General features: G+C 33.0%; 4 protein-coding genes and 1 long non-coding RNA gene across 10 annotated transcripts in view; 1 reads left to right on the top strand and 4 right to left on the bottom strand.

The window, feature by feature from the left end:
* Positions 1–7,381: 7,381 nt before the first annotated feature.
* LOC25488701 (protein LEO1 homolog) lies at positions 7,382–15,370 on the bottom strand. Its single transcript, XM_013603638.3, has 12 exons — positions 15,148–15,370; positions 14,701–14,978; positions 11,978–12,116; positions 11,697–11,882; positions 11,134–11,310; positions 10,264–10,395; positions 10,008–10,187; positions 9,800–9,928; positions 9,561–9,665; positions 9,233–9,478; positions 8,070–8,213; positions 7,382–7,685 (listed from the first exon to the last, which is right to left on the bottom strand). The coding sequence occupies exons 1-11, from the start codon at positions 15,259–15,261 to the stop codon at positions 8,076–8,078; spliced, it is 1,824 nt and encodes a 607-aa protein (XP_013459092.2). The 5' UTR covers positions 15,262–15,370; the 3' UTR covers positions 7,382–7,685; positions 8,070–8,075.
* Positions 15,371–23,158: 7,788 nt separating this feature from the next.
* On the top strand, positions 23,159–30,849 carry LOC25488702 (protein LEO1 homolog). The gene is made up of 12 exons (XM_013603639.3): positions 23,159–23,383; positions 23,553–23,830; positions 26,842–26,980; positions 27,076–27,261; positions 27,647–27,823; positions 28,465–28,596; positions 28,673–28,852; positions 28,932–29,060; positions 29,195–29,299; positions 29,382–29,627; positions 30,174–30,317; positions 30,533–30,849. The coding sequence occupies exons 1-11, from the start codon at positions 23,270–23,272 to the stop codon at positions 30,309–30,311; spliced, it is 1,824 nt and encodes a 607-aa protein (XP_013459093.2). The 5' UTR covers positions 23,159–23,269; the 3' UTR covers positions 30,312–30,317; positions 30,533–30,849.
* An 11,035-nt stretch (positions 30,850–41,884) lies between these two features.
* On the bottom strand, positions 41,885–43,952 carry LOC120579660 (uncharacterized). Its single transcript, XR_005645406.1, has 2 exons — positions 43,579–43,952; positions 41,885–42,264 (listed from the first exon to the last, which is right to left on the bottom strand). It is a non-coding gene; the product is annotated as an uncharacterized lncRNA (long non-coding RNA).
* A 728-nt stretch (positions 43,953–44,680) lies between these two features.
* Positions 44,681–50,646, bottom strand: LOC25488703 (pentatricopeptide repeat-containing protein At4g18975, chloroplastic). 3 transcript variants are annotated; one of them, XM_013603640.3, is made up of 7 exons: positions 50,141–50,643; positions 50,007–50,054; positions 49,847–49,923; positions 49,664–49,763; positions 46,599–46,742; positions 45,654–45,866; positions 44,681–45,301 (listed from the first exon to the last, which is right to left on the bottom strand). In XM_013603640.3, the coding sequence occupies exons 1-7, from the start codon at positions 50,198–50,200 to the stop codon at positions 45,110–45,112; spliced, it is 834 nt and encodes a 277-aa protein (XP_013459094.1). In that variant the 5' UTR covers positions 50,201–50,643; the 3' UTR covers positions 44,681–45,109. The 3 variants fall into 3 exon arrangements, with proteins under 3 accessions (XP_013459094.1, XP_013459095.1, XP_024635999.1); XM_024780231.2 differs by having other exon boundaries at positions 45,126–45,306; positions 50,141–50,645; XM_013603641.3 differs by lacking the exon at positions 46,599–46,742 and having other exon boundaries at positions 45,018–45,301; positions 50,141–50,646.
* A 17,015-nt stretch (positions 50,647–67,661) lies between these two features.
* Positions 67,662–72,089, bottom strand: part of LOC25488704 (putative disease resistance RPP13-like protein 1) — an 11,672-nt gene continuing 7,244 nt past the window's right edge. For all 4 annotated transcript variants that reach the window (XM_039832228.1, XM_039832225.1, XM_039832227.1 and 1 more), the window contains 2 exons: positions 68,039–71,950; positions 67,662–67,961 (listed from right to left, as the gene is read on the bottom strand). In XM_039832228.1, the coding sequence (XP_039688162.1) occupies positions 68,508–71,921 (3,414 nt within the window). In that variant the 5' untranslated portion in view covers positions 71,922–71,950 and the 3' untranslated portion in view covers positions 67,662–67,961; positions 68,039–68,507. The remainder of the gene's footprint in view (positions 67,962–68,038; positions 71,951–72,089) is intronic.

A 72,089-nucleotide genomic window follows, 5' to 3' on the forward strand; every position in this document is an offset into this window, starting at 1 on the left:
TTGGAGCAATCAGTGTTTGTCTCAGGCGGGTAAGGAGGTTCTAATAAAATCAAAGTGGCTATCACTGTTACTTGATATTGATTTGGGGGAGGCACTCTGACTGTTGTATGCTCTTTAGTGGGTATTTGGTGTGTGACATTCAGCTGGATAACGAGGATTTTGAAATGGACTCTAAGATGGTGGTAGATAAATCTATGGTCATTTTGTTGGCGTCTCGGATTTTGCATCAATTATTAATGATAGTTGGTACATAGTTTCTTCTCATTTAGTAACCTCTTATATGAGGTTTATTAGGAGACAAGTCACTGAAGTTGCTCATAGTTTAGCTAGGCTAGCTCCACGTCATGCTGGTTTGTGTATATTTATTTGAATTTCTTATATATCTACTCTTATTTTAAATGAAATGCATTAAGGTTTCATAAACTAATTTATTGATGGTGTACTTACAGTGAATAGATGATAAGCTAGCTTAACAAATAGTTTATGAGGTAATTGATTAAATTTATAGTGTTTAATAAAATTAACGGTTGAACTAGTTAATAAACGGGTTTTAGTTAAATGAACTTATAAGACATAAGTTATAAACTATAAGCTCAATAACAGTTTTTGTCATTGTTTATATATGAACGATGATAATACTCTAAGTTTAAGGAAGAATTTATGGATTCAAGAGTATTATTTAGGCCAAATACCTCCCTAGGTCCTTTAAGTTTCACGTTTGTTTCAGATAGGTCCTTTAAGTTTCTAAAGTTTCAGATAAGTCCTTTAAGTTTTGAGTTTGTTTCGGATAGGTCCTTTAAGTTTCTAAGGTTTCGGATAGGTCCTTTAAGTTTCGAGTTTGTTTCAGATAGGTAATTTCTATCAAATCAACTTTGGCTTAACGAAGGTTGATATAAAGGACCTATCTGAAACAAACTCGAAACTTAAAGGACCTACCCGAAACAAACTCGAAACTTAAAGGACATATCTGAAACCTTAGAAACTTAAAGAATCTATTTAAAACAAACGTGAAATTTAAAAGACCCGGAGAGATATTTAGCCTATTATTTACATTTATCTTCCTCTAATAATACTCGTGTTGCTAATACTCTAAGTTCAAGGTCTTTCTTTTTATCATCAGACGAAACCCATAGAGTTTTCGCCCAATTTATTTATGTCTCTTCTGCATGATTCACATAAATTAAGAAAAAAATGGGAGTCTTATTAATATATTAATCTATAACTTATGTATGTTTAAAAAAATGAGGGGAGTTAAAGTGTTTGTTGTTTACACATATATATGTATTAAATATTGACATTTATTTGACAAAGAAAAAAATATTGACATTTCAGTAAAGTGATAGTATTAATTGAATAATAATAATAATAATAATTGTATTTAATATTTGCAGATATGTTTATATTTACGGACGAAAAAAAAATCAAAACTATATTTTTTTTTTAAGAAATCAAAATGATATATTAACTCCAAACAACGGACTATCTAGACGGCACAAGATGTCCCATCTAAGATAATCGAAAATCATAACAAGTGTTCAGCAAAAAGTATAATAAACTAGCCAATAACCGCATATAAGAATGAATTTTGGCATCAATTATGAAAGCTATAATAAAAGTTTACAGATGTAGCTTTAAACCACCCGAATGAGAGAAGTTTAACATTCTTTAGTATTTGAGTCGGAGAATTTTCTTTATTTTGAAACAACCTGTCATTTCTTTCCTTCCATAACACCCACGAACAAGCAAACCAAATCAGATGCATAAGCGAACATCGAGATTTTCCATAGCCTGAAGAAGTACCAAACTGATAGAAATGATCCACAATATTAGATGGATCTGCCGAGTAAACATCAAGCCAATTCATAACCAATTGCCATAACTGGCCAAAAAAATGACAAGACAAAAATAAGTGAGTCTCTGATTCCTGTTGCCCACAACCAGAAACACACAGTTGAGCCTCATAAGTAATAATGTCTCTACGGAACAGATTTGTGTTAGAGGGCAACATATTCCAGAAAAGACGTCAAGCAAACACGAAAACCTTCAATGGAACGTCCTTCCTCCAAAGTAAAGTTGTTGGGAAATGCATAGTGGTGGGCGGCCCCGACATGATCACTCAATAAGCACCACTGGCAGTATATCCCACGACTGGATCAGGTGTCCATCTCCAATACTATTAGATCATTAATAAGATGTGGAGGGAGTTTGAAATATGAAACGAAATTTGTTTGTTTATGTTATAAGTTATTCACCAATCATTTAAAAATCGTACTAACTAGTCAATTGATTGGTTGAGTTGATAATAGATCATTTTTTCGGTTGATTAAATCCTATTTGAATCATTGTCTAATTAAATTGGAATAAAATAAACTGAATTACGATTAGAAAATCATATAAACTAAATTGAGACTCGTTAACAAAATTCAATGAGTGGCGATACAAACCTTGTGCTAAGGTTTACCTTTGAAAGTCACGACCATTCAAAAGATAAAATTGATTGGTTGGACCGTAGTTTAAAAAGGGTTAAAGGTGGGGATCATCTATTCACATAAAAGAAAAGAAAAACAAGAGTGTTTGTTCGACTTAATGATCTAATAGATGGAGGTTCATTCGACATGGAAAAGTAGGGTTTGTGATCTTATTGTGACTCAATTCTGGGGAGTGATGGAGAGGAAATAAGAGTGTAGATGTTGATATGGGGGATGATTCTCATGACGAGGAAGTCAATGGAGATGAGGAGCATGAGAATGAGGAAGAGAATAGTATTTGTGTCGGAAGGTTTAAGGGTATGATTATCCAGATTTTCTTCTCTTTGAGAAAGAAGAAAAGTAGATTTAATGGGCATGGAAGAAGTGTGTTAGAGTGAAGTTATTATACGAAAGAAGGTTGGTTTCAAGGTTTTGGAAAAGAGATGGCAACATGTGTAGGTGAGGAAGGGAGTGATAAGCATTATAAATCTAAGTAATGACTACTTTTTGATATCTTTACAAATAAGGAGGGTCAACATAATGCAATGATAGATGATCATTCGTTGATATATGATCATTCTTTAATGTAAGGGATTGAAGTCCTAATTTCAGTCCAACTAGTGATCAAGTCAAGGTCACGTTATGAGTCTAGTTTTCGTGGATGCCTATCGAGAGTACTAGTATGCAAAGGTGCTTACTTTTATTGGTAACAGAGTCAGAAGAACGGTAAAGGTGAACAATATGCAGATAGTAATCCCCATTAGCTTAGCTCATTTGGTAAGGGATATTGCACAATTTGTGCAGGAGCCGCGGTTCGAACCCCGAACACCCCACTTATCCATCTTAAAAGTGAATTCCTCTAGCCATTAGGCTACTTGACAAAAAAACAATATGCAGATAGTAATTTGAAGGCTAAAATATGGTGTTAGTCCCTGCAAATATGCCTCGTTTTTGTTTTAGTCCTTGTAAAAAAAAGTTTTGTTTTTGGTCCCTGCAAAATTTTTTGTTTTTGAAAATAGTCCCTCCAGGGACTATTTAAAAAAAAAAATTGCAGGGACCTTTTTTAAAAATAAAATATTTTGCAGGGACCAAAAACTACAAAATTGTTTCAGTTATAATGTGTCACGTATGCAAATCATCACAAAAGTGGGGCCAGAGACTATTTTCAAAAACAAAAAATTTTGCAGGGATCAAAAACATTTTTTTTTTTACAAGAACTAAAACCAAAACGAGACATATTTGCAGGGAGTAAAACCATATTTTAGTCTAATTGAAATGTAGAGGAGAATGTTGTGCAACTACAATTAAAGAATTTGATGTTGGCCGCAAACTAGGTGGACATTAGCCTGACAAAAATAGGAAAGAGAGGTAATGAAGTGATTAAACATAGTATTTCCAGAACAACAAAAGAAATAATAAAAGTCAGACGAGTCATTCATCTTCTTTTACCTCCTTACCCTTTGCTACTCCCTTCATCTTTATTATAAGACCTCCAATAAAGTTCATAATATTGATATCATATAAGAGAGAAAGACAAATAGATAGAGAGTTTACATTTTCCTATAATAAATTAAATATGGTATTTTTATAAAGAATTCAACAAAGCATGTGAAACTTTGAAAAGTGTCTTATATATTAAAATACAAAGAAAAAGTGAGAAAAAAATCTTAAAATTAAGAAGATACTTTTTGCTAGTTAGGGTGAAAGGTTAAAACCTCGTTGTAAATATTGTCTCAAAGAGTTTGAAGCATAACATGAAATGCAAACACACAATATTGAAAGACTAAGAGTGTGTTTAACTCCTTCCAACTTCCGTTTTTGAAGGTTTGGAATTGAAGTGCCCATATTGTGAATTTATTATGTAAAAGAAAGGGAAAAAAGATTATGTTACTAGGAGGGGTAAAGTTGGAATTCAAGGAGCTTCAGGTGGGATGAGTTAAAACTCAATATTATCTTATCTAAATCTCGATCAGTCAATCATATTCTAATTACGGATTACACTTACGTCAACATTATCTTATCCAAATCTCAGTCAGTCAATCATAACGTGTTTATAAATCACGCAAACATCAACATTATCTTATCCAAATTCAGTATAAATAGATATTATCCTCCTCTCATTCACTACATAGCAAAACTATTCACTCATTCTCTACACTTAAAACCATCTTACGAAATCCTACCCACAATCATGCATCCAGGAGAGTTTTTTCGTACAAGTATATTTGATGGACATGTTGATAGGACAAACATATGTGTTGTATTGAGGATGACCATGTTGTTACGGATAATGTTATCTTCAAACGTCGTTTTTAAAGTTTCAAACCATGCTCAAATCAACCGTCTCTTCCGTTGTAATATACCTAGACAAAAAACTCAACTTAAGACGTGATTGTGGGTATGATTTTGTATGATGGTTTTAAGTGTAGAGGATGAGTGAGGGGCTTTGTTGTGTTGTAAATGAGCGAACTATGATATTTGTTTATATTGAATTGAATTTGAATGAAATAACGTAATTTGTAATCGCAATCAGATTGATTGATAGAGATTTGAATAAGAAATTATCGCAATCCATAATTAGAATATAATTATTATTATTATTTTTTAAATAATAATCAATTGATTGATATCTTTATAAGATAGTAATTAATCAAAATTTTGTACCCAAAAAATTAATTAAAATATAAATTCATTTTTGTTTTTTTAATATAAAAATGAAGAAAAGTGAAGGAAGGGGAGAAATCGGTTCCCACTTCTCACTTGATTATAGAAAAAAAAAAAAAAAAAAAAGAAGAAGAAGAGGGAATGGGTATGTTGTCCCATCAAATAAAAGGATGGTGGTGTGTAAGACTAGCAACGTACCAAACCAACTCAAAAATAACTCGATAATTGATTTGAAAATTGATTCGTTGAACTTGGTTCACGAACCAAATGAGTCGAACTTGAGTTGAAAATTAAACTCGTTAATTAAATGGGTTGAACTTGAATTAGGTATGGTTCATGAACTAGGTGTGTCTTTTAACAAAGTTATAACTAAAAAGTAAAAATCACACCTTGAGGTGTGGGTTGCTAAAAGACACTTTCATGGATGGCTTCTAGCAAAACCTATATATATATATATATATATATATATATATATATATATATATATATATATATACACGCGCGCGCAATACATGATCTATTCAATATAAAGCCTATAAGACCATGTCCAATGGTGGTGTTGAAAGCCACATTCAACATGTTGAAGCCTTCCAATGGTGAGTTGAAGTTGGATGGAAAATGATGTGAAGGAAAGAGGTGATGAAAGCATTCAACTGTTGAATTCTGAAAAGTGCCTGACCGGGACGCCATGCGTCAGTTTTTTATTGGCCAAAACAGGCGTGTGTGGCACACGCGCCGACAAGGGAGAGTGAGGCAAGCAGGACGCGGAGAGAGTAGAGGGGACATGATAGTGCTGGACACGTGTTATTCTCTGATTGGGTGTTTGGATTTTTATCAACTTAATAATTTAAACTCAATTATTTATTGCAAATTATTTTTATTTTTATTTTTTTTCTCTATAAATAGAGACTTGGTTTATTTGATTTGGACACTAAAAAAAATCAAGTTTGTCACTATCTTAATCTTATTATTATCCTTCTATTTATTTTTCTTTTGAAGTTTTAAATTTCTTTTTAGTGAAATGGATCCCGATAAATTATTTGAATAAATTTTATTTTTACAAAAAACTTAAAAATAATTTATTAAGTGTTTTTTTATTTTAATTTAATTATAATCGATAATTGTAATTTTATGTTTTTTTTTTAGGGGGTGTAATTTTATGTAATTATAAAAACAAAAATATAAAATTAAATAAGAATATGAAATAAAACGTGGTGGGGTTGATTGTTGAATGATAAACCATTAAAGAATGTATTTGTTGAATGAGTGTTGAATAAGAGAGAGAAAATGATCTGAAGTGTTGGAAATTGAAAAAGCGGGTGTTGAAAGAAAAAACCATTGTAGATGGTCTAATGATGATATACGGACTGCTACGCTACAGTGGTAAATATACAAAGATCAATATATATATATATGTATATATATGGGGTTTGCTAGAATACACCCACTAGTTTTTATGTGGGGGTGTTTTAGCAAAGCTACACCTTAAGGTGTATTTAACCACTTTTTAGTTATTCACTTGCTAAAATATTCTTTCTAAAAAATAAGTGGGTGTATTCTAACAAATGCCTATAGGATTTGCTAGAATACACCCACTTGCTTTTTCTAGAAGGTGTGTTATAGCAACATACACCTTAAGGTGTATTTATTAACTTTTTAGTTATAACTTGTTAAAATACTCCCACATAAAAATTAGTGGGTGTGTTCTAGCAAATCCCTATATATATATATATATATATATATATATATATATATATTTTTATTTTTTTATTTTTTTTTGACACAGTTTTTTTTTTTTTTTAAGAATGCCATTCGAGCAAATAAGTTGAACCTAACGAGTCAAACCGAGCTGTTCGTGAATTTTAAACAAGTCAAACTTGAGTTAAAAAAAAGATTCGTTTCGAACTCGAGTCGAGTTTCGAGCCGAACGAATTTTTATCGAGTCTAGCTCAGATAAGTTCGGTTCGACTCGACTCATTTTCAACCCTAGTGGTGTGATACTTCATTCAAAAAGGATATTATTTTGGTATTTATGAATTTTTATGATGGAACAGTAAAAAAATTACCGCAAAAATACAAATTGTTTTCCGAACATTATTTTTTTTAACAAATAACTGTAATAGAGGGGCTCTTTTTTTTTACGAAAAATGGCATGCACTTTCATATAAATTTGCAACTTCTTCTGAGAGGATTCAGCCTTTTCCTTTGAAAAATAAACAAGAAAAATAAATAAATAATAGGCTAACATGTAATAGCCATGAAGTTTTCAACATTTTGTATTCCGCAATGAAGAATGTTCAACACTTTATACTCCAGCATGTATGATAACTACTTTGATGAATGAAATAAGTTAAGTTTGTTTATGTAAAAAAAAATCAACACTATATAGCGATGTCTAATCTCTATCAGATAACCAAGAAATACAGTGATCAGCAGAGACCCAAGACAAAATACCGATAAGCACGGAATACAGAGGAGGGGAAAACAAATGAATAATCTCAGCTTTTGCTGCACCAAAGATCATTTTTCCTTCCGAATTCCAATGGTAAGATCCTGAATTATAGAGGAAAAAGCATGAATCAAAGAGTGAATGACTGCTACCCTGGAAAAGCTCAGTAAATTTCAAACCTGAAAATCCTCCGGTTCAAGAGGTCAAATAAACCATACAACAGACACATACGACGGCAAGGACCATTTGATGGTATTTTAAAATAACAACATTTATCTTGAAAACTTATAACGGAAATGCAAAAAACAAAAAATAAAATAACAAAAAAAAAGGAGGAAGGAAGGGGAAATAGCAAAAGGATGAACAATTTTTTTTTTCCCACTTTTGCTAGCAAAAACATATGGTTTATCATCTCATGACAAGGACACAAAATCATAAATCATGTATTTATTCAAGGTTAAGGTACACAAAATGAAAATCTGACTTACGGAATTTCACTCATCGTCACTGTCAGACATAATTGTCATTCGGCGATGGGTTGTTGGTTTCTTCGGAGGAGGAGAGCCTTCATCAGAATCAAACCCCTTCTTTTTGGCCTTCCTTTTTAAATTCTTACTCTTTTGCTTCAGACCCTGCAAGTAAACATGAAATAGTATTTAAACCATAACAATGTTAATACATTAGTGCATTCCGTAGGTGGCAACCTAACAAATATGTAAAGAAGAAAGAAAAAGATTAACAGAACAAAAAAACAAGGATGGTGTTAGGAGTAGGATACCAATAGACAAAAGTATCACTGAAACAAAGTTCAATAAGGAACTCGGTAGCAAAACCCAAATGAACAAAATGGAAATGTTAAGAGCAATATTCAGGCATCAAATAGAGTCAAACTCTGCCTAGAGCCCATGGCTGAAAGATGGTCAATCGTCACTGTCGTCAGTCTACCAATTCACTTTAAAGGACAAAGTAATCTCACAATAGATAAATATATCAACACAGCAGTTAATAATAGGTATTGGGTGATGCTAACAAATCATGGATGTGATAATATATCAACCGTTGTTTTTCTCATCAACGGTTGAGAGATGTCTTTCCTCTTAGAAAATAAGAAAAAAAAATATCTTGATACCATCACTAGCTATATCTCATAGGACCGGTTTCTCATCATACTCTCTTAAAATTATTAAACATTATTGACCCAACTCAAACCAACCCAATAATAATTAGGTTGGTTCTGGTTAATTGCCCATTTTTTTAAATCCAAAGCAGTAATCAAATGTTAATGGTTTGGATCTAAATTTTCCCTAACTGAAACCAACGCAACCCATGGTCCCCCTACTTCCGAAGTTCCCGACATGAATCAAGGCACATAAGGATCCAAATATCTGTGCAAAATATTTGGCTTCCACCTTAACTGACAAGAAGACAGCAAGTCCTATGCAAAATATTGCACGCACTTGAGCACTCACGATAATCACCAGTGTTTCACCGCCGGAGATTAAAAAATAGCCAATTAAACAAAGATAAAATTGGTTGTTGTGAACCACAATAAATGGTAAAGGTGCACTGAAAGAAAGTAAACTGGAAATAATTAAAAAAATTCTATGAACTCCATAGTTGAAAATAAATATTTTTTTTAAAAATTCAATACCTCATCTTCGTCCTCATCCGAAGCATCATTTTCTTGTTCTATTTGCTCGTCTTCTTCCTCATCCTCATATTCTGCCTCAGAATCATCATCCCTCATACGAGATCGAGGCCTTTCTTCCTCCTCGTCGTCTTCAGTTTCATATTCTGACTCATCTCTCTCATCATCTGGGTAACCCACTTGGTGCCGGGAGGATTTTGCTGGTGGGAGGAACGATGACTTACGAGGGATGCTCTTTGGTCCCTGTGACTAGAATTCCATAAAATAACCTTCATTAATGTTAACGCATAATCAACAAAATGTACAATTCCTAGAGACAAAATAATAATACCTTCTTAGCATTCATAATCCGTTTCTCTGCTCGGACTTCTGCTTCAAAATCCTCCTCATAGTGACGCTGTGTTCGACGAGAGTCATAATAATCTGCTTCCTCGTCCTGAAGAAAGGGAGCATTGATAAAAATGGAACTGACACAATTTAAGTAGGCAGACACGCCTAGAAAATATTGCAGCAAATATATAACATCTAAAAGACAATAGTGTCTCTAGGAAACAATCCCTAAATTTATACCTCATCCAAAGCATCCTCTAAAAACCCAGGAGAAAGTTGACGCCTCCTCTCAGTTGGAGTATATTTCCGATTCACCTTTTCGCGCTTACGGGTAAGAAGTACGTTGGCCCTGATAGTCTGACTTTCAGCCTGAAAATGATAGGGAAATTGGATTATTGTATTTGAGACATAATATAAGTATGTGACTGATTTGTATGATTGATTATACCTTTTCCTTTTCTTCTTTTTCCCTCTCAGGATCAATGTCTGTAACACAGTTTTTAATCTTAACAGCCTTCCTTTGCCTTGAGTCAACAATTGCAGTTAACAACCGATGAGAATTCGACGACAAGGAAGAGGGCATAAATTTCATTTTCCTCGATAGCTGTCCTTGTGATTGCAGAATTCCCTGTAAACAAGTGCACATAGTCCATTGAGGAAAACTAGTAAATCATCAAGCATGCCATGAGAATAATGAAATTCACCTTTCCATGTCTAAGGAAAAGATGTGCTTGATCATGCTGGGCATCCTGCTCAGATACGTCAAGAACTTCATTCCCAATCAATAACTGAATGCTTCCATCAGACCACCTTACAAAGCGAGCATTGCTTTCAACCTGATCATGAACAAGATTTTTTACTAAAAAATAAGTGATGTCGCGCAACTGAAATTATCCTGCCCTTAAAAGGTTGAAAAACATTCAACAATAAACAAGAACCCATAACTCATTTTGCCAATACTCTTACTCATAAACAGTAATGCAAAAGAATACATATTGCACATTCAATGTGTAAATTCTCTGCACCATATCAACAGTAATACATAATTACATATTAAATGCCATTTCATAATTAGGCTATTTCACACTATAAGTCAAACCATTAACAAAGATCTAAATTTTTATTTTTTTGAAAGAAAACAAAGATGTAAAATTAAATGCACTATCTTTAAATATGATTCATGAGAGGACATTATAACATTGCCTGATTCATTCATTGACCAAGCCTAACAGGAAAAGGTTTAAGTTGTTGTCTATAACTACAAGTCCAACACCGGTAGAAAAGACCCAATGGTAGACAAAACCATTAGTAAAAGGGAGAAGAATACTAAAAAAACTATAGACCAAACCATTAAGAAAGATTTGGAATTAAATAGTTTAAATGTAGACATGGTCCATGATCGAGCATAGTGGCATCCAACCCCACCTAGTGGTCAAAAGCTTAATGGGATTTTGTGGATTCTTGTTACAACTAAGAGTGCAAAGGTTGCCACTTACCATGGATGTAAAAGAAGGAAAGTAAAAACGTGAGATCATAGTAGCATGCAAAACAAACTAAAGTATACAATTACTTACAGATGTTGTGCCATCAGGATTTGTGACTTTCCTCCAACGTACAATATTGTTCTCCAAGCGTATGCGCTTCTTGTTTCCAAATTCATCAGTTACAAAAGTATCTTCTTCTTCATATGTTTTAGGATCAAATGGTTTTGGATCAACTCCCATGATATTGGAAACTTTAAACACGTTCATCTGCCACACAAATGAGAGGCGATTATAGGAATGCATATCATATTATAAATGTGTTCTATTTGTAGTTAGGTTCCAATAGAGTGATACCATATGTCAAAATCTATTCAACATAACGTATTTATCGTAATTCAAACTTGTTAAATTCTCATCATTTAGGTCACTTTGACCAACCATAACATCAGAAATTTCTCAAAAAAACTTCCCTTAAAGATAAGTTGGTGTTCCTTTAAACATTTCAAAATTCAGACATTTACTAATGCAAATGCCAACTTTTAACTAACAAAAAATGTTCAAGTATGCAAAAGAAGACTAGAAACTAAATGTATTAACAATCCCCATTTTAACAATAACATATATAGAACATAGGTCTCCAACACAAGGCAGACCTTTCCTGGAAGAGCTGGTGGTGGACGTAGTGGTATCTCTAACTCCAACGGTGGCCCAAGTGGCTTATCTTTAGTTTTCATCTCAATGTTTTCCTCCTCTGATTCATACTGATGCTCTTCATCAGCAAGTATATCCTCGGGTCTCAAGCTCTTTTCATAACTCCCTTCCTCCTCCACAGGATATCTCTACAACAGGAAATCAATTAAATGATTAGTTCTTAAAATTTGAACAATTAACAGATAAATGAAATATATGTCACTATACACTAACTAACACTCACATTTGAATCTTGTTCAATGTCCTGCTGAGCTGCATACCCCATATCCTCCTCTTCATCATCAAAATCACCAAATACATCACGAATTTCCGGGGCAGAATCCAAATCATGAGTGTGATCTTTGTCATCTCTGGGTGACCCACTATTTTTTTTTCCAAAAAAAAAAAAACAGTTTCTGAGTCTCAATGTTGTGCAACATATAAAAAATTGTGCAAGCTGAATCTTGGGTCATCAGTCATTTTCTATGGTCTATTCTGTCCTCTAATTTAAGATAACTTTTTAAAACACGCATATCAATCAACACAGAAAGTATAAAACAGAACAGCACAGCCAACACATCCTATAAATCATGATTGGACGTAGATATATTCGTTGCAAATCGTATAATGCCGAAATCAATTGCAGTGATAAAATCTTGTCTATTCATGAGAGTATTAACTTAACTCAGCGGAAAATAGGTAGATAATAATATAAATCCCCAAGGGGGCAAAAAAATGAGGAAGCAAAATGACATTAACGTAATAAATACACATGTTATATTTTCTGCATCTCCACATTATATTAATGTCATCAGATTTATGTAGATTGAAATCATTTTAAAAACTTATAGGGACAAAAGCTATGCAATTAATATTTGCGCCATTGCCGGGTGGATTGGCACTTAGACATAACGCGAGTCCTTGTTGAGGGGGGTTTATGAGAACCGACTCTGACAGCCGAGGAACGCGACCAATCAGCAGAATTGTGGGCGCTGGGGCGAAATTTGCATGTTTTTCTCATGGAATAATAGAATCGCCTACTTCTGGTGATGTTGAGCTGCTGGGCCTGTACACAGCTACTCTCTGCATCTGCAGGTCTTCGCAGCCTTGAAGCTCCTCTCTGCTTTCGTCTGTGTTTTGCGCGAGTTTCTGCCTCTTTCTCTCATTCTCTAAGTGTTCAATCTCTATTGTTGTTGTGTGCAAGTAATTTTTTTCCTGATGGTGAGAAGATGCAACATATGGAGATGAAAACAGCAATTAGGGTTAGAGAGCTCACTGAAAATGAATATTGGGCACTTGGGCCCAAACCAGTTCAGTGTTGTTTTTTAATAATAAGAGAGAAATGATTGTATTTGATAAAGCAACAACAATAATAATTAAAAGGTCTAAGAAAGGAATTGGGCCATCTGGGCTTATGAAAGTATTATTTCTTGACCTGAACCCGTTGGCCCAGTTTCATTTCCAACTACACTGATCCACAAGATTGACGACAAAGGACAGAGGACGAAAGTAGGTCTCAAAAGGCATGCATATTTGCATCAACAGCTAAAACAATTGAGTTGAACCATCAGTTAGAGAACAATATCTTCGTGCAAGAGCATAAAAATCAATAAGGACTACACCTGAGGACTCTTTAGTTCTACAAGGAAATCGTGAAAATTTAGTTAGATGTCTAAAAGATCACATTAACCACAAAACCAATATTCCAAGTGTGGGTTTGACTACGAGTTGCAACTCGCAAAAAGGTTCAACAGGCATTGAAGTAGATAACACAAATTTTCAGTCTCACGCTTTATGTCTACGTGTCAATTCAATTATTTTTGTGTTTTATTTCTATCATTGAATTTCAAATCCGACAAGCTTCAGGTTAAGAGAATTAGAGTAATATCTATATCCATGTCTTTTGAGACATACTTTCGTCCTCTGTCCTTTGTCGTCAATCTCGTGTATTGGTGTGGTTAAAAAATGAAACTGAGCCAGCGTGTTCAGGTCAAGAAATAATACTTTGTAATAATTTGCCAATGATCTAGCCCAGACGGCCCAATTCCTTTCTTAGACCTTTTAATTATTATTATTACTTTTTCAAAAACAGACATATTACTCAAGAAAATCATGCAAATTACACCCTGGCGCCTACAATTCTGTTGATTGACCGCGATCCTCGGCTATCAGAGTCGGTTATGATAAACACCCCGCAACAAGGACTCTCTTTATGTCTAAGTGTCAATCCACCCGGCAACGGCGCAAGTATTAACTGCATAGCTTTTGTCCCTAGAAGTTTTTAATATGATTTCAATCTAGATAGATCTGATGACATTAATATAATGTGCAGATGCAGAAAATATAACATGTGTATTTATTATGTTAATGTCACTTTGCTACCTCCTTTTTTTGCCCCTTGGGGATTCATATTATCTACCTATTTTCTCCTGAGCTAAGTTAATGCTCTCATGATGAATAAGATTTTATCACTGCAATTTTACAATGAAATTATATGAATTTGGTCTTAAATCAAAAGCAAAACATTTTCAAATACCACTTTACACTGCACATACACTAAGAACAACAAATCTACACAAGTAATAAAACCCAGTTCAATTAACAGCCACATAGTGTGCCGCTTCTCCTGCAATTTCATTGTAAAAATTTGGCGTCAACAATGATTAGTGCGGGTTATCTCAAATCAATACCATAACAACATAGGTGTACTAAACGGGTAGTTTCCATATGTTTATTTCCATACAGAAAGAAAGAAAGAAAACATCAAAAAGTTTACATCAAAATATTTTTTTATTTTTTTTAAAGACATCAAAATACATGTTAGGAAGTAAACTTAATCCAAACAGCACCAACCCAACAAAATATTTCATCCAATAGCAATAAAAAATTTCACCATAAAATAAACAAAGAGTGCCAAAAAACACAACAATGTGGTTAATTAATTAATTAATCGAAAACAAAAACTACCTTATGCTTCTTCTAGCTGCTGCATCAACTTCCTGTTCATCATCATCAGATCCACTTTCAACGACATCCCTACGCTTACTGGTAACGACACGCTGATTGTAATCGTCTTTGGCATCACTATCAGTATCCTCCCCCCTACCTTCACTCTCTTCTTCCACTCTCTGATCACCAACCTCCCTCTCACCTTCACTCTCTGCTTCTTCTTCAACCTCTCCTTGCCCTTCCACTTCTCCTTCACCCTCTTCACCATCTTGCCCTACCCCTCCCTCTCCTTCATCCTGCAATACCAAAAATTCACCATTTAAAATTTTCAATACGATCTTCCAAATGCATAAACAAACGAATATGTATGATATACAGATCAATTGGAAATTTCACGCAGAAGCTAGCTAGGGTATAGAAAAAAAGATTGAAATTATGCAGAATTGAATTGAATGATAAACTTACAGAATTGAGTTGAGGATTGGATTCATGTTCGGATTCGAGTTCATCTTCTTCCTCCTCAGATTGATCTCCGAAGAGATTCTGCATCATCTGATGCCGTTTCTCCTCTCCCCCCATTTTTCTACGTTGTCTCTGTTTGGGTGGGAAAAGTGAAGAAAAGGGTTTTTCGTAGCACCGTTTTGAGCGTTTGTTGTGTTTGTGTTTGTTCCTCTTCTCAAAGACAAAAAAAACTACTTGTATTTATATAATCACACACTTCTCATTAAAAATTAAATTATAAATATTTTTTTAGTTTCTATGTGCAAGAGATATCTCTTTTTATCACATTGTCACATCGCATTAATCAATGTTTATATCAATGGTGATTTCGCATAAATTTGTTTTTTATGATTGGTTATTTTGCATGGATTTCGTGCTCAGTACGGAAGTGTGTTGGTTTATGTGGGTTTTCACAAATACTCCGTGATACACACGGAAGTGGGTTACTTTCTCTGTTTTATTTTCACAAGGATAAAATTTAGAAACACGTCGTGCAAGTAACATGAAATGAAGTAGTTGATGATATAAATTACTTGCCGGTTATCGGGAGGATTCAAACTCACGATACTCAAAGTTCATAATGGGATTGGCAAACGAAGACTTGTACCATTTTACTATGTCAAAAGATTGGTTAAAGAGTTATACTTGAGCATTTGAGTTTTTCTTGTTTTTCCCTGAAACTTCCCCAATGTGTATACTCGTTTTCACCATGGGTGACGTTACTTTCAACAATCAGCTGAAAAACCATCAAAATTGATGACCAGATGTCTAATTGATAAGAAGTTATTACAAATTGATTCCACATAGTGATCCATTATTGTTGTCAACGCAATTATTTGTCTCGAGCGCCATTATTGTTGGGTGAATATTAAAAGTGAAAGTAAATGTATGGCCTCGAGTTTTTTTAGAGTTTGTAACGTAAACCATCTCACTATTCGAGCGCCATTATTGTTGGGTGAATATTTAAAGTGAAAGTAAATGTATGGCCTCGAGTTTTTTTAGAGTTTGTAACGTAAACCATGTCACTATTCGATCTAATTAATTGGGTTCTTCTCCCCCCCCCCCCCCCCCCTATGGATTGGCCAACGAAGAGGTTTTACATCATTTGGTGGCAAATATCTTCTCTCTTTTTTTGTATGTGGATAGGGTTTCCAAATACAAAATTAAGGGGATGTGTGAGACAATTTAAATTTATGAATATCTTCTCTTTTGATGTATTCCCTTAATAAGATTTCCGCCGTCCTGGTGTGTTTTTGTAGAAAGGAAATGAAGGAGATGTGTGAGATAATTTAAATTTGAGTTATTTTGTTCAATTATTTGGAAGGGGTGGAAATGGATGAGATAAAATATATTTTTAGCTCCCTCCAAAAAGTGGATAAATTTGGAGGGTAGAAACGAAAATTCATAAAAAATTTAAGTTGAAATCGATTTTGAACCATCCCAAAGTTCACACAGACTATTTAAATGCAACATAATCTGGTCTTAAGTCTTGCTCTGATAAAGACACATTCAAACACCAAAACCCTAGCCTCTTGATGGCTTCCTCCGTCAATCAACCAAATTTCATCATTCTACACCGTTCTTCGTCGTTTCTCATACAATTTCAGTGATTTAAAACATCTTTTTGCAAGAGCAATCATTTTCTACCGTACGAATTCTTTGTTGTGTAAATTTCACCGATTGGTGAATTTATTCCTTTCCAATTTGTTGTTCTCATCATATGATATTGGTATTCTCGTTATATTGATGTTTAATCTCAAATTCCAAGAATTTTACACATCAAATCTTAGGAAATCATAACAATCAACCGAGCATTTTCTTGTTTTGTTGAGTTCAACATTAAGCTAAGGTAATAATGAGAATAAGTTTAATTTTATAAGTATTGTATATTGTGGGGTGAATGAGAATTGTCTAAGGTCCCAAAAATACACTTGGGCTTACCACATACAACTTAGCCCTATTGAATAACCAGATAACCTAAAAGCGTGTGAATTATAATGGAAATAATTAAAATTTGATGTTAGAAACCTATAGATTTGATGTGAAATTAATAATGTTGAGGTTGCCGCATACATGAAGCATATATGGATTATGTGGTATTTAATATTTATTATGTTGTTTCCCTCAACAACAGCAAAAAAAATTATTATGTTGTTAAAAATGTATGTTCATGTGAAAGTATTAGACAACGTGAATTACTTGATTTTATGTCATTGGGTTGAAGTAAATTTGATGTATGAGTAATGGGAGCAAGTAATTCAACCTTGAGTCCCTCATAATTCCAGAATACACATGAATGTGTTAAAAAAATTCCATTATAACAAATGTAACATTGATTTCTATCTTGTTGGCATCAATTCCCAACATTTTTAATAGTTATTTAAGTATTGCAGACATTGATGTTTGTATGCTTGGCCTTGATTGCCAACCATTTACAAAACTTTCGAAGTGCAATGGGCATCAATGCACATGTGGTTGGCACCAATTTACAACAACCATTAGACCATTTTTTAACTTTCAACATGTCCTTTGGAATTTCAATTCTTTTATATTATAAAGGAGTTGTGATGTGTTAGAATGACTTGGGACCTCTTGAATGAAACTATGTTTCCTTCTTGATTTTATTACATGGTGGTATGATTAATAGAACTTGACTTGTTATCATGATTATATATTCATGATTTTTAAGAATTGAATGAGATCATTTCCCTAAAAAAAATTAAAAATGAGATCATGAATCTCTTTGAATATAATATGTGTTGAATATCTCATTGTATGATTGATACAACCTAACTTTATCATGATTGTGTATGCTTGAACTAATGACTATCGATTAAGATTTAACTGAGATGTATATATGTGAATCTTAATGAACATGATGTGTGGATTGCATTTGATCCATGTAATGAGTCTGACCTCTGAAAGGATAAGTCTAATGAAGGAGTTGTATCCTAGGTCAGCGATAGAAAAACTTGATGTTAGAATCCAAAACTCGGTGGAGTGTTTTGTTATCCGTAAGTAGGGATGACAAACCCATTCAATGTTGAGAAAGTACTATTAAACGAACCAAGTATGTGTCTCGGGTTATAGGGACAAAGTCAACTTGGCTTACCAAGGAGGACAAGACCGACTTAATTTACCAACTCAAATTGTCAAGGAGGATACGAAATAATCAAATTAACAACTCATATTAATAACTCAAATTATCAAATTAGTTTGTCAATAAGAATAAAACCAACTCAATAAGTTAAACTGAGATACTATTTAAAACTAGTGGGAAGACGCTTTTTCTACCACACGTGCTTAATTTCGTATAATAGAAAGAGGTATCAATTTTTAAATATATTATGATAAAAGATTTTTGGAAAATAAGATTAAAATAAACTCTTTTTATAGTGTATAATGTTGTTCCTATTGTAGTGAGATAACCCTATTTTAATGAGATTAGATTTTTTTTAATTAATATTTTAGTAACATTATTAAACGATAAAATAATAAGTAAAATAGTTTAAATGAAGGGTAAAATAGATAAGAAAAAATAGCTCAAACTCATGTATTCTCTTTGTATATAATATATATCTATAATAGTTTATTCAAAGTAAATATCTATACTAATATTAATGTATATAAAGGGAATACATGATTTTTAGCTGACCTTTTCACTTCCAATTATACCCTTGAACAAATTTGTCTATAAGAAAGCTACATTGTTTGTGTTTTTCAAAAATATAAGAATGTATATTATATTTATTATATTGTTGCAATATTGTTGTTGTCATTGTAAAATATAAGTATAATTTGTTACAATATGAAAGAGTGTCGATGAGAGAGAACTCTAGCCATTCTTTCCCCTAAAAAATTATACATTTTTTGTTCTCAACAGACAACAATCATTTAAGTTCTCAACTGACATCACTACCTAATCATTTGGAGGCTATTCATATAATTTTTTATAATTATTATAAGAAATTGTTTTTTCTTTATTCGTAACTAAAACTTATATGACAAAGAACTTAAAGAGCTTTGTACAAAAAAAAAAAAACTATTTCGGAAAAATTTGACATGCTAAAGTGCAAGATTGAACTCGTAATTCTCCACTAAGTAAAGTAAGTTTGACCACAAGACTATTTAAAGCCAAAAATTAGTTGTCACATAAAAGAAAAGTCAACATTAGATATTTTAATTATGGAAATTTAATTTAATTTCAAATTTTTGATATAAATGAAAATAAATCAATGTTATTATTATTTCTCTTGAATAGTGAGTAAACTTTAATGTATAGATAGAAAATATTTTAATTATTATGATATTTAGTCGTAATAAAAACACATATTTTTAAATAGTATTTAAATCGTAGATAATTTTCAAATTGTTTAAATTTTATTTTATTGTGATATGTTCAAAATTCAATAATTTAACTTTTGTCACTTTATATTTGTAAGGAAATTTTTTTTTACCACAAAATAGAAAGAAAAAAAACATAGAAAAGTCATTGGGACATAAACCAAATCTAAACAAAGAAAAATAATTTACGGATTATCAATGTGATTGATATGCAACACAAAAAAATGTGACTAATATATTATCATTTTCTCTTTAAAATAACTTAAAATTATGTTAAAATATTCAATTGCAAGTAAGAATCAACGTTGTGTATTCCATAAAGGTTATTGAGGTTGTAACTTGAAAGATTAAACTCTTACCACTGAGGTAGCACCTCTAATGTGACATTTGTTACTGTTTTTTTTAACTTGACACAAAAACCAAAATAAAAAAATAGTTAGACCATAATATAAAGACATTTCAATTAGACTTAAAATATATGTGTTTGCGCTAACTTGTTCATTACTTATTTTACCCTTCATTTAAAATATTTTATTTATTATTTTATCCTTTAATAATATTACTTTAAATTTTGATTAAAAAATTGAATCCCGTTAAAATAGGATATATCCCACTGCAATAGGAACATTATTATCAATATCATTTTAAATTTTGATTAGAATGTTTTTACTAAAATTACTTTGTTAAATAAGGTGAATAGAAAAGACAACGCATATCAATAAATAAACTGTTAAGAAAAATTGAACAGGTTTTAATGATCGATATGTGTGTTATTTTAATGGGTAATTCAGTAATAAGGTCCTTAAACATTTCAACCGCGTATTTTTGTTAATAAGGTTTAACATGGTTTACTCATATGCTATAATTGTCAATTTTCTAAATTGAATATCCATCCCATAGTTTTATATGAAAAAAATTATACTTAAATTTCAAAAGTTATGTATTCTGTGTTACTTTTTTTTTAAAGATTTTGTTAAAAAATGACTAGAAAGAAAGTACATAAAAAGATTCGGTTAATGATTCTTTTTTATCATGTTAGTCTGTAATTTCGACTGGCTCAATTAATGCAGTTAACATGTGTTGACTTTTGTTCTTTCAGGAATTAAAGTCATTATCCTCAGCATGGAGATTTTGACAGGGTATGAACTTAACAGTTGGAAGAGTTTAAAAGTTTTGACGTTCGACAATATTTTATTCGGAGAAGAGTCTACTCGAAGCCAAGCAGCTGCTATCAAAGAAGGAAGAATTCAAATTCAAAAGCAACGGTTTCCTTAGTGAAGACGTAGGGGACAAGCAGTTTTCGATGGAGGAAGTGTTGATCGTGAAAGTTAGCTTTTTCCAGTTATTTTTACTATGTATAAATAATAGTTTTGCATAGGTCGCAAATCACTTATAGAAATTCTAGTACTCGAAGTACGTACCGGCGTCTAAAGAAAATAGTCATACAAAATGTATGTAATTTGATTTGTCGAATCACCTTTACATTAATGCAATACAATTTACCCTTCCTTTAAGTTTATGCATTTTAAACTTTTAAATCTTTTACTTTTACTTGCATTTACTGCGTTTTTCCTGTCGAGAGACAATTATTTTCTTGCAAAACTTCATCTTGTTCATAAAGCAACCTATAAACTTGGTGAGTATTCATACATTTTCTAGAAAAAGATTGCAGAACATGTCATAGATTTCTAGTTTGATCCTACTCGTAATAATCAAAGCTAGACTTGTAGTTTACCAAAATCACCGGTAAATAGAGAACAACCTTTTGTTTCGGTTCCACAATTATACTCAGTGTGAAACTTTTTCTTCCACCACTTTTAAAGTAAGACTTCATCTTAATTTAGAATATATGCGTGGACCAATTTATCTTTTGAAGCTGCTGAGGTATTGTTGGATTGACTCTGATTTTTCTATTTGGGAAAAATGTTTTTAAAAAACACAAGATGTATAAGTTTTAAAATTATCACTCTTGGTTGAAAAAATATGTATTACAATAACGTTTTTAGAGTAAAAGCAGATTTAACACTTACATTTTTTAAAATTGAGGTTTGATTAGCTAATTTCAATTGAGAAACTTGTTCAACAACTTCCTCAAACATTATCGATATAGTAGAATTTGTAGAGTCTTTGATACCAACTTCTAAATAACACACACACACACACACACAGATATATATATATATATATATATATATATATATATATATATATATATATATATATATATATATATATATATATATATATATATATATCAAAGATCACACATTTAAGATTATAATCAATTTAAAATGAAAAAAAGTAATTTAGCACAATTATTTTTGCCCAGTGCGTTGAGATAGTTAGATTGTTGTGTAAGAAAATGATAAGATAACCTTGTCATTGAATATTCCACATATGCATTACAATATTGACATTTGAATTGTCTCGGTGGAAGAAGCAGTCTTTCTACACTTAGGACATGAGACATAATACCAACCATTTTTATCCAAAATCTCGATCCCAGCTGCAACACAATTAAACACAACATCTTACAGATGTATTCAAAAGAAGCAAACATTTATAGTCAATCAAAATGATAAGTAACATTTATTATTCAAGTTCTTTACCATATTATCATCTGATACTACCGAACTCAAAATTTCAGATATAAGTCATTGTCTTGTCAAATTTATAAAGTACAACATAACATGCAAGACCCGTATTTATAGCTTCTTGCAAATAAGTGGTACTCCTACCATACTACAATGGTTCATTGATATATTATATTGTGTGACGAAAAAATGCATTGATATATTATATTGCGTGAAGAAAATAATGTAAAACCTCTTCGTTGGCCAATCCATAGGGGGAGAAGAACCCATTTAATTAGATCGAGTAGTGACATGGTTTACGTTACAAACTCTAAAAAAACTCGAGGCCATACATTTACTTTCACTTTAAATATTCACCCAACAATAATGGCGCTCGAGACAAATAATTTCATTGACAACAATAATGGATCACTATGTGGAATCAATTTGTAATAACTTCTTATCAATTTGACATCTGGTCATCAATTTTGATGGTTTTTCAGTTGATTGTTGAAAGTAACGTCACCCATGGTGAAAACGAGTATACACATTGGGGAAGTTTTAGAGAAAAACAAGAAAAACTCAAATGCTCAAGTATAACTCTTTAACCAATCTTTTGACATAGTAAAATGGTACAAGTCTTCGTTTGCCAATCCCATTATGAACTTTGAGTATCGTGAGTTTGAAGCCTCCCGATAACCGGCAAGTAATTTATATCATCAACTACTTCATTTCATGATACTTGCACGACGTGTTTCTAAGTTTTATCATTGTGAAAATAAAACAGAGAAAGTAACCCACTTCCGTGTGTATCACGGAGTATTTGTGAAAACCCACATAAACCAACACACTTCCGTACGGAGCACGAAATTCATGCAAAATAACCAATCATAAAAAACAAATCTATGCGAAATCACCATTGATATAAATATTGATTAATGCGATGTGACAATGTGATAAAAAGAGATAAAGAGATATCTCTTGCACATAGAAACTAAAAAAATATTTATAATTTAATTTTTAATGAGAAGTGTGTGATTATATAAATACAAGTAGTTTTTTTTGTCTTTGAGAAGAGGAACAAACACAAACACAACAAACGCTCAAAACGGTGCTACGAAAAACCCTTTTCTTCACTTTTCCCACCCAAACAGAGACAACGTAGAAAAATGGGGGGAGAGGAGAAACGGCATCAGATGATGCAGAATCTCTTCGGAGATCAATCTGAGGAGGAAGAAGATGAACTCGAATCCGAACATGAATCCAATCCTCAACTCAATTCTGTAAGTTTATCATTCAATTCAATTCTGCATAATTTCAATCTTTTTTTCTATACCCTAGCTAGCTTCTGCGTGAAATTTCCAATTGATCTGTATATCATACATATTCGTTTGTTTATGCATTTGGAAGATCGTATTGAAAATTTTAAATGGTGAATTTTTGGTATTGCAGGATGAAGGAGAGGGAGGGGTAGGGCAAGATGGTGAAGAGGGTGAAGGAGAAGTGGAAGGGCAAGGAGAGGTTGAAGAAGAAGCAGAGAGTGAAGGTGAGAGGGAGGTTGGTGATCAGAGAGTGGAAGAAGAGAGTGAAGGTAGGGGGGAGGATACTGATAGTGATGCCAAAGACGATTACAATCAGCGTGTCGTTACCAGTAAGCGTAGGGATGTCGTTGAAAGTGGATCTGATGATGATGAACAGGAAGTTGATGCAGCAGCTAGAAGAAGCATAAGGTAGTTTTTGTTTTCGATTAATTAATTAATTAACCACATTGCTGTGTTTTTTGGCACTCTTTGTTTATTTTTTGCTGAAATTTTTTATTGCTATTGGATGAAATATTTTGTTGGGTTGGTGCTGTTTGGATTAAGTTTACTTCCTAACATGTATTTTGATGTCTTTAAAAAAAATAAAAAAATATTTTGATGTAAACTTTTTGATGTTTTCTTTCTTTCTTTCTGTATGGAAATAAACATATGGAAACTACCCGTTTAGTACACCTATGTTGTTATGGTATTGATTTGAGATAACCCGCGCTAATCATTGTTGGCGCCAAATTTTTACAATGAAATTGCTGGAGAAGCGGCACACTATGTGGCTGTTAATTGAATTGGGTTTTATTACTTGTGTAGATTTGTTGTTCTTAGTGTATGTGCAGTGTAAAGTGGTATTTGAAAATGTTTTGCTTTTGATTTCAGTCCAAATTCATATAATTTCATTGTAAAATTGCAGTGATAAAATCTTATTCATCATGAGAGCATTAACTTAGCTCAGCAGAAAATAGGTAGATAATATGAATCCCCAAGGGGCAAAAAAAGGAGGTAGCAAAGTGACATTAACATAATAAATACACATGTTATATTTTCTGCATCTGCACATTATATTAATGTCATCAGATCTATCTAGATTGAAATCATATTAAAAACTTCTAGGGACAAAAGCTATGCAGTTAATACTTGCGCCGTTGCCGGGTGGATTGACACTTAGACATAAAGAGAGTCCTTGTTGCGGGGTGTTTATCGTAACCGACTCTGATAACCGAGGATCGCGGTCAATCAACAGAATTGTAGGCGCCATGGTGTAATTTGCATGATTTTCTTGAGTAATAATAGAACCGGCTACTTTTGGTGATGTAGAGCTGCTGGGCCTGGACACTGCTACTCTCTGCGTTTGTGTCTGCAAGTCCTTGCAACCTAGCAGCTCCTCTCTGCTTCCGTCGCAGCGTTGTGCGCAAGTTTCTTTCTCTTTCTCTCATTCTCTGGGTGTTCAATCTCTACTGTTGTGCAAGTTAATTTTTCCTGATGGTGAGAAGATGGAGCATAGGGAATTGAAAACGGTGACTAAGGTTAGAGAGTTCACTGAAGAGGAGGGGAAGAGGAATATTGGGCACTTCGGCCCAAATCAGTTCACTGTTGTTTTTTTATAATAAGAGAGGAATATGTCTGTTTTTGACAAAGTAATAATAATAATTAAATGGTCTAAGAAAGGAATTGGGCCGTCTGGGCTAGATCATTGGCAAATTATTAGAAAGTATTATTTCTTGACCTGAACACGCTGGCCCAGTTTCATTTTTTAACCACACCGATACACGAGATTGACGACAAAAGACAGAGGTAGAAAGTATGTCTCAAAAGACATGGATATAAATATTACTCTAATTCTCTTAACCTGAAGCTTGTCGGATTTGAAATTCAATGATAGAAATAAAGCACAAAAATAATTGAATTGACACTTAGACATAAAGTGTGAGACAATTTGTGTTATCGACTTCAATGCCTGTTGAACCTTTTTGCGAGTTGCAACTCGTAGTCAAACCCACACTTGGAATATTGGTTGTGGTTAATGTGATCTTTTAGACATCTAACTAAATTTTCACGATTTCCTTTTAGAAGTAAAGAGTCCTCTGGTGTAGTCCTTATTGATTTTTATGCTCTTGCACGAAGATATTGTTCTCTAAGTGATGTTTCAACTCAATTGTTTTAGCTGTTCATGCAAATGTGCCTTGTGCAAAATTTTCTTCAACTCAATTATTTTTGTGCCTTTTTTCTATCATTGAATTTCAAATCCGACAAGCTTCAGGTTAAGAGAATTAAAGTAATCTTTATATGCATGCCTTTTGAGACCTACTTTCGTCTTCTGTCCTTTGTCGTCAATCTTGTGGATCAGTGTAGTTGGAAATGAAATTGGGCCAACGGTTTCAGGTCAAGAAATAATACTTTCTTAAGCCCAAATGGCCCAATTCCTTTCTTAGATCTTTTAATTATTATTGTTATTGCTTTATCAAAAACAATCATTTCTCTCTTATTATTAAAAAACAACACTGAACTGGTTTGGGCCCAAGTGCCCAATATTCCTTTTCAGTGAGCTCTCTAACCCTAATCGCTGTTTTCATCTCCATATGCTGCATCTTCTCAGCATCAGGAAAAAAACAACACAACAACAATAAAGATTGAACATCTAGAGAATGAGAGAAAGAGGCAGAAACTCGCGCACAACACATACACGAAAGCAGAGAGGAGCTTCAAGGCTGCAAAGACTTGCAGATGCAGAGAGTAGCAGTGTCCAGGCCCAGCAGCTCAACATCACCAGAAGTAGGCGATTCTATTATTCCATGAGAAAAACATGCAAATTTTGCCCCGGCGCCCACAATTCTGGTGATTGGCCGCGATCCTCGGCTGTCAGAGTCGGTTCTCATAAACCCCCCGCAACAAGGACTCACGTTATGTCTAAGTGCCAATCCACTCGGCGACGGCGCAAGTATTAACCGCATAGCTTTTGTCCCTATAAGTTTTTAAAATGATTTCAATCTAGATAAATCTGATGACATTAATATAATGTGGAGATGCAGAAAATATAACGTGTATTTATTACGTTAATGTCATTTTGCTTCCTCATTTTTTTGCCCCCTTGGGGATTTATATTATTATCTACCCTATTTTCCGCTGAGTTAAGTTAATACTCTCATGAATAGATAAGATTTTATCACTGAAATTAATTTCGGCATTATACGATTTGCAAGGAATATATCTACGTCCAATCATGATTTATAGGATGTGTTGGCTGTGCTGTTCTGTTTTATACTTTCGGTGTTGATTGATATGCGTGTTTTAAAAAGTTATCTTAAATTAGAGGACAGAATAGACCATAGAAAATGACTGATGACCCAAGATTCAGCTTGCACAATTTTTTATATGTTGCACAACATTGAGACTCAGAAACTGTTTTTTTTTTTGGAAAAAAAAAATAGTGGGTCACCCAGAGATGACAAAGATCACACTCATGATTTGGATTCTGCCCCGGAAATTCGTGATGTATTTGGTGATTTTGATGATGAAGAGGAGGATATGGGGTATGCAGCTCAGCAGGACATTGAACAAGATTCAAATGTGAGTGTTAGTTAGTGTATAGTGACATATATTTCATTTATCTGTTGATTGTTCAAATTTTAAGAACTAATCATTTAATTGATTTCCTGTTTTAGAGATATCCTGCGGAGGAGGAAGGGAGTTATGAAAAGAGCTTGAGACCCGAGGATATACTTGCTGATGAAGAGCATCAGTATGAATCAGAGGAGGAAAACATTGAGATGAAAACTAAAGATAAGCCACTTGGGCCACCATTGGAATTGGAGATTCCACTACGTCCACCACCAGCTCTTCCAGGAAAGGTCTGCCTTGTGTTGGAGACCTATGTTCTATATGTTATTGTTAAAATGAGGATTGTTAATACATTTAGTTTCTAGTCTTCTTTTACATACTTGAACATTTTTTGCCAGTTAAAATTTGGCATTTGCATTAGTAAATGTCTGAATTTTGAAATGTTTAAAGGAACACCAACATATCTTTAAGGGAAGTTTTTTTGAGAAATTTCTGATGTTATGGTTGGTCAAAGAGGACCTAAATGATGAGAATTTAACAAGTTTGGATTACGATAAATACGTTATGTTGAATAGATTTTGACATATGGTATCACTCTATTGGAACCTAACTGCAAATAGAACACATTTATAATATGATATGCATTCCTATAATCGCCTCTCATTTGTGTGGCAGATGAACGTGTTTAAAGTTTCCAATATCATGGGAGTTGATCCAAAACCATTTGATCCTAAAACATATGAAGAAGAAGATACCTTTGTAACTGATGAATTTGGAAACAAGAAGCGCATACGCTTGGAGAACAATATTGTACGTTGGAGGAAAGTCACAAATCCTGATGGCACAACATCTGTAAGTAATTGTATACTATTTTAGTTTGTTTTGCATGCTACTATGATCTCACGTTTTTACTTTCCTTCTTTTACATCCATGGTAAGTGGCAACCTTTGCACTCTTAGTTGTAACAAGAATCCACAAAATCCCATAAAGCCTTTGACCACTAGGTGGGGTTGGATATATTCATTGTACGATGCTTTAAACCATTTAATTCCAAATCTTTCTTAATGGTTTGGTCTATAGTTTTTTCAGTTTTCTTCTCCCTTTTACTAATGGTTTGGTCTACCAGTGGGTCTTTTCTGCAGGAGTTGGACTTGTAGTTATAGACAACAACTTAAACCTTTTCCTGTTAGACTTGGTCAATAAATGAATCAAGCAATGTTATAATGTCCTCTCATGAATCCTATTTAAAGATAGTGCATTTAATTTTAGATCTTTGTTAATGGTTTGACTTATAGTGTGATATGGTGCATTTAATTTAGACATTGAAAGTGCAATATGTATTCTTTTGCATTACCGTTTTTGAGTAAGAGTATTGGCTAAATGAGTTATGGGTTCTTGTTTATTGTTGAATGTTTTTCAACCTTTTAAGGGCAGGATAATTTCAGTTGCGCGACATCACTTATTTTTTAGTAAAAAATCTTGTTCATGATCAGGTTGAAAGCAATGCTCGCTTTGTAAGGTGGTCTGATGGAAGCATTCAGTTATTGATTGGGAATGAAGTTCTTGACGTATCTGAGCAGGATGCCCAGCATGATCAAGCACATCTTTTCCTTAGACATGGAAAGGTGAATTTCATTATTCTCATGGCATGCTTGATGATTTACTGTTTTTCCTCAATGGACTATGTGCACTTGTTTACAGGGAATTCTGCAATCACAAGGACAGCTATCGAGGAAAATGAAATTTATGCCCTCTTCCTTGTCGTCGAATTCTCATCGGTTGTTAACTGCAATTGTTGACTCAAGGCAAAGGAAGGCTGTTAAGATTAAAAACTGTGTAACAGACATTGATCCTGAGAGGGAAAAAGAAGAAAAGGAAAAGGTATAATCAATCATACAAATCAGTCACATACATATATTATGTCTCAAATACAATAATCCAATTTCCCTATCATTTTCAGGCTGAAAGTCAGACTATCAGGGCCAACGTTCTTCTTACCCGTAAGCGCGAAAAGGTGAATCGGAAATATACTCCAACTGAGAGAAGGCGTCAACTTTCTCCTGGGTTTTTAGAGGATGCTTTGGATGAGGTATAAATTTAGGGATTGTTTCCTAGAGACACTATTGTCTTTTAGATGTTATATATTTGCTGCAAAATTTTCTAGGCGTGTCTGCCTACTTAAATTGTGTCAGTTCCATTTTTATCAATGCTCCCTTTCTTCAGGACGAGGAAGCAGATTATTATGACTCTCGTCGAACACAGCGTCACTATGAGGAGGATTTTGAAGCAGAAGTCCGAGCAGAGAAGCGGATTATGAATGCTAAGAAGGTATTATTATTTTGTCTCTAGGAATTGTACATTTTGTTGATTATGCGTTAACATTAATGAAGGTTATTTTATGGAATTCTAGTCACAGGGACCAAAGAGCATCCCTCGTAAGTCATCGTTCCTCCCACCAGCAAAATCCTCCCGGCACCAAGTGGGTTACCCAGATGATGAGAGAGAAGAGTCAGAGTATGAAACTGAAGACGAGGAGGAGGAAGAAAGGCCTCGATCTCGTATGAGGGATGATGATTCTGAGGCAGAATATGAGGATGAGGAAGAAGACGAGCAAATAGAACAAGAAAATGATGCTTCGGATGAGGACGAAGATGAGGTATTGAATTTTTTAAAAAAATATTTATTTTCAACTATGGAGTTCATAGAATTTTTTTAATCATTTCCAGTTTACTTTCTGTCAGTGCACCTTTACCATTTATTGTGGTTCACAACATCCAATTTTATCTTTGTTTAATTGGCTATTTTTTAATCTCCGGCGGTGAAACTGCTGTGTTGATATATTTATCTATTGTGAGATTACTTTGTCCTTTAAAGTGAATTGGTAGACTGACGACAGTGACGAGTGACCATCATTCAGCCATGGGCTCTAGGCAGAGTTAGACTCTATTTGATGCCTGAATATTGCTCTTAACATTTCCATTTCGTTCATTTGGGTTTTGCTACCGAGTTCCTTATTAAACTTTGTTTCAGTGATACTTGTTTATTGGTATCCTAACACTATCCTTGTTTTTTTTTTTTCCTGGTATTTTTCTTTCTTCTTTACGTATCTGTTAGGTTCCCACCTACGGGAATGTACTGATGTATGAATAAGTTATCAATTAACATTGTTGCGGTTTCAATACTAATTCAAGTTTACTTGCAGGGTCTGAAACAAAAGAGTAAGAATTTAAAAGGCAAGGCCAAAAAGAAGGGGTTTGATTCTGATGAAGGCTCTCCTCCTCCTAAGAAACCAACAACCCATCGCCGAATGACAATTATGTCTGACAGTGACGACGAATGAAATTCCGTAAGTCAGATTTTCACTGTGTAACCTACCCTTCCTTCCTTGCTCCCTTTTTATTTATTTATTTATTTTTATTTTGCATTTTTGTTATCAGTTTTCAAGGTATACATTGTTATTTTGCCATCATATGTAGGATTTTCAAGTATGAAATTTACTGAGCTTTTCTAGGGTAGTAGTCATTCACTCTTTGAAAATGTGCTTTTTCTTCTATAATTCAGGATCTTGCAATTGGAATTTGGAAGGAAAAATGCTTTTTAGGTGAAAGCAAAAGCTGAGATGATTCATTTGTATTTATTTTCCTTCTATTCTCTGCTTATTGGTATTTTGTCTCAGGTTTCCGTTGTTCCCTGTATTTCTAATCATGATTAGAATAATAGTGTAAATATTTTGTTTTCTGCATTTTCTGTTCTAAAGTTTTACTCCAAGGGAACCTAGCTGAGGATTTTTTCAGTCTTCCCTTACAATATTTTACAATTCATAGGGCTATTACTTTGATACTTAACAATATATAGATTAAAAGATGTTTGAAGACTAATTTTTTGGACAAATGGTTTGAGATTTGGTTTGAGGAATCTTAATATTTCATGAAAATTCTGCTCTTTACCCAAACTGTTTCGCTCGTTCCCAAAGTAAATGTCCATATTGCCCTTGCGTGACTTAACTCACGCTGTGTGAGTTAAGTCACGCTACGTGAGTTAACTCACGTTGTGTTGAAGAAAAAAAATCGATAAACCCAATTCAAGAGGAAGAGGAATCAAAAGAGGCCGATTGTCTATTGGTGAAGTCAATGGAATGGATTGGTGAACTTTAATTCACTGCCGATTAATTGGAATCAGTGCCTCTATTGATTATTTCAATTAATTCACTTCCAATGGAGTGAAATCAGTTCAACAATAGAGTTGACTCTAAGTGAGAGAAATTCAATCTTCTCTCTAAGTTTTCTTTCTCTCTCACTCATCGAGGAGGGGTGATTTTAGGTCAATTTTTGATCTAGAATCACCCCTCTGCATCTTTTTTTTCCCCCTTCTTTCAATCTAAATAAGTGATTTTCACATACATCAAAGTCTTGTGTTTTTTCGTGATTTCGTCGTCTTAGTGCGACGTTGTGTTGTTCGTCGTCTTGTGCGGCGTTGTTTGATTTCGCAATCCTTTGTTGTGCGGTGTTCGTTTGGTTCGTATTGAAAGATCAGTTTCAGACAATCACAAATTCAGTCAATGATTTGAGCGTCAACGTTGCCGATCCAAAAGCATGGGTATTCTGGTGATTTAGATTTCATCATATTATTTGTAGGCATTTTGCCGTTGTATGCTATTAACTTGGGTGCTGTGAGTTTGTTTGCAGATTCACCCTTATACGTTTTTAGCGATATTGATCATGTCATTGTCTTTGATGTATTTTATCAATTTGAATAAATGAATATCCTTTATTTTTGTCAAAAAAAAAAAAATAGAGTTGACTCTATATTGCTGATTTCAATTAATTGTTGAAATCAATTCTATCGCCAACACAATTAATTTGTAATTAAAGTAGGGGTTGAATAGAAACAGGAGGAGTAATATGATAGAATGAAAACATTGTAGGCGATGAGTGAAAATGTTTCTGTCGGTCAAGAATGTTTTGTTTTTAAAGATTGTAGTAAGTGAGTTAACTCACATTTAATTTTTTTTTAAAATTTACACTAGTGTACGTTAACTCATTTTTGGCGTATGTTAAATTACGTAGGGGTAATATGGACATTTACTTTAGGAATAAGTGAATCTATTTAGGTAAAGAACATAATTCATATTTCATAGTCTCGGAAGATAAACTATTCCGTATGTTTTTTTTTTTCTTTTCCAAAAGCAAAGGCTGAATCCTCTCTAGAAAGTTGCAAATATATATGAAAGTGCATGTCAACTTTCGTGAAAATATGTTCATCTAAGAATCATCGGTGTGGTGATGTTTGGAAGACAAGGTTGATAGAAAATATTGAATCTTTAGCCAACCATTGAAAGTGAAGAGATGTGGAAGACATGATTGAATGACAGTTGAAGTGAGAATGTCAAAGTATTTGTTAAGAATAATGTGTTTCTTTGAAACTTTTAACCAACCATTGCTGGTCTCTTTGAGGTCATTTGGTTGCAATTGGGCGTCATACCTTGTGGTACAGGGTTCGAGATTGGGTCATGAGGTAAGTTTGAGGTTCATCCATATTGGGTAAAGATAAATTATACAAAGAAAAAATTGGTCTTTTTCACTTCACAAACTGCTCTCTAACATCCCAAATGTGCCAAAATATCTTCGATGACCGTTGGTCGTTACCTTCAACAACACTTAACGGTCGTTGTACTAGTGATAGTTAATTGTTGATTTTTTTTATTAAATTGATCAACGACAGTTAAGTACCATTCAACACATTTTTATATTTTAAGAATGACAATGACATGCTTGTGCCGTTGATCAATTTAATAAAAAATTTCAACCACTAGGAACATTTCAGTGATTTTGGGGTGCTTCAGAACAATTTTCCTATACAAATGAGAGAGACCGAACATCTTTATCCTTCCTATACAAATGAGAGAGACAACATCTTTATCCAAAACCTTAAGACATTCCTTTTCTACTAGTATTTAGACCCGTGCAATGCACGGGAAGTTAGATATGACATTGATTAATAAATAAGATAATCGTAAATGAAACAATAATAGTTGTAAGTGAGCATGAATTAACGTGTCCAAAATAAAACCAATAAAAACTTGAGTAATTTAGAATTCTCGTTATCACATCGGAAAACCAAATAAAAATAACCAAATGCAACTACTAATATAAGGTTGGCTTGAGTAATAGTATACAAATTTGTGGATAATAAAGACGTATCAATTCTCAACAATTGAATCGGTAAAACTAAGTTTTGTGTCCATGATTTTTGCTGATTCCAAATTGAAAATTCATCACCAAGATGATGATCAACCTGGCATGAAATAAAATAAATTTGTATGATTATACACGATTATTTTAAATGGCATAAAGAGAAATACAAATTACATAACCATATAAAAAAGTATAAGAAAAATGCATAATATATTGTTAATTTGTGAAACAAATTTAGTTGATAAGTTTTGACTTTTTTGTCAACAACAAAATTCTAAATATTATTTCTCACACACACGTGTGCGCCCACACACACACACACACATATATATATATATATATATATATATATATATAAAAGTGCTTTGAAAAACATAGCTAGATGCACGCAACAATAAACAAATAGAAAATATATACGAATATGTATATGTGTAAATTACCTATCTTAAATTCTGAAAGACTTCTTTGTAGACAACATTATTAGTTTTGTTGGAGACATGTCCTTCGTCAACGCAAATCAGCATCTTCAGCCCAGCACGTGAAGTAACGCGTGAAAGAGCAACATATAACTGTCCGTGTGAAAATATGGGTTTTGGAAGATATATTCCAACATTTTTAAGAGATTGTCCTTGGCTCTTATTGATAGTCATTGCAAATGAGACCATAATAGGAGACTGTTTACGTTGAAACGTGAAAGGAAGTTTTGTATCAGATGGAAATGGAGACAAAGTCAATCTTGGGATATATACCTTTTGTCCAATACCGTTTCCTGATATTATCTTTGCCTCAAGTATGAAATTCCCCATTTGCGTAATTATAAGGCGCGTACCATTGCATAATCCTAACGGTTGATCAATATTTCTCAATAACATAATTGGAACTCCAACCTTGAGATTTAACTCATGGTTTGGCAAACCTGAAGATTTGACGGTGTTCAAAAATTCTGGAGTGAGAATCTGATCAGGACCATTAATATTTTCATCTTGTGTAGACGGACTATCAGCACTTAAGTATGTTTTTTTCTCACCAGAAATCATCCATAAAATGTAATTGTTTAGTGAATCAACAATATCATTGGTAGGTGCTAAAATTGCCCTATCTGAAAAAAAATGAAATATCACTCATATTCTCCAAAAGTGATGGATATGTGCTATTAACAATTGAAGAAATTGGGTCAAAGATGCATTGTCAGTTTTCATCCTATCGTAAAATATAAGAAAATCATACTTAACCAAAAAAAAAATTCCAATAATTATCAATATATAATATATGTGTAATAACGATAGGTTAGTGCATACCCTTTCTTGTAGTTGCAACATTCTTCAATGTTGGGATTTATAAGCAACTTGGTTTCATTGAATGCATTGGCAATCCCATACATACCTATTAAAACGATACACCAAAAGGTATTAAGTGATATATATCATTAACAATACAAAGAAATTAAAAATAATTACTTTTAAAAAGATAATCTAATTACCACCAAAAACATTAAGTCGACATAGAGGCATAACAACTACAATTGGAAAAGTATTTCCATTTGTGCTCATATAGCTATTCATTTGTTCGGCAAAATGATCGCATAAAGTACAAATGATTGTATTGCTCCTGAAATTTACAAAATAATTTTTATTACAGTAAGAATAATAATTAAAAAAAAACATCTATATATGTAGTTAAAACAAAGATTAAAAATAAATCCACTAACTCAAGGTCTTCAAGAGTCAAGTCCAAGATTTTAGTCATTTTTCCTTTTACTTGAACATCCTTAATGTCAGTCGTTCCAACCACATGGCCAATGACATCTACAAATAAACAGGGTTGTAGAATCATAAAAAAGAAATCATAAAAATCTAAAAATAAGTTAATATTTAATTTGTAAGTTTAGTATAAAGTACTAATCCATTAAAACACCGTTATCAGTACCACCAATAATGTGCTGAAATTTTGTGAAGTTAAATAAAATTTGCAGGAATTTTATCATAAGATGTTTTGGTTATAATAGTGCTTCCTATCAAAGTTAGCTTGTATTTGTGATTTGTTGGCTTAAATTTTTCTTTATTAAATTGGACCAAAAACTTTTCTAAAGTATATGAAGCACCCTCTTCAATAGAATCTCCAAGTTGTTTGAAATCCTTGCTTTTAATAGAAGCTTGTATCTTTGACAGCTGAAATAAATAAAAATATTATGTGAATAAAAAGATAATGAGAATTATAAACCTGAAACAAATTCTTTCAAAAAAAATAAAGGTGAAACAAAAAAAAAACAATAATATAATCATATCAACACGTCCATAGTATGGACAGTCATGAATCAAATTAAAAAAACTTAATTTATAAAACTTATTTTGAACGACATATTATATTAAAACAGAGCCACCCAAATAGAAAGTGTAGTGAACTCAAAATAACAAAGAAGATTATAGTGCAGAGCAACAACCAAAACAAATAAATCACCACCTTTAAATTTAATAGGCTAATTGTTTTACTAACACGTTCATATATGGTTCTTTTAATTTAATAGGCTAAATTTACTTGTGATGAAAAACAGAAGATTTAAATTGTGAAATATATGAATAAATCAAAGATCTTTAATAACAAAATTTATAGGTACAACAGAACCATATAGCAAAAGTAATTCAATACTGGATGCCTCTTTTGGTTTGTTGAAATCAAGAATTTTCCAAAGATTAATTATACGAACACGTATCTTCAAATCGATTTTTCTAGCAACAATGTCATCAATATCAGTAATATGAGAAGCCATTATTCAACCTACATAGAATTGAAAAGAAATAAATCATAGAAAGGTAGACAAAGTTAAAAATATTAATAGAGAGATATTTTAATCGTTGATATAAATAAGAAGTTAGAAATAAAAAAAGAGATTCAAAGCAAAAAAATATGGTACGATTAATTTGAAGCAAGATAATTTAATCGAAGGATGAAGGATAAAGTATGACTTATAAATACTATTTGATGTTACTTATATAGAGAGTTGAGAGATGATTTGTTTGACATAAAGTGACACAGATGTAGACAGAGTTAGTTACCAAAGACAAACGTTAGATGATATTTTTTTTTCTTTGTTGGCACAAATTTAATGAGAATTTTTTTTTTGGCAAAAGTTTGTTTAGAAAAACATAGTTAACAAAAACAAAAAAAACATATGGGGATCGGTGGTTATATTGCCAAATAAATAGAGAAAATAACACTACCAAAAAGATAGAGAAAATAGAAAACAAACTATGATTTCCATCTAACAAAAAACAAAATAAGATTATGAAAGGAAAAAAAAAACTAAGATTATGGAAGAAAAAAACAAATTATGGAAGAAAAAAAACGTATTTAGTAGTTTATGGCATAAATATAACAAAGGCTTGTTCAATTGCTTAAATATAAATTATTAAATAATAACGTGAAAGAAAAACAAAATAAAATTTTGAAGAAAAAAAAACGAAAAAAAAAACAAACTAAGATGATGGAAGAAAAAAAAAAACGTATTTAGTAGTTTATGGCATAAATATAACAAAGGTTTGTTCAATTGCTTAAATATAAATTATTAAATAATAACGTGAAAGAAAAACAAAATAAAATTTTGAAATAAAAAAAACGAAAAAAAAAAACAAACTAAGATTATGGAAGGAAAAAAAAAACGTATTTAATAGTTTATGGTACAAATTTAGCGAAAGTTTGTTCAATTGCTTAAATATATATTTAGTAGTTTATGGCATAAATATAACAAAGGTTTGTTCAATTGCTTAAATATAAATTATTATTATTCTTAAATAATTAAATATAAATTATTATTATTAAATAATAATGTGAAAGAAAAACAAAATAAAATTATGAAAGAAAAAAAAACAAAAAAAAAAAAACAAACAAACTAAGATTATTGTTCAATTGCTTAAATATATATTTAGTAGTTTATGACATAAATATGACAAAGGTTTGTTCAATTGCTTAAATATAAATTATTATTATTAAATAATTAAATATAAATTATTATTATTAAATAATAATGTGAAAGAAAAACAAAATAAAATTATGAAAGAAAAAAAAACGAAAAAAAAAACAAACTAAGATTATTGTTCAATTGCTTAAATATATATTAAATACTAAATATTAAATAATAATAATAATAATAATAATAATAATAATAATAATAATAATAATAATAATAATAATAATAATAATAATGAGATGTCAATATTAAAATGACAAAATTAACCTCAAATTTTGGCTCCAAAGAGCTGTTTAAGACAACTTACGACCTTTTATAAATAAGATACATTGTAGCTCAAGATTTGTATGGACAATAGCTCAAGATTTGTATTGTTGTGATTCCGAATTCAAAGATTATTACAAGGCATAGGTGACGTTTGTCTACAAAGAGGAGAAAGAGTCACATATTGAGATGTGTTATTAACCATAAGATTAATTTGTTTAAAGTACTAAGTTTCGATTGGAAAGAAAGGTCACATGTTTTACTAAAAAACACCTTTTAATCTCGACCATTATATTGGATTCAGTAAACATAGATGACTCCTCTTATTTCTCATTATAACACTTTCTCTCATTTGATAAATCAAACACACATATAAGAGGTTGTTAACTTACACCATTTGTATAAAAAAAAACTTCCTCACAAGGAGTAAGTTAACAAACTTAATTTTTCTAAAAAAAAAAAAAGTTGGCAAGCTTACTTTCACTTGTTTTTGACAAAAAATATAAATCTTTCTTTTTAAACTAGTTTAAATAAAAGGGTATTAATCCTAGCTTAACTAGTAAAATACCGAAATTGTTAGGCCGGATGCCGTGACCGGGGTTCGAACCCCAATACCTCCACTTGTGTGTGTGAGTTTATAATGGCTTTGCCATTTCGTCTATCTAAAAAAAAAAAAAAAAAAAAACGGTATTAAAATAATTTACTTTTTACACAATTGAATTAACTAGCTTTCCTCGTTTTCTTTTTACTTTGCATTTTTTTTTTTGGACATTGGACACTTATTTTTTTTTTTTTTCCCACGCCAAATTTCCATTTTTCATTTATTGGAAGACACCCATCGTGACACTGATGACACTAACTTGGACCAAAAATATGTTACCTTAGAAATAAAGAAAAATTCTTATGATAATAACTTCATATTAGTATCATCATGATTTGCAATTTATAAACTCTCATAAAGCAACTACCTAGGAATCCAAGGTGGGGAAAAAACCTGGGATGGTTCGTTTCGTTTTGTTTTTTAGGAGTTTTTCTTTTTTTCTAATTAACCAAAGGAAATTTACAAAGCTACCCTTAAATTAAAAAATGGTTTGAATAGTAAGTTGGTATTTTAGTTAAAAACAAGTGGAGTTAGAATCGTTCCTTCAAAAAAAAAAAGTGGAGTTAGAATTGTTGATTTATTCCTTCGTATTTTTGTGTGAGAGTAGGTTAACAACCTGATATAATAGATTCAGTTTCCTTACTGAACCAAATAACTAAAAATACATGAGCTTTTTTTGAGTGAAAAAAAAAAAAAAACTCATTTTTGTTATAAGTGTAAAATAATGAAATAACAACGCTATTTTCATGGATTTGTTTCCAAGAGAGGGTGAGGAAGTCGATTTGCATGAGATGTAAATGAAATTTCATATGCATTATTTATATAAATATTACTACTTGATAGTTTGACGAACACTTCCCATCTTTATTTTCATAATTCTTGAGAGTTTCTTTTTATTTTTTTAAATCCTACTAATTATACTTTTAGGACTAAAAAATAATAATCAAACGCATCTTATCAATTCAACATTTAGGTATTAATTTTATTGTAGTTCTTCTTTCAATTTCTTTTTAGTTCTTTCAACATTTACGGCATGGTTTTTAATAAGAAAAAAGTTTTGCGTAAGTAATTGACTTCTCAGTTTTAGGCAAAGAAACAAATTATAAAGGTATATTTTCATTTATGTTTCTAAAGTTATACTCCTTTATAATTTAATTTATAAAAGGAGGTTCCGTGAGTATAGTTCAGTTGGGGTCGAGGTTCGAATGCCCAACATCCCACTTTTTCTCTTTAAAAAAGGTGAGTTCTCGCCACCAGATTACCTGACAAAAAAAAATTATAAAAGGAGAAACTAAAGGAGTATCTTTTTAGTTAATTTTAATTTAATTTAATTATTAGGAAGCTATTTTTATTTAAGTCGGGGACATGGTATTTTGATGCAAAATAGATCAAGAAATTTCTTTTACTTCAGAACTCTCTCTCTTTCTTGTCAAAAAACACTCTCTCTCTCTCTCTCTCCTTTTAAAAAAGAAATCTATCTCTCTCTCTTTGGTTTAAGATTTATTTTATGGCGTAGAAATTAATTGAAATTCTGACAAAAAAAAATGAAATTAATTGAAATTACAATTTTAGATAGTCTTAACATACATAAAATTTTCAGTGTAGTGATAGATATTCATTTGAAATTAATCGAATCAAAACTAAAAAAAATGGTATTTCTTTTTGACAAAAAATGGTATATTTGAAATTGTTAAAAATGCCTCATATTAATTGAAAATATAACTAATTATTTTGATGTTTTTACATGAAGTTTTTGTCCCTTGAATTAGCTACAACTTTTTTTTCTTTTCTTTCTATCAGTCCAAAATTATAAGTTGTTTCGACAATTTCACAAATATTAAGAGATGTAATTAATTTTGTATGGAAAAGATATATTATGAGTTGTTTTACATAATTATCCTTAATAAATGGTATGAGAAAAATAAATTAAAGAATTAAAAGAACAGAAAGTAATAAATAGTTAAGAGTATAATAGAAAAAGTAAACAATCTTTACCTGTTTCTTCATTGCAATAGACTTCCAAAAGATACTTAAGTGATATTTCTAATAGTGTAGCAGCACACATTATACAGAATATAGATTTTCATGTAAATTATGCATAGATGTGTACTCAAATCTGAAAAAATAAAAATAAATTATAATGCTCAAAGTCAACATACATTTTCCATTAGAACACGCACGTCTTCGCTCGTACCAGGCTTCATGGATCTCTTTTTATTATCATCCTTTGTTAGAATGTGGAAAGCTTCTATTGCATTTCAAATCTTTTAACCGAATACATATGCTTTTGGTTTTTCCCTTTAACAAATGTATTTGCTAACCGTAAGACAACCTTATCCTATAGGTGAATTTCAAACCCTCATCGTGGATTCTTGCCATAATATCTCTCCAAAAGCAAATGCATTTGTAGTATTTTATGTAATTAATACAGAGCTCATTTTTTGTCGTTAAATTTGGATTTTTCTTTAGACTCAATTAAAGTTTTAATAACTCCATTTCTTTTGCTCATACAGTTTTAGACTCGGCATATTTGATCGATCGTAAATTTGGTTAAACTTGTTCATGTCCGAGGAGGAAAGTACTTATATTACAAGTTTTGCAGAAACAAGCAGAATGAAATGAGTATGCTTTATGACACATATTGCCTTCTCTCTTAAGAGTGGTTTGATGGTCCAATCGTCTTTCTCCAATAAATGTGCATAGATAGATTTACATTTCTCTTTTGACATATAAAATATTTCTCATTTGTAAAACATTTCCCTTTTACAATTACAAGGAAATAGAGTTTAGAGATTACATTGCTCAAAAAGCATATAACATATTCATCTAAGACCTAATCAATGAAAACACTCATGGATAATGCACAAATAACTAAATTAAAAGAAAACAACATTACATGAACTTGGGACTGACTTTGAGTTGGATGACAAGGCACTACGAAATCTGCAATCCTCGGCTCCAAATGCGTCTTCAATCTCCAAAAAATTAGAAGCCTTTGCTCTGAAACAAACTTGACTTTTTTAGTCTTCAAATCAAATAGGAATCAATGTTGCATTTGTTCTAATGGAATTTTTTTTAAACACATTTATGCTTATTCTGGAATTCTAAGGGATTCAATGGTTGAATTACTTGCTCCTATAACTCATACATCAAATTTACTTCATATACAATGAGATAAAATCAAGTAATTCACGTTGTCTAATACATTCACTAGCATTTACATGAACATACATTTTTAACAACATAATAAATACCACATAATCCATATATGCTTCATGTATCAGGCAACCTCAACATGATTAAATTCACCAGAAACCAACTTTTCAATTGGACCAACAACCAAGTCCACAACCTTTCTTGAGTCTGAACCCATCAGAGGCGCATGCAAAGGTGCTTTAGTAGTTCAGTCACGTCCAAATGAGAGCCACTTTGTCATGGCAATGTGAAACACCAATCTGGGAAGAGAATCTAACAACCCAGAACAAACTGATCGAAACCCTAATAAAGAAAACCGTAATGACGACTAAACCCAAATCATAAAATGAAATCCAATTGAACCCAACAAAAACCTCAGCAAACCTCGCAAAATTAGAATTTGAATCGAACACAGCAGTCACGAAGTGACTCAGAAACTCACCTTGAGAACTGAATCGAAGGACAGATTGTGACCACGGACATCTCGTGAACAAATTCGTACTAGATTGACGCTGAATAAGACCGTGGAACAATTCCTAATTATTGTTCATCTCTGTGTTTGGTGTTTTCGCGAGAGCTTTCCTCTTCCAATGAAAATCTCTTGAAAGCAAATTAAGAATACCAACAAACAAGATATCCTTGATTCGAGAATAGTTCCCTCTCTATGACGTTGTCACAATAGCGAGATTGATAAATTAGCAGCCTTGAAAATACCATTGGATTATTCAACATCTCCTTAACACATTACCAACATCTTCATATATTACAATGTTAAAACTTTCATTGTAGAAGGAGTATTCAATATTTTTCTTCTCTTTCCAATGGATAGACCGGACAAAAATAATCTTCTTACTCTTTTCACTATTTTCTTTATTTATGGGAAAGAATAAAACATGTTTATTCTTTTTAGTCGATAACATGATGAATATTCATAAACTCATATTAAAGTAAGAGGGTATCTAGGACAGATCACATATAAGATGAGCCTCCATCACTCATTCTTTTATATCACTTTCACATAGTAGTGAGAATATTCAAGAATCCTTCATCCGTTCCAACTTTTTCCACCTTGATACTGTAAATATAAACAATAAACAAAAAAAAAAAAACATCATTCATTAATTAATTTCCTAATTTTCTTTGCAAAAAATAAATAAACAAATTTCCTATTTTAAAAATAAACCCCACTTAAGAATAAACCAATAAGATGTAGATTAATACCTAACAACAATAAAAAATAAGAGTAATTATATGCAGACACCCATACCCATTTAACATCTCACCCTTCAATCCACGTTTAATTGTGTGAGCTCCAGCCACTAGGCACCTTAAAAAAAAAATCTCGCCCTTCATGTCCCCACTAATCCAACATGGTATATGTGTATTGTGTAGAATAGAAATAAAAGAAAAAAAGTTTACATCCAATAAAATATTGACACATATAATATAAGTGTGCAAAAATTATAACGTATCTATCAATCTTCACTAAAAAATAATTAACAAAAGTAGGGTGCATCTACTATGAACCCTCCCAAAAACGGCTGAACCGGACGCATTATTAATCTCCACACAAGTAATAATATATTATAAACTATGCCTAAAAATTAAATAATGTAGAAAATAGTTCAATAAAATTTCAAATGTTATTAAAATAGTTTTTTTTGTTTTTGTGGTGGCCGAGGTTTGATCGCCGGACCTTGCATACATTATGCATTGTCCATACCAACTGAGTTAAGCTCACGAGGACATCAAAATAGTTTATAGTGAAGACTAAAATATATCTATCATTTTAAAATATGATTAATTTGTTATGTGTCTGGTATTTCTAAGATCAAGTTAATAATTTCCATTTTTAATGTGAGTTTAATATATGTAGGGGTGAGGTTCGAATCCCAGACACCATATTTATCTACATTTAAAATGTATGAGCTTTAACCGCTAAATTGCTTGACAAAAAGAAAAAGACAACAACATATCAATTCTATTTAGAATCACACAATTCACGAGGATAACCCAACCATGATAAGCCATATCAAACCTCACCTCGATTCATATAGAACTATGACAGAAAATTTTAAACTTAGATCTCTCAAACAACCATATCTATGGTTTTTTTTTTTTCAATGGTCAGATTTTGTCATTATAGTCTATATTATTATATATCATTGTTATATTAAGAGTTTAATTACTATGCATTATCAACGTAAAATTATTTTACGTTGCATTATGATATGTTGCCATGTCAATTTAAATGTATAAAAACATATTAGTTGTTATATTTATTAATTGGCGTGACAATACACCATTAAATACATGTGTAAAATAACTTTACACCATCAATGTATGATAATTCATTTATTATTATGACCTTAAAGTGAAAGTTACATACTTATCACAATCGGCAGAGGGACTAATCTTGTAGGGAGTGACAGCACCACATTTGGCAAAGAGTGCAGCACCATTCTTCTCATCAAATAAATAAAATACTCCTAGCAAATTCTCTCAAGCACCTACGTATCCTTACGATCAAGGGCAGTAGTGGCTTCAGCATCAATTGTGATAACTGCATCACAACATTGTTGCATAGGTTCATCAGCACCTGCAAGAAAATCAATACATGGACCAAGATTTGAGCTTCAGCTACAAAATCACATAAGATTTGAGCTTCAACCTTAGGTTAGGTTTAACAACCATGAACATCACCAAAATCACACATGCAACCTTTATGATTGGCATTGTTTTCTTTAAAAAAAATCACATTTAAGTGTGGGTTTATTTATATAATAGTTAAGTGTCATTTTATTTTATTTTATATATTTTTAAACAAAAGAAGGAATTAAAAAAAAAAGATAAGGTTGGTTAGGAATTGGTATTTTGAGACGTGGGAACAGGAGGAGAGGGATGTCTTTGTCAAGATATAATGAAGGTGGTAGTTGTGGTGCATGGTCCCCAATCCCTAACATATGTAGACTAAATTAAGAGAAACTTAAGAAAATTAATAGCAATATTAAATTGACAAAATACATTTTAAGTGTTAACTTATTTTCTTAAGAAGTCAAATAAACTTATATTAAAAATAAATTATTCTAACACAAGACATGCCACCTCCTTCAAACTAAGGATCACACCAAAAAGAGATCTTATTTCCCATCCAGAATACCCGTGTTATAAGTATCTGCAACTTGCCAAATTGGCATGATGTTAGATTTGATGATAATGGCTGTGGGGCCCTGCATACAAGTTCTCTAGTGTCCTAATGGGGGTATCTAATAAGTATCGAGTCTTAAATATCTAAGATCTCTTTCATTTCTCCTCTTAACTCATCCTTGTTCTATCTATTGCCTCGTTATCTTCTGTCTATTGTGTTATGTACTCTCAACTTTCAATCATCATTTTTTGTAAAAATCAATTTTGGGTGTTTATTGTGTGTTAGTGAAAATCAATTTTGTTAGAAGAGGTCATTCGTGTGCCTCAGTTGGCATCCAAGAAGATTACCTCTAATACGCACATGAATTTCTTCCAAAAATAAATTTAACATTTACACTAAGCTCAACAAGTTCTCACTCATGTCTAACATATAATACAAAAATACAACACTACCACTTTTAACTTTGGGTGTTGTGCCCCCAAATGTAGTTCAACTCATGGTTGATAGGTTGCTAAACTCGAACCGGATAAATGACAACGAATCAAATTTGGTGAGTCTATAATGCAACAATGGTATCTTTTCTTAATCTTCTGGTTCTTAGGAAACAAACCCAGGTACTACCGGTCGATTAACCTTAACAAAAGCTCGTTAACCCCTTAAACTCAACCCCTTGATTCAACAACGGCAGAATGCAACAAGACAATTGCTTCGAAGATATAAAGATTTGGTGGTATCTTTATTGACATTTACCAATTTTCAATGTCAATCATAATTAGTCTTCCGATGCATGTGTTCTAACTTTCACCCGTTCACCATTGAAGTGAATATACTTCCATTTAAGGCCATATCGTTTTATTACCAGTTTTCTTTTCTCTTCTTGGCCTAGTATTCTAAAGGCACTTGCCACTTTCCTGACTGTATCTTCATCAGGTTTTACCCGCAACTCCTCCATGTCAGCAAATACCTGAACTTACATATAATATAGCAACATGTCAAGTCATAGAATAGTAAATTCAAATTTTCCAAATAAAATCATGTTAAAGTGTAGTGTGATGAATGGATCTAGATTCCATGCAATCAAGGGATCATGCATTTTCTGAAACCAACCAATTCAGACCATCAAATCAAGATCAAAAGACTCACTTTAAACTTTTTATATTGGATTTAAAATTCCAAGTCGGAACATGAGTTGTCAGATCTTGATTGAACGGCCTCGATTGCTTTACTGCAGATTTTCTAGGGAGTCCAAATCCGTGATGAGATTAACGGTACTACTACCAAAAATACCTCTACAATTCCTATAAAAATGAAGATACCTCCACAATCTTATCTGGCAGATTATGATGATCATACACTGAAATCATCCTGGAAAACAGTCTCTTAGAGACAGAGCGCATGTGGGCATGTATAATCATATTCCACAAGGATTCTGCCTCGTCTACTCTCTGCTCCATATCAAATGCCAGAAGAAGCGTGTCGTATGTTCCCATTGTTGCTCCTTGTCCTTTGCTCAACATCCACTTGGCTAACTGAAAGTATAAAGGATTTTATAACTAATGAGATTCTAACCATTCCCCACAATTAACCAAGGTCATAAAGCAAAGGTAGTATTCGCATAAAACAATGAATTCATGAATTTCAAACATATACGTGTTCTTAATTTGCCGATTCTAAGATGTGTGATAGATCCGGAAAAGCAAAAAAAGTCAAAAATCATGCATATTTATGACTTGAACACAACCTCGATAGCATTCTTGAGAAGTACTAACCAGTGTTCATATTGATGGATGGAATATTATGAAAGCATGTTGATATGAGAAATATATAAAATTAAGTTCAAGATTCATATTTATAATAAGTACTATAATAAGCATGTTGATATGGAATATTATGGATGGATGGAATATTATGAAAGCATGTTGAAAGAACATTTGTATGAGCTAAAGATCGTTCATCATTTATGTATTACCTCAAACCATATATGTTATAAATATAGCATGATTGAGAAATTACAGTGTCATATTTAATACAGATTACTTTGCTAAAAGTTCTAGCAGAAAACAATCATTCATTTCATGAGAAGGCAATTTTATAGCCCCGGGCATTTAAGCTCCAGCACATGTAACGTAACCGAAAAAAGATATCAGTCATAAAAACAAACTGAACATCATTAGAAGTAAAAATTTCTCTTTAAATTCACAAGTCGGTGAAAGTGTTCAGCTTTAATATACACAAGTTCTAGAAAATAGTGGCAACCGTACTTGAATTACACGAACCCACTGACCCCTTTTCCTTAAGATTTTTAAAGCCTTAGCTACTGCAATCAATGGGAACTCTGTTTCCCAAGCCGACCATTTGTCTAACGCTCCATAAACAGCCTCTTTCTCATTAGGGAGTTCACAGATCTGCCATTTCAAAATTCACAATGGACAATCCAAAATAAACTCACTATAACGAGATAAAAAAATTAAAATAAAAAACAATTCAACAGAAAACAACACATTCATTCTCCTGATAAGGGTTTGGATTGCACATATTGAACAATTCAAATTTTCTTGTATTAGAGTCCAGGAAAGTTACCTCCAGAACCAGAAATAAAGAAAGAAAACTAATTTACTGGATAATACGTCCCCGAAGGAGTAGCCCAGTGGTTAAAGAGTTGGGACATTGATGGAGTTCAAGAAAGAGGTCCAGGGTTCTGATCCTTGGCTGCTAACATTTCCCCCTCCCCTCTAACAACTAATATTTGCGTATAAAAAAACAAAATATACTGGGTAATACTATTACTTCCTCTTCTTTCCCGTTACAGCATTCAAGCATATATAGCAGATCTAATTTACTCAAAAGGCAATAATAGAAACCAACAAATCTTTGTACCAAAAGAAAAAGAAAAAGAAAAAGAAAGAAACCAACAAAGCAAATAACAAATGCAGTAAATAATAACAGTATGACAGTGCAGCACATAACATCATGACAGCTATAGAATGCATCCTAAGACCAGAACTAACTTTCTTAGTTGTGCTGTATTACCCCACTGGCGGCTCAATATCTCTTTTGTGTCATTCCTTCGAAGCAAGCCCACTTTCCAAGTCTTCTGGCGTTATCATCTCTCTTTGTCTTAAATAATTCTTAGCACCTAAATAATGGTCCATTGATACCGTAGAGGTGATTTTAGGCATCAGATGGTAGATGTTTAACACTAGAGGAGAGTATTGTTACCTACTTCTCTGGTAATTGTGGTAAACTTTCAAAGAACGTAACCATAGGTAGGTGATGATGCTTCAATCTGTTGCCACAGATTCAACTCTGAATACCAACATCAGCAGCAACTTGCATTTCCTACTCTTCCTGCTTCAGAATAGAGCTCCTCCTCCTTTCCAGTCATTGATTACCCCAATTATCTCCCATGGCATATGTCACTGAATCCTTTGCATAACCAACTCAGCACTGACATGATGACTCCAGTGCAAGCCATCTTGTTAGATGAGCCATAAAATCTAATGGATTGACGCCAATTTAGGCAAGATTAACATTTTATTGAAAATGGTTAAGGTTAGCACTCACATCTAATGGTATCAATTGCTTAATGTCATCTTTCCATTCCAACATGCACCTGTCTTTGGAATTTTCTTCTAGTCCATTAGTCAAAATCGCATTGGTGCTAGTAAGTTTACGAGAGATAGCTATCTATTTTGAATTTCATCCTACTAAATGTTTTGTTAAATCTCAGGCCAACCACCAAACGTTGCTTGACCGAGAATTTGGCCAATATGGCTGGTACAATCCTTTGGGGATACATGTTACTTTCGTAAAAGTATTCTCCACATACACTATAGTTTCCTTCGTTCCAAATCGGAAACAATTTCAATTTTTAATCAGTTTAATTCATCTGTTGAACTAAAATTAAACAGTGAGGAAAAGTCTCTTCCAATATATTGGGGATGAGTTAAAGCCTTTCACAAAATATCTACCAACGGCAGAATCTATGCATCTAAGGATGTTGTTTTTAATTAATAGAATTATCCTTATTCTGCAATAACCCAGGAACAGTCCATATATAATCCTAAATCCATTCCCATAACTTTAGGCATAATTCCTCCATCCTTATCAACATGCCTAAACCAGCTGGTCTCTCAAATCCATCTTCTTCAACTACAAATTCCTTACCCTTAAGTCCAGAGTATCCTAATCTATGTAACACCGACACGTGTAGATACATTCAATTATTCCATATTCTCAAATTATTATTGGTGTCAACGTATCAGTGTCCGTGCATATAGCAGTGCTTTGTAGCTCCTCATCTATCGAATTCATTAGCTTTGTCCAGGGCAAATTCTACTACTCGTGAATCTCCTCCTCAACCACCTATAACTCCTTCCAAAAAATCAATCCATCCTACGCAGAGCACATCTAATTCTTGTATCGTCAAACCACATATCATTTCACAGTGTAATGTAGTCTAAATTTGATGCTTTAATAGTTAACAATACATGGACTTTAGTGGCCTTTACCAGCTAAATGATTTCACATTGGTCTCAAAGTTGGTTTTTTAGGTCAGAAAATGAAGATGGATGCATAAACAACTACAAAGCCAGGTCGGTTCCAAAGGGTTTTAATCACATTCCAGGTTGGGATAATTTTAAGACCTTTCCCGTGCTGTGAAACAGTTGCTGTCCAGATTTCGCTCTATTTCTCTTGCCTTTCACCAGCCTATTCATTGCATTGATGATTGACGATAATATGCTTTCCTGAATGGTTATATTAAGACGGAGGTCTATAAGTCTCAACCACAAGACTTCTGAGTCATAAACAGCCTTTCAACAGCTGTTATGAAAATCAAATTAAGTAATTTATGGTCTTGTACATGCTCCATGGGATTGGTATGAAAGGCTTGCCAAGCATCACTCACAGTTAAGTCCAGTTGATGTGATACATCTCTAATCTTTCTCAAAAGCGCTCAATCTACTTATATGTGCTCATCATTGATGATATTATTATAACTAGAACATCTCTTTCCTTGGTTCAGAATTTAATTTAGACGCCACATGTTGAGTTTGCACTTAATCAGTTGGGATTTCCAAATTAATTTCTGAGCATACATTACAGATTTAACACTAAACAATGCCAACTATCTAAATACACAGCTCGGTTTTTTTTATTATTTTCTGGGTATACAATTCTTTCATAATTTTCTCTTGTATAATCCTATCTCAGAATTCCATACACAAATAACCGAAAATATAACTCACTAACTATCTAATAGGTATCTTAGGCAAATCGAAGATTGTGAACAAAAATGAAAAAATAAATGCGTAGAGGAACATACAGTTCTGACAAGAGTGAGTGCCTTTTGGCCAGACTGAGCTGAATCTTTTCTTTGCCACAAGTGGTGTTCTATCTTACCCCCTTTTTTCTTCTTCCCTTTTCTGCATTACACATAAAACAGATTATTCACACAACCAAACACACATTAGCAAATTTACAAAAAGAAAACAAATCAATAACCTACTTATCCTTCTCAACAGAACCACCAACAACATTCGGGCTCAACTTCGACCCGACAACTTTGCAGGAGATACAACTTGTCTGCAATTAAGAACAGAATATTGCAATTTTTTCAAAGCGAAAAAAATAAGAAATTCAATTATTTTCTGAAACAATTGTTATACCTTTGGAGGGATACTTATTGCAGATGACAAGAATTTATTCGGTTTAGTCTGCGAGAAAAGAAGATAAGGGTGAATGTATGATATAATTACTTTTTTTTTTATTATCAAATGATGAAGAAAACAATGAACGTTACCAAACATGTCCATTGTAGGAGTATTGGAGAAAGAATTGAGCTTTCAATTGTTATAGGCATTGATGTACTGGTTTCGAGATAGTGATAGTGATGATGTCTGCAATTTGGTTATATAACTATTGCATATCACAGAACAATAGCGGTTTGTCCAAAATGAATACGAGAGAAACAGGGATTTGCAATTGAAATTAGGGATTTCAAAACCAACAAAATCAAGAAAGGAGGGAGAGAGAGAGAGAGAGAGAGAAACAGTTCGATTTTTAATCAGAATCAGTTAAAAATCATAACAAAATTAACAAAGCAGGATTGGAAACAGAGAAAGGGTTCGATTTTGATGGAGTTTCTGAAATCGGACAGGAATCGGAAAATGGCGACGGCGGTTTCCGACCAGGAATCGGTGGCGACGGCGGCTTTGAGCCAGGGAGAGTTGGGTTCATGTGAAGGAAGAAGAAGAAACAACAACCTTGAAGGAAGAAGAAGAGTTAATATCAGCCATCTATTTAATATCCAAAGGTCTATAGTTGTTCTCATCATTCTCACATACAAAAATCATTCTCATGTGATATGTCTTTTATATATATATATATATATATATATATATATATATATATATATATATATATATATATTAACTTGCTAAAACACTCCCACATAAAAATTAGTGGATGTGTTATAGCAAACCCATATATATATATATATATGTATATCATTTCTCTTTTTGAACCCTTAAAAAAAATCATTTCTCTTTTTGAAACGTGTTTACGCTGTTGTCGATGTATTAATAGTCGAGTAAACCATAAAATTGGTCTCTATGTATCAAATTCTCAAATTGGTCCCGACTCTATTAATAACTCAAAATGATATCTATCTTTGTCAAACGTTTCTTCAAATAGTCGCTATCTTTGTAAATGATTTACTAACGAAGGGATCTAACTAAGAAACGTTTGACAAAGAGATGGACCATTTTGAGTTATTAATAAAGTCGTAGACCAAATTGAGAATTTGGTACAGAGATAAAGACCAATCCGCAAAGTTTTTTTCTTTTCGTGAAACCAAAATAACAAATTTTTTTCTTATGAGGGACCAAAAAAGGTAATTGAAATCTAGTTAAGAAATTGACGCAGAGTAAATCAGATGTTTATCCAACACAGTGATAAGTATGCTAATTTTATCAAACAAATAAAACGTTGTATCCATAAAGATTGAACTTAGTTACTTTAAGTTCGTATCGTCAAATTTTCTGAACAAGTTGTTTATAAAAGTATTTAAGTGGTTTGAATCAATATAGATAAAGTTGTGATAGGATTGAATTTCAAAAACAATTTCTCATATGTTTTCTCTTAATAAATTTAAATTGTATAATTTTTATCCCTAAGATATAATTCCACCCTTTCCTCACCATACGACTCTGGCTAAGGTTAATGCCGCAAGATAAAATAGAAACACTAACTTCGGATGTACGACAGAAAAATAGTCGATTGTTTCTATGACATATGACTGAAAAGCTATACATGAATGTAGACCTACCCGTGATTTCTTAGGCGATATCGCATATACATAATATAAACCATGTCTCTTAGATAGTCAGCCATACTAGGGTCTGACTAAATTAAAAGGTCAACTGCGGAACACTACATCGACGACAAAGCATTAAGAACAAATTTTGACTAAAATCATGTTGAAAACATAAATCATATACAACCAGTCAGATTTAGACTACTACATAGGTTCCTAGCTATTTACATCCAATCCCAACACAGGAGAGAGTTTAGTTACCATGGTGTACATGACTAACAAAGGAGAGTTGTTGAATGTTGGTGAAGCATCAACAAGCTTAGACGAGCTTTCATTGCCCTCCAATGACATCAGCCGCTCTCTACCCTCACTCTACAGTGTTATGAGTTTACAAATTGATTCCATTTACAAATGACCTACACCTCTAATTACAGAGGTTCTAAAAGATTAGATTCGTTAGGCGCATAATGCTTGCCTAACAAATCGAGGTTGCTTCAATCTATTTGTAATAGTCTTCGTGACACTTTTCGGAAGCACATTACAAAGGAAGATTTGTTTATAGTTTTTTGGGATAGAGAATCCTTAATTATATGAATTATTCAAATAAAAGTATGGTTAATGTCAGAAGGGTCTTTATTATTACTAGCGTCCAGACGAGCACTCCCGTACCCGTCTATCCGCCCTTTCTGCTGCGCTAACGCATGCAAATCATGAACATTATGTTTTTCAACATCAATGTTTGTTTAGTTTTTCTTGATATATCTTAGAAAAAATTATTAGAATTAAAAGAATGATCAAGTTTGATCAAAAAGAGAAGGATCAAACTTGATAAAAGAAAATATAAGATATGTAATTCATGCACTTCTTTAACATGGATTTACTTAATATATACTTAGGTTTGGGATGCATACTCATCTATCTATGGTGGATGAATATGCATGAAACATGAGTGACAATTATGGGGGTGGGTTTGCTGAAGATATTAAATCTTTCCCAGTGCTAACATAATTTACAGAAACCGTACACATATGGTCTATATTATTTCTCGAGCCATTTGTGTCCGTCATAAAATATAAAATTAGGAAAATCTAAGCAAACCAATAGAAGATATAAGAACAAAACTTTGATAACACATCCAAGGCAAGAGCCCCTGCATACTACTCTCTCTCTCTCTCTCTCTCTCTCTCTCTCTCGACCACACATGACACAATCATACAACTACCCTATTGACCTATCTATCAAATCGTTGTTCAGTTGCTTAGCTACATACAACCCAATATTTTCTCGATTTCATCAATTATTCAATGAAGTTTTTAGAGACATTTTTTTATATAAAAACATTTGATTTTAATTAAGTTTGTTCAAGAATAATTCAGTTATTCGGTTCTATGTTCAGTTTGGATTTTTTTTTATTATATTGTTGTATTAGGTGGGTATATGAAAATTAAGGTTTGGATTTTAGGGTAAACTTAAGGTGATATAGGAACGAATTGAGTGAGTATGAGATTGAATACGGAGCTTGGAAGGTTCCCATGAGTGAAATGTTTCAAGTTGCCTATATTTCCTTTTATCTATGAGTTTTATCAAATTGTATGGTTAGATTTACAATTTGACCCGCTCAACAAAAAATCTCAAGTATTTTGATAAAACTCATAGATAAAAGGAATATAGGCAACGTGAAGCATACATTCATATACACGCAACTTTCTGCTTGCTATATAGATTTAAGAATCTGTATAATACTCCTCTATTTCTATCGAAGAATATATAGAAGCAAATAATTAAAGCACTCCATTAGTAAAAAATTAACTTAACGCATCAATGATAATCAATTATTGCCTACCCATTTTTACTATAACCAATTCACTTTACAGACTGAAGTACATCATTTCAATGCATAAAAATTATGAGACTTGTTCGGGATTTAAATTGACATCACAATATCGTTGTCAACAAATAATTAATTTGGGTCATTAGCAACTTCATTAATATTTTTTGTTTGCTGCATTCAATGAAAAAAATGAGTGCAATTGATTAAAGAAACTATAACAAACTCAAGTAAGGATGGCTTTTCTAGCTAGTCAAAACATAAAACTGACATTTTTGAAAAAGTTATTTTGTTTAGTCAATAGTATAACTGTCGATTTTATGTCAGCTAGTGTTCTGCTGGTGGACCACTCTAAAACTAAACTTTTACAAATCAGTCCTCATACAAAATATTAAGGGGAATTTCAATCTTAGTGCACAAATGAGAATCTATGTTTAATTTTGATTTAATCAGAGACACAATTGTAATAAGTAAAGATATAATGACACACTTTATGTGCAAATGTGCAATACTGCATATAATCTGACGTGACATGAATTAAATACACAAATGCTCAATGATTTACCATTTAACTTCACCAAAAAAGTAATTTTCATGACTTCATCATTGAGTTTTCCCTATAATTATCAGCAAAGGCAAAACTAATGGAAAATATAGCAAACCTGTTGAGTTCTAAAAAATGAAGGAATTTTCTCAAAAAAAAAATTCAAGGAGTTATCGACAACCCTTAAACTCTTCCTTGAAAAAATAAAACCCTTACACTCTATTCACATCTATCATTCCTTTTTTTTTTTTTTTTTTTTTTTTCTTTCTATATCTTTATTTCTATCTTTCACACGGTGCATGTCTAACCACTCTTTTTGCGCCTGTCTCTTTTTTGTTGTTGCATGCTAATAATAATTAGAAGGAAATAAATTGGTCCCCCTGATTTACTTGGGGTCGCCACTCATGGAACTTCAATTTCTACAAAAAAAAAAAAGAGGCTTAATTGCACTTTTGGCGTCCTATCTTTTCAAAAGTTGCGATTTTGGCCCCTAACTAATTAAAATACAAAACAACCCCCTATGTATTGGATCTTTGGCATTTTTGGCCCCCAAGACCACTTTTGACTTAGTCTTCGCTAACGTGGGACCCCCTAACTAATTACACGTGACATCTCACTTAAGGGATATGGGTGCCACGTCAGCGAAGACTAAGTCAAAAGTGGTCTTGGGAGCCAAAACTGTCAAAGATCCAATACATAAGGGGATGTTTTGTATTTTAATTAGTTAGGGGGAAAAATCGCAACTTTGAGAAAGATAAGGAGCCAAAAGTGCAATTAAGCCAAAAAAAGAATGCTCTCTGTTCTGCCTATACAATCAGAGATTTGTCTCTAATCATTGGTAGTTACCGTTTTTAAATTGGAATGAAAAGAGAAATTATTCAGATACTAATAAGAACATGCTGAATTTGGCCTTTTTTGAAAGAATAGAGACCAAACAAATGTAAAAATAAATAGAATTTGTACTCATATGCAATGAAGGTATGAAATATAAATTGTCCCGAGATATACTCAATGTAGTATATATTCTACTGGAATTTTTAATCGCCAAAGAACTGATCAATGCATTGAATCAAACAAAAAAAAGAGGAAGATGAAAGCGTACAACATGGACCGTTCCACAACACCTGTTATTATTGGATTTGTTTATTCTTGATCGTCGGATCAATGCCCAATCTGTAAAATGTGAAATTGAATGAAATTAATATGTAAGATAATCACATCATTAACATGAAATAAATAGAATAAGGGAACAAATGCGGAAATAAATAAATTGAATCAAAGCAAATAGTTTGAGAAATTCAAAAAGAGAATGAGAGAATCAGGGTCGTACCCTTCACGATGCCACTACCAAAATTGATATCATTGCATGATAATCGGATGTTGGTGTCGCCGTCACATATCGATGTCTTTATCGTCGCATCCATGTTGTGGTCGCTAAAGGTAGGAAGTCGTTCTATCTATCTCATTAGCACAAATTTTGTTGGAACATTAATGTGATGTTGGATGAAAAATTGAAAGATTAAACACCAAGTAATTATACTTTGATCTAATGTTGTGTGAATTGAAAAAATAGAGTGTGGGGGTCCCGCATAAAATAGAACACACATATTAGTAGTGTTTAAATTGTGGTATTTAATTTTAAATACTTGATAATGATAAAAATAATAGTAATTATTATTTTATTCGAGAATATCACTTTCCATAAATTTAGTTTATGGTGGTTGTGATAAGAATAATAATTTAATTATATTATATTTCCTTCATTCAAATCCAATAGTTTGTTTCCTCCACTTTTGTGGATTTGTTTCTTTTGATCCTATCCACAAGTGTTGTTGAACTGATTAATGGATAAACTTCATTTTAATCTTATCCATTAGAGTAATTGTTGTCGCAGTTTTTGCTAAAACAGTTACAGAATCTCTATATAAATAGAGGACTCCACTCAGTTCAAAAAAACACACCAAAGAGTTTCATTGAGTTGTCGGGAACTCTTTCTCTCTTCTCCCTTTCTTGACTTGTGTTGACGAGTCTTTCTTCTCTTCATCTCCTTTTTCTGTCCCTTCGGATTTAAGAGTGTTCTTAAGACCATAGTCCCTTTTTCGGTTTAATGTCCCTTCGAAATTAAGAATGGTCTTAAAAACATAGTCCCTTTCGATAAATGTCCATTTAGAATAAAGAGTACTTTTAAGATCATAGTCCATATTTGGAAGAACAATGTCCCGTCGGAATTAAGAATGATCTTAACAGTATATATAAAAAGTATTTCAATATTTTTTATTTGAGGAGAAATGGTGGTATCACCATATTTGAGTGGTCGTAGTACCATATTGATAGTTTGGAGAACTTAAAGTTATAATGGTATTAACACCATATTTGAGTGGTCTCAGCACCATAACAGAGTGGTAACAATACCATATTAAAGTGGTTTCAGTATTAAAGCGTGGTCTTAGTACCATATTTGGAGGTGTAATTCTCGAACGGTTTTCTACAGTGCAGTAGTTAACCGCACAGTTGTAGCTGAGCTTGTTTTATCCTGGAGGCGGCGTGATTGATAGTCTGTCTTGCACAATTTTGGGCAGTGCCACGAAACGTCTTAAAGAGAGCGACCTGGTCGTGACTCAACCTAGTAACAACTTCGGTAGATAATAGAATTTGGAAATCCAAATACAACAGTTTGGAAATCCAAAAACAACAATTTTAAGACGTTTCGATCTGCTATGTCTACCGAAGAAGTTACTTATTAAGGTTCAGTTGTTCCTAAATACATTAAGGATAAATCAAGCTATAGAAATACATATTTAGACTGAAACAATGAAGAGTTTGTTGTTATAACAACAACATTAAGAAATTCACATACATAAATCTGTTTTAAAGTCATTGTGAATAAAAACTCCAATTGTACGTGATTATCATTGATAATGATAAAAATTGACAAGTTTGTTATAAAAAAAAAAAAAAAAGGGTTTGGATCGGAAAAGAAATCCCGAGAGGTTGTTTTGAACTCAAGTTTTTCAGCTGAAACTTAGTGACACATGGTTACGTGTTGTTTATTGAATGAGTAACATGAAGTTATCATGATAAGAAGCAATCGTCCAAAGCTGATCGGTCTTGTTCTAAACAAACCTTTATAGGACAGTTGGAATGTACCGTGGAACACTTGGAATGATATTGAACATTGAAAGAAAATAATAATGTCTTTTGATGAACTAGAAATTATAAATTTGTTCAAAATGTTTGAAACAAATATTAGAAAGAATCTGAAATAATTTCAGATTTCTACTGAATAAGATTGAGTTGACTTAGACTTAAAAATAGACTTGTGCATCATGCATTTTTGTGGGAAAAGACTGCGTTTTGACGGTATGTTCAAAATTAAAATTCTCCTTCTAATTTTATTAGTTGTGTGATTTTAATATTTGACATGTGAACAAGCGTTTACTTTTAAACTCGAGTAACTTGGACTTAATTTCAACGTTATATGATTAGACAATTTTATTTATTGCAAGCAAGAAATATGAACCAAAAGTTCATATAAATCAGAATTTAGAGAATATGAATCTCTATAAATGGAAGGGAAGGGTGCAGGCACACTGAAAGAAGATTGGATAGAGTTATTTTTAATCAACACCGGCTGGATGTCTGCAATTCTCTGAATGTGTCAACACTGGTAAAGCATAAGTCTGATCACTTTCCACTGTTACTTGAATTTGATAATTCTTCTCATAGTTTTGCTTCCCAATTTAAATTTATGCAAATGTGGACCCACCATAAAGATTGTCGCAGGGTGATACAAGAAGTCTGGAACACAAACATTGTTGGTTGTCATATGTTCATTCTTTGCCAGAAACTAAAAATTTTAAAGCAAAAATTGAAAGTTTGGAATAAAACTGTTTTTGGTAATGTGCACAACATGGTTAAAGTGGCAGAAAAAAAAACCTTGCTCATTTACAATCTGTCATAGACACAAATGGTATCAATGACTCCCTAATAGAACAACACAAAGATGCGCAGTTTCAACTTGAAAATGCTTTACAATTAGAAGAAGAATATTGGAGGGAGAAATCTAAAGTTACTTGGCATTTAAATGGAGATAGAAACACCAAATATTACCATAGACTGACCAAAATCAAAAACACCTCCAAACTGATAACTACCCTCATGAATGATGATGATATAGTTTATGACCCTGAGGAAATATCAAGTCTCATTACAAATCACTTCAAAAATATTTTTGCTACTAACAATGTTGTGCAGGATTTGTAGGTTAATCATTTGATAGAAGACTCCATTCCTAATCTCATTACTGAAGATGTAAATAATCTACTGACAAGACTTCCTACTTCATCAGAGATTCATCAAGCTGTGCTATCAATGAACAAGGAGGGAGCTCCAGGTCCAGATGGTTTTGGTGCGGTTTTTTTCCAAAGTTATTGGGACATTGTGGAAAATGATGTAATTAATGCAGTTTTGGAGTTCTTTACAAGAGATTGGATTCTCCCCAACTTCAATGCCAACACAATCATCTTGATTCCTAAAATTCCTGATGCTACTAATGTTGGTCATTACAGACCAATTGCTTTAGCAAATTTCAAGTTCAAGATTATCTCTAAAATTCTAGTAGACAGATTGGCTCCCTTTATGAATTTGATTATCTCACCAGAGCAAAGAGGCTTCATCAAAGGAAGAAATATTAAAGATGGTATCTGTATCACATCAGAAGCAATAAATCATCACCATCAAAAAGCATATGCAGGGAATTTGGCTTTCAAGGTTGACATCTCAAAGGTTTTTGACACGCTCGAGTGGACATTTCTTCTTTGGTGCTAAGAAAGTTTGGATTCAATGATAGATTTTGCTCCTGGATCAACACAATTCTAAACTCTGCTACTCTTTCAATCTCTGTCAATGGCAAACAAAATGGATACTTCCATTGCAAGAGAGGAGTCAGGCAGGGTGACCCCTTGTCCCTTCTTCTTTTCTGTATTGCTGAGGATGTGCTCAGCAGAAGTATCACCAATCTTGTGCAACAGGGATAGTTGGAGCTTATCAAAGGTTCAAGATCAACACATGTTCCTTCTCATTCCTTATATGCTGACGACATTATGATATTTTGCAAAGGTAAAATCTCCTCTATTCATGCTCTTATGCAACTTTTCAACTCATATGCTCAAGCTTCTGGTCAAATGATTAACCCTTCAAAATCTATTGTGTTCTATGGATCAATTTCTACTTTTAGAATTAATCAAATCGTTGATCTAATTGGGTTCAGCAAGGGCTCTCTTCCGTTCAATTATCTAGGGGTTCCAATTTTCAAGGGGAAACCTAAGAGATGCCATCTACAACCTATTGCAGACAAAATCAAATCCAAACTAGCATCTTGGAAAGCTTCTCCATTAAGTATTGCTGGTAGAGTTACTATGGTTAAAAGCTTTATTCAAAGTATGTTGGTTCATTCAATATCCATTTACTCTTGGCCCAAGAAGCTTCTTAATGACATTGAACTCTGGACAAGGAATTTCATATGGAGTGGTTGTAACACCCTATTTTTCCAACATAAAAATTTCTAAACATTTATCAGAGTAAACAACATAAATAAACGGGATATCACATTTAAACATAATCCAAATCAGTTAAATATCAATTTAACAAAATAACTTAAACGTTGCAGCGGAATATTATTTCGAAATCCATTAAATCGTTTTGGCACGTAGGCCCCATCAACATATCTCAACAGTTATTCAACATCATAAAAATAACATAAATGTTCACGTAAGAGAATGAAGCATTCATATCAAAAACCCCATCCCGTTACGAATCAGAGCGACCTAGAAGACTCAGTGAGGCAAGGCCACTCACAACGGCAAACTGCACACTTAAGCACGATCACCTGCAAGTTACTCATACGAAGAGCAACATTTTCAAGCAGAAGGGGTGAGATTTCATAACACAATAATATTAATCAATATAATTCGAAATCATAATTAACATCATAATCAGTCTTAAACATCATTGCATCTTTGATAAACAATTATCAAGTAATCACAGCTTTCAATCATCATCAATAACATAACATCTTAGACTCGACAAATGCGACAATGCTACTTAGACACTTATATGCATGTGGTACCAATCGTCATCATAGTATTAATATACTTTAATCGTGTGGAGGACAAAGCTCTGATCGTGGTGAGGACTAAGCTCAAATCGTGGTGAGGACAAAGCTCAATGTATGCTAATGCATGGACTCTATCAACAAAACATCTTAATCAACTTATCACTTATACATCCAATAATTTGGAGTTCATCATCAACTTATTCAGACTTATGCAACTTAGTTAAATAACAATTGCAACATAATCAGATCACATCAGGCTTAATAACAATTCATTTTCAACAATTTCTTGATCATTCAATAATAATTCAAGTAAATGCAATCAATCAATAAATCACATTATAATCACTTAACATTTCATAAAAGCTTCACAGTTCTCAGTTAATATCTTTAATAGGTCTCATTAGTACCTAAAGTTCCTTTCCTAACCAATCCAAACAACTCAGGTCTCACAATCTTCAAATGCACTCAGTTCTGGAAGTGCTCGCGAGGCGATAGCATCTGCTCGCCATGGCGAGTACAAGCCAGATTCCCAACTAAGGTTGTTCCATGTTCAATCTTGTTCTAAATCATTCTCTAATCTTTAGTAGACACCTAAAGGTACTCAAAGGCATCTAAAGTTCAACTCAAAAGTCAAAAACTCAGAATTCGACATGCTCTCTGGTCAAGCTCGCTATGGCGAGTAGGGTTGCTTGTTGTGGCGAGCTACGACATGTAACTCGCGAGGCGAAGGGTTTTGGCTCGCGTGGCGAGCGATGACGTTCATCACTCGCGAGGCGAGGATCATTGCTCGCTATGGCGAGCGATGAATGTAGGCTCGGGAAGAAAACGGTTCTTCTCAAAAATCCATCTAATCTCATGGTTTAAAGCCTAATTTCGGTTCCAGAAATCATCCTAAACATATTCTAAGGTTATATGACAGTTTCTACATCAATCTAATCAAGTTTTACCGTTTGATCATCAATTTTAGGGATTTGACCTAATTTCAAAACTTTTCTAAATCAATCCTAACTTTGTCAATTAATCATCAGAATTATAACAATCAACATTACTGAATTATTAGTCTCACCCTTACCTTGTATGAAGAAATCGCAACTCTCCTAGGTGATTCTCTCTTCTCTTGGCTTTTTCTCCCTTTTTCTCCAAAACAGTCGTACGTGCAATTGTTTTTTTAAAACTAGGTCTTTCTCTTTTATACCTCTTCCTAAAATCTTATCTTATCTCACTTTCTCCCCCAAAACTCTAAAATCTCAAAACAACCCTTAAGTAATATTTTTATTTTCTTTTCAAATCTTATTTTATTTAACAATAAAATAAGTCTCATATCTCATAAAATCATCAAAACACATCAAAATCACCCAAATCATCTAAATCAACTTAAATCAACAAAAACTCACATATATATTATATAAATATAATATAATTGCCTAAACTCGATTAAATAAATAATTAAATGAAAGTGGGCGTTACAGTGGTGATGTCTCTAAAAGAAAATTAGGGACTGTTTCTTGGAAAAAAATCTTGCAAGCCTCTCTCAGAAGGTGGCTTAGGCATCAGGTCTCTCTCCATTCTTAATGAATCAACTAATCTGAAGTTGTGTTGGGATTTATTGAACTCTAAGGAAGATTGGGCTCTTTTACTCAGAAGTAAGGTCATTAGAGGCAGAAGAGTGATATCTCACCACATTTTCTCATCTATTTGGAGCAGCATCAAGAATGAGTTTTCAAATGTCCAATCTAATTGCGGTTGGCAGCTTGGTAATGGTAACAACATAAATTTCTGGCTTGACAATTGGTGTGGTGTCTCCATAGCCTCTCAGCTAAATATTCCTACACATCTGCATGGAAACTTAACTGCTAAAGTCAAAGACTTCATTCTCAATGGTTAGTGGAATGTCCCTTTCTCTGTTCTCATCTATTTCCCTCAAGTCAAATTTCTTGCTGAACAAGTAACAATTCCTTTTGAAGCCACTGAAGATAAGAGAATCTGGCATCCCAGCAATAATGGTGATTTATCTTTCAACCAAGCTTATGAGTTCAAATATGGGGTTGGTCAGAAGATAAAATGGGCCAAAGAGTTGTGGTGTTCTGATATTCCTCCAACCAAATCCCTTTTGGTTTGGCGGATCATGCATAATAAGGTTCCAACGGATGAAAACCTTATATCCAGAGGGTTTCAGTTTCCATCTTTATGCTCATCATGTTCCCTGCAGGGTGAAACTACCTTCCACTTATTTTTTGAATGTCCTTTTGCTATGCATTTGTGGTACGGGTTGTTCTCTTTTTTAAATATAAACATGCAATTTATCACGTGTCTTGACTTTTTGAATCTTTTGGAGAGAAACTGGTCTCCGCAGTGCAGGACCGTCCTGAAAGCATGCATGTTCGATATTCTTTACACTATATGGCTTAGAAGAAACCAAGTGAGATTTAAAGACACACATATGCACTGAAAACCTGCTCTTAATATTATTATTGCTCAAACTGCCATAACAGGTAATCTTACCGATGAAGTATATAGAGGGGATATGCAGGAATTCAGGATACTCAAAGCTTTTAAAGTTAACATTAAACCCCCCAGGGCTCCCATCATCAAAGAAGTAATTTGGACACCTCCCTTGTCATCTTGGATTAAAGCCAACACTGATGGTGCAGCTACAAAGAACCCTAACAGAGCAGCTGTAGGAGGCATCTTCAGAAACTCTGATAGCATATGTATTGGTTGTTTCACTAAATATCTGGGGGAGCATGATGCTCTATTTGTTGAACTGGTAGCTGCTATGACTGCCATTGAGATTGCTCACATTAATGGTTTCTGGAATTTTTGGTTGGAGACAAACTCACAATTGGTTATTTTGGCTTTCAAATATATTTCCTTGGTTCCTTGGGTTTTAAGAAATAGGTGGCTTAATTGCTTAGTTAGAATCAGACAGATGAGATTTGTGGTGTCTCATATATATATAGAGGGCAATGCTTGTGCGGACAGCTTTGCTAATATTGGTCTTGCATTGGCTTCACCTGACTTGTTTTAGTCTGATAGATTGCCTGACTCCATTAGAGGAGAGTGCAATAGGAATAGGTTGGGTATGCCCAACTTTAGATTTACTACCTTTTGAAAAGGTTTTGGTATAGTCCCCTTTTTCTTTTTTTGTACTCTTTTTTTGGTTTAATCTAATGGTTTGATGCTTTTGCATCAGTTTAAAAAAAAAAAATTAACATCACAAAATCCAAAGTATGAGAAAGTGATTCACAACAAATGCTTTAGAAACTAATCAATGAACAAAAACAAATTCTTCATTCTTTTTGTTGTCTTGATTTGAAGATGGGTCTGCACATTGTTGTTGTTGTTGATGGCTCCCTGGGTAAAAGATTTATGAACCTAGAACACTGACATATGGCTGCGTGGTGAAGGAATCATGTTTGTGAATCCTCATTATCATGGAATCGTTTCGATTCTTGTAATATTCCACAAAAACAAATAAACAAACATCAAACACTAAACTTTCATAGTTATTAGTCAAACAAAAAGTAGCAAAACACAAAGTAAAATTAGAAGGGTATAAAATCAATTGAGAACATGGTCAATTCATGTATTTATCAAATAGAAGAAAAAAAAAATCATTCTTCATCACTTTCATGACTCGTGAGCCAACCGTGGAGTTATACAATTGATGAAAGTGAAAGAGAGAAGGACTGGCGATGAAGAGAGAGAAAGAGGAGAGAAATTGTTCTACATTTCTGGATTTTTGGTGTTAAATGGAAGGACACAAAAGTAATATCAATTGTTGTATTTTAAATCAATTTTTTTTCTGTGTGGGACCAAGAAACACTATCTTTTGTTAAAACCTGCTATTAAAGGTAATTTTGAGAGGATCATGGGTGAACCCCCTAATATTAAGGACCATATTAGGGGCTCCCCTGTTATAATACATCTATAAATTTTAGTTTTGAAAGCGATGAATTTAAAGTTACCAACTTAACATTAAACGTCAACATAAACACCTTTTAATTGAGTTTGATGAAAATAATAAGGCAATGTAAAGAGGCTTCCTATGTATTTGGCATATTTTATCTAATGAAATGCAATGATTTACTTCCCTTAAAAAAAAAAAAAAGCCTATGCATCACAGGCAGATCAAATGCAATAAAATGAATGGACTAAATCGCGTAAATCACTTGTAGATATGCATACATATAAAACAAGAGTAAATATGCAATTATCCCCTAAAATTGTAAGCTTCTTCAATTACCCCCTGAAATTGTAAGCTTCTTCAATTATCTTCCTGAAATTAACAAAACGTCAATTACCTCTTGAAATTGCACAACGTTAATCAATTTACCCCCTCCGTCAAATTCTTCTGACAGTCAACATAACGTTTTGCAAATACTCCCCCTGAAGTTTTGCACTTATGTGCAAAATGCTCCCCAAAATTAAAAATTTATCTTTTTTTTTTCTTCTTCTTATCCTTGACTCAAAAGATATTAAAGACAAACAGTTAACGGTTATCTTTAATATTTAAGGTTACAATAATAATACATCTTCTAAAAATAATGCAGAATTAATAACTTCATATTACTTTAGCAAAATGCATGTTTAGTTCAATTTTTAAGATAGAATAATTTTATTCAAACTTATCTTAAGAAACTGCTAGAATTAATTATTCCCCAAGAATGAGTGTTTCTGGCTTACTTTGTAGTGAATTGACGTGTCTCTATTTAAATAAGTCATAAGTTATGGAGAATTGAACAACCAAATGGCATAACAGAAACAAAATAAATACCAGACCCCTTTAAGAATGAAAGAGCCAAGTAAAATATTAAAGTTAATTGTTAATTGTTAATTGCTTGTCTTTAATATCTTTTGAGTTAAGGATAAGAAAAAAAATATAAATTTTCAAGTTTGGGGGCATTTTGCACATAAGTGCAAAACTTCAGAGGGGTATTTACAAAACGTCATATTGGCTAACGGAAAAATTTGACGGAGGGGGTAAATTGATCAACGTTGTGCAATTTCAGGGGGGTAATTGATGTTTTGTTAATTTCAGGGAGGTAATTGACAAAACTTACAATTCCAGAGAATAATTACCTATTTACTCTATAAAACAACGTCCAAATATATCAATGTGCACGAACTAATTGCTCAATATTAAAAGGAAAGCATGCATGTCTTCCACTAAAACATTGATTCGCATATATTTTCATTTGTGGCTTCAGTGCTACGGATAAAATCGTAAAAGTAATATTGTTTCCGATTTTCACATGGTTTTGCGTTTGTCCAACACAGGAGTCCTTGATATTTGTAAATCCTGAAAATTAAAAATTAAGTTTTAATTAATTAATAAATTAAATAATAACGATAAATAAAAACCATTTGACAATTTTATTTTCATTTGAAAAATATTTTTTTTTGAACAGGCAAAAATGAGATATATTAATACGGACACCGTAATTGTTACCGCACAAGATGTGCCCAACAATCACAAAAATGTCAGGGTCCAAGCAAAAATTACAAACAAATCAGTCAATATCCAGACATAAAAGAGGGCTCGACCACCACTGATGAGTGCCAAAACTAAATACAACATTACTAGCCTTTAACCACCACAACGAAGTTAATTTCACTTTATCTAGCAATTGTGGCACAGTACTTTGTCTATTTCTAAAAAGCCTATCATTCCTTTCATTCCACAACACCGAAACACAAAGCAACCAAATCAAGTGGAAGAAAGACCGTCGCCCTCTCGAACAACCTGCATAATTAATAAATTGCACAAAGTGATGTGAAGTTGATTGAGAGTCGACACCTACCACTCCTAACCAATGCCGCACCATCGGCCATAATGCACCAAAAGTTGCACAAGACAAAAACAAATGAGTAACATCTTCGACAATCCCACATCCAGAAACACATAACCGCTCCTCCACAGATAGAATGCCACGATTTTCCAAATTAAGTTTTGTAGGTAACCGATCCCTCAGTAGTCGCCAAGCAAGGATAGATACTTTGAGAGGAACCTGTTTATGCTAAATTAAGTCCATATTATGGTGTAACTGGGGCTGCTCCTGTGATATCAGCATGTCATAGACTCCACGTACAGAATATTGAAGATATAGTTAACTAATCATTAGGAGTGTTATGTTAGGTAGTAGTTAGTGGATTTCTATTATAGGTTATGATGTACTCTTTTACTTCACTTTATCATTTGTAATAATTCTTCCTTCAAAAAAAATTCATTTGTAATAATTCTGTTATTATCAATACACAAGAGTTATAAGTTTTCTCTCTACTTTTTCATGGATCTCATATTTCATAACAAAAAAAAATCAATTATTAACTCACCAAATTTTTTAGGGGAATCTTTTATTTTCTTGAACATTTTGAAACTGTCCAAAATAGTGAACAATGAACCTGAAAGCTGAGTCTTCAACTCTTGAAGCTTCCATGGGAGTTTGGTTGAAAAAGGCTTAAGCTTTTGATTCACATCTTCATTGCAATCTTTTGAACGTGATGCATTATTAATAAAATATGGGATACACCCGATTGGTTCCCATTTCTTGTTTAAAATAATTGAGAAAGTAATCATTGGAACCAATGAATAAAAGGAATATAGATTTAGATAAGTAATGACTCAATTTTGCCTTGCTTCAAAAGTTTTTTGAAAGATCATTTGTCACAGTTGAGGTGAAATACTCAATTTGTTTGTCCAATGACAAGCATTCACCCTTTGACATAAAAAATATATATGGTTAGTGACCAATATTTTTAAATTGAATTATATAAAGCAGTGTAAAATAATTTCTTACGTTTCTTGTTGAGTTTAAGATTCCACATGAACCTGATGCATAGTTGATACATGAGGTTATTTGATATCTCTCAGTTGTAGAGACACCAGAGTATGAAGGTGGCATTGGTAAATCCAACTTAAGAGCTACAAAAAATATTTTCATTAAAGTTTGCCATGCAAGTAAAAAAAGCGTCGTAATTTAAAAATGATTCAATTTATGTATTATTATATAATAATAGTAATTTGTCACAAATTCCTTTAAAACAAAAAGTAATTAGGCAAAATAATAATAATAATAATAATAATAATAAGGGTTAATAGGTCTTTACCCCTTGTAATATATGCCATTTCTGGTTTTCCCCTATAAAATTTTTATTTTGATTCACCCTGTAAAATATTTTTGTTTTGATTTACCCCCTAATAGGCCAAACAAAAACCAATTTAATTTTTTTTTTTAAGAAATTTTCGTTTTTGTTATTTTTTAAAAATACCAACGGATGTCAAATCTCAAAACTTTTGTATCCTCATGTTTCATTTTTCCAATTTCCGGTTTTCATCTACTCTGCTTAAGTGTAGCCTAACTTACCAATTACCATTGTGAGCATGTCTGGTACATATTATGCATATCTGTCTCAATCGTTATAATTATTATGCCATGCAGAGGCATTTTTCAAAGTAAAATATATATTTTATAATTCAAATGAGCAATATAAGAAAACTTTAAAGTTTGTACTTGCGTTGCGTAACATAGTGTTATTTTTTATTTTATTTTTTTGCACTTGTTTTCAAAAGACATCTGATGGAAACTGGTTTTAATTGTAAGAACTCAAATAAAGACTGATTATGATTATTTATTACAGTATACATCAAATGATTGTGAAATAAGATGCACATAGGTTGTAATTCAGCAGAAGAGGAAAAAAGATGTGTTGGGAACTCCATTTGGGTAAAATACCACAATCATCATTTACCAGAATACCCTCAAAAATAAATTGCCACCGCTCTTTGCACCATTCCCAAACGCAAAATCCTCTTAGCCTGGAAAAAAGAAGAATATAAAAAACGGGAAATAAAAGATTTGATTCAATAGTTTGGTTAAGAATATATGTTCGTACCTTCCAAACCAAAAAGATTTGACCAAATGTGGGACCCATAACATCTCATTCCTGCTTAATTTCATCAATTAATCCACACATTCGGGATGTGAGTAATTGTATGCCAACGCTCTCCTCCCTCCTTTTCATACTTCTCCTTTATTATTTGACAATTATTAATGTACAATCTAAAAAGGGCCTCCTTCTCTGGCAAGCTCTCACTCCTGCGGCAACATCTCATTTCTCCTGCCAAATTCGGTCAATCCTCACATTCGGGATGTGACTAATTGTATGCCAACACTCTCCTCCCTCCTTTTCATACTTCTCCTTTATTATTCCACAATCATAAATCCGCAATCTAGAAAGGGAGTTGGGTACATCCTCCTTCTCTGGCAAGCTCTCAAGACTAGGACAGTAGGTGATACATAGCCAATTAAGAGATTTGAGGTGGAGAAAACCCTTGTTGTTCATTTTTCTTAGCTTTGAACAATTATACAATAAACACACCAGGGATGTGACTAATTGTATGCCAACGCTCTCCTCCCTCCTTTTCATACTTCTCCTTTATTATTCCACAATCTTCAATCCACAATCTATAAAGGGAGTTGGGTAGAGCCTCCTTCTCTGGCAAGCTCTCAAGACTAGGGCAGTTGATAATATCTAGATATTGGAGAGATTTGAGGTGGAGAAAACCCTTTTTGTTCATTATTCTTAGCTTTGAACAATTAGAGAACCAGAGAAAGTGAATAGTTGGTGGCAGCAGATTCTCCTCTGGGAACGACTCCACGTTTTCAAACTCATCACTAACACCGAAAGCTCTCAGAGAATTGAGTTGGAACAAACCCCACTGCTCTCTCAAAGCAATCAGTTTTGGGCAATTGTATATTCCAAGACTGCACAAGTTGGAAGGCAAACCACCCATTGGAAACGATTCCAGCTCTGGACAATCGTACAGACGCAGAGCACTAAGACTGGTGAACAAGTGTAGTTCCAAAGGCAAGGAGGAGGAGTGCCATCCTTTTATTGAAAGATCACGAAGAGAATTATAGCAACGTAAATCCAAAGAGGGACAGTTTACACAGCCTCTGAAATCAAACTTCAACACTTCAAGAAAGAGAATATTGATTAGATTTTGGTCCACGGAGAACTCGGTGTACTGATTATCACAAAGGAATAAACTTTTCAAATTTGTCGGCAATTCATTTACCAAAATTCTATCACATCTCTTTATATCTAACTCTATCATATTATCACACTTCGGAATTAATGCTTCCAACTTCTTGCAATCTTTAATCTCCAGTTTCTGTAAAGAAGGAAGGTGTTGAGGCAGAGCCCTTTTCAACTTGGGACATTTTTTTATAGAAAGCTCTTTAAGCAAAGGAAACCCTTCAAGATGTGACCATTCCTCCCATTCCGACATCGAATCAAAATGCAGAATTTCAAGGGATCTGAATGGAACATTTGTGGAATTATTGCCATAAAATTCTTTCCCTATGATCCTTATTTTATCACAGCCTGAAATTGAAATCTCTTTGAGACAAGGGAGTTGTCCAAGTGGTGGCAACTCGGAACATAAAGCACAGAGATTTAGTCTAATTGAAACTAAGTTGGGTAAATCACAACCCCTCATCCAATTTGCAAACCTATTACCTTTGTAGTGTGAGATGATAAGCCTCTTCAAGCTGCTATTTGGTTGAAGAGCCTCAAAGACATCTGATTCTCTTCCATTGGTGTTGAATTTGTAACTCCACTCCATATTTAATTCTTCTACATGTTTCTTATCTTTCAAATTTGCTCCTGCAGCATCCACGGGATCGATGACATGTTCCATCCCTGAAATACAAAGTTCCCCTTGAAGATGATTGAGATTACCCAACTCCTTAATATCAGACCCACTCTGTTCTCCCACAACAAAATCACTCAGCGTTTGAAGATGGTTTAGCCTCCCTATCTTCTTTGGCATCTTCTTTATATTACAGCCTTCAAGATGAAGATGGCGTAAACTCACAAATTTGTAAAATTTTGAAGGGAGTTTAGTCAATTCAAAACAGTCTTCCAGTATTAGTGTCTCTAATTTGTACAGCTTACAAATTGAGTCAGGCAACCTTTCAATTAATGATGCAGTCAGGTTTAGATATCGCAAAAGCTTTAGATTTCCTATCTCACCTGATAGCTCTTTGAGTTTAAAACCACAGAATGACAACATCCGCAAATATTTTAGTTTCGAAAATAGATCACGTTGCAAATTGTTGCTTGTCATGAAATAGTCTTTACGATAGCCTCCTGGTACTGCCAAAAAACTGCGTAATCCCTTGAACATAGAAATGTGATTCAATAATCTCTCACATTCTTTCACATCAAGATCGCAACAAATGTGACGTGTTCTTTCAGTTATGTATTGAAGACTATCACCCTCAATTTGTAAGCAAAACTCATGGGACTCTGATTTTGCCAAATCATTGACAAGATCATGCATGAATAATCTCTTATCACCAAAATAATCTAGTGGTTGTTGAAAAAATGAAATGGACTCTAGATCATCCAAGAATTCATTACCCAACTCTTCTTCACTTTTGTCTCTTCCGCAACATTTCAGCAAACCTTCTGCCATCCAAAGCTTGATCAATTCATCTTTTTCAAATACATAACCCTTGGGAAATATTGAACAAAAGGCAAAACAACGCTTTAGATTGGAAGGGAGATTATGGTAACTCAATCTCAATACTGAGTTAATTTCATCACCACCCTTCGATACATGCCACATATCGGTCTCCAATATCTTAAACCATTCAGCTTGAGAAAATTTTCTTTGCAGGAGATTCCCCAATGTTTTCACAGCTAGAGGCAACCCTCCACATTTCTCTACAATCTTCTTGCCAATCGATTCAAGATTTGGATATTCAAACACATTTTTTTCTCGAAAAGCGTGTTTCACAAATATACTCCAACAATCTTTCTCCTCCAATTGATTTAAAAGAAGTTGATGGTCAGATTTCATGACAAATGCAACATATTTGTCACGTGTTGTCACAATAATCTTACTTCCTGAATATCCAGGGTTAAAAGAAAGTAGTAATTGCTCCAAACATTGCTCATTCCCATTCCACACATCATCTAGAACAAGCAAACATTTCTTTCCAGTTAGTGTCTTTTGTAGTTGACAAATGAGTGGATCCAAGTCTTCACCGTCTGCAGGAGAACGGAATGACCTGAGAATTGTTTTCGTGAGTCCAACAACATCAAAAGATTTTGAGACATGGACCCAAGCTTTAAGTTCAAAATGCTTCTCAATCCTCTGGTCATTGTAGACAAGTTGAGCAAGGGTGGTCTTCCCCATCCCACCCAAACCCACTATGCTGATTGTTGATACTTGCTTGCCATTGTCCTTGCATGACAGCAAATAGTTGATTATTTCTTCTTTGTTACCCTCTCTACCATATATGCAAGATTCATCCACCAATGATGCAGTTGGCAATCTTTTTGAGGATTGCAGGCTAACTGCACTTTCATAACTTCTTTCTGTCAATCTTAACACATCCTTTTGCTCTGCAAGAATGTTTAGATTGTCTAGCAAATCCTTGATCCTAGATTCAAATCGATTAGTGAAAGCTGAAATGAAGTGTTGAACCTTGCTCTTTCGTTGTACATGTGTATCAAACTCATCTAACAACTGATCGACTTCATACACCTCGTGTTTAAGACGATCGAGCCAATTCTTAACATTTTGGTTCTGGTACTTCTTTGTCTCTGCATCATCCAACAATTGATTGATAGAATTCAGTGTGATTTCAAGTTTGTTAATCAACTTTTTATTGAAGAGGTCTTTGAAATCTCTTGAGGCAATCCTATCAAGAGTGACTTGAAAGAATGACGAAAGAAATGCTCCAGCAATCAGCTCTGCCATGATATTGTAGTCAAATCCCAAGAGGTTCACTGCAAAACGATAATATGTTATCTTCTGTTAAGCAAAATAGAACAAGAACTATCTTTCTATACAAAGTTGGAATTTCAATGTCAAACACTTAAAACATACATTTTACACAAAGTGTAGAGTTCTAATAAATTCAAAATA

The sequence above is a fragment of the Medicago truncatula genome, chromosome 3 (assembly GCF_003473485.1).
Source record: "Medicago truncatula cultivar Jemalong A17 chromosome 3, MtrunA17r5.0-ANR, whole genome shotgun sequence".
Taxonomy (NCBI): domain Eukaryota; kingdom Viridiplantae; phylum Streptophyta; class Magnoliopsida; order Fabales; family Fabaceae; genus Medicago; species Medicago truncatula.

What these genes read in the sequence shown, in the direction of transcription:
- LOC25488703 (XM_013603640.3), bottom strand. Translation starts at nt 50,200, where the DNA reads ATGCCTATAACAATTGAAAGCTCAATTCTTTCTCCAATACTCCTACAA. An exon ending in CAATAAGTATCCCTCCAAAG is followed by an intron (nt 49,924 to 50,006) that starts GTATAACAATTG and finishes TCTTAATTGCAG; the next exon opens with ACAAGTTGTATCTCCTGCAA. An exon ending in CACTCACTCTTGTCAGAACT is followed by an intron (nt 46,743 to 49,663) that starts GTATGTTCCTCT and finishes TTGAAATGGCAG; the next exon opens with ATCTGTGAACTCCCTAATGA.
- LOC25488701 (XM_013603638.3), bottom strand. Translation starts at nt 15,261, where the DNA reads ATGGGGGGAGAGGAGAAACGGCATCAGATGATGCAGAATCTCTTCGGA. An exon ending in ATCCTGATGGCACAACATCT is followed by an intron (nt 10,396 to 11,133) that starts GTAAGTAATTGT and finishes GTTCATGATCAG; the next exon opens with GTTGAAAGCAATGCTCGCTT. An exon ending in AAAAAGAAGAAAAGGAAAAG is followed by an intron (nt 9,929 to 10,007) that starts GTATAATCAATC and finishes TATCATTTTCAG; the next exon opens with GCTGAAAGTCAGACTATCAG.
- LOC25488702 (XM_013603639.3), top strand. Translation starts at nt 23,270, where the DNA reads ATGGGGGGAGAGGAGAAACGGCATCAGATGATGCAGAATCTCTTCGGA. An exon ending in AAAAAGAAGAAAAGGAAAAG is followed by an intron (nt 28,853 to 28,931) that starts GTATAATCAATC and finishes TATCATTTTCAG; the next exon opens with GCTGAAAGTCAGACTATCAG. An exon ending in CGGATGAGGACGAAGATGAG is followed by an intron (nt 29,628 to 30,173) that starts GTATTGAATTTT and finishes GTTTACTTGCAG; the next exon opens with GGTCTGAAACAAAAGAGTAA.